The sequence below is a fragment of the Carcharodon carcharias genome, chromosome 2 (genome assembly GCF_017639515.1).
Source record: "Carcharodon carcharias isolate sCarCar2 chromosome 2, sCarCar2.pri, whole genome shotgun sequence".
Classification (NCBI taxonomy): domain Eukaryota; kingdom Metazoa; phylum Chordata; class Chondrichthyes; order Lamniformes; family Lamnidae; genus Carcharodon; species Carcharodon carcharias.
The window spans coordinates 92,829,734-92,891,457 of record NC_054468.1 but is presented as its reverse complement, the minus strand read 5'-3'; the positions used below and the strand labels follow the sequence as shown (position 1 = coordinate 92,891,457).

Sequence of the window (61,724 nt, the reverse complement as noted above, 5' to 3'; positions counted from 1 at the left end):
TGATCTGTTTTAAAAGGGGGATTTGTCAAGTTTCTGAAAGAAAAGGATATCCACAGTTCTGGGCAGCAGGTAGTCAGTTAGTTAGACTGGTGATGTATTATCTGTAGACATGGTGTTCTGGAACTTATAGGGAGGCAGGAAAGAGTTTCCCAGAGGTTTCCTGAATAGCCTGCAGCATTAGCATTCCTTGTGAGAGGGGAAGTACAGTGTACAATGTTACACCATCTGCTGGACGGGAAAGGCTGAAATTGATGGTCTTTTCCCATATGTTTGTGCAGAAATGGCAATGCTTATTTTATAAAGGAAGGTAATACTGTCACTTGGAGTTTGTCCAAGCCCAAGTTCCCTAATTAGATCATCTCATGTTTTGAGTGGGTTTAAGTAGTTGGGCAGCTGGACTTGTCCACAAGAATAGTAACACATAGTAATTAAATCATTGCACATTCTTAGAGAAGCTATTATTTCAAATGGTGATCTTTGTGCTGTATCATCTCTGAAGCAATCTGACTGCAGTTTCTCCTTGTGGTCCCTCTTACACTTTGCACGCACGCACAGACACTTTGAACAAGATAGAGGATGAATTCCAATCGCATACTGTTTTAGATTCCTTACCAGAACTGATCTCCAGCAAAATGAAATAATGCCACCTCAGCAAGCACACAGTAAACCAGGCCTGTTACCTGTTTCATATCATGGTCTTTTAATCCCTGCATGCCCTTTATGCTCCCTGTTTCTCTAACCTCTCCTTAAACATTACAACCCTTCCCATCTCTCTGTCCTCTCACTCCTGTCTCTTGTACATACCCACCACTGATAGCCATGCTTTTAGCCATCTGGGCCCTATGCTCTAGAATTCTCTTGCTAAACCACTCTGCCTCTGCACTGGCTTCTCCTTTTAAGCATCTCTGTCAAACCCATCTCTTTGGTCAAATGTTTGGTTGTCTCTCCTAACATCTCCTATGAGCTCAGAAACCATTTTCCTTTTGGTAACTCTGCAGTGCACAAGGACATCTTTCTGTGTATTTTTATTCATTTGTGGGATGAGAGTATCAGTAGGAAGACCAGCATTTATCGTCCAGCCCCAATTGCCCTTGAGAAGATAGTGGTGATTCACCTTCTTGAATAGCCACGTTCCATACGCAGTGCTGTTGGGAGGGAGTTCCAGGATTTTGACCCAGTGACAGTGAAGGAACGGTGATGTGTCCCAAGTCAGGGTGGTGTGTAGCTTAGGGAAATGGCAGGTGCTGGTGTTCCTATGCCTTTGTTACCCTTGTCCTTCTAGCAGTAGAGGTCACAAGTCAAAAGGTGCTGTTGGAGGAGTTGCCACGAGTTGCTGCAGTGCATCTTGTAATTGGCATACATTGCTGTCATTGTGCACCGGTGGTGAAGGGAATAAATATTTAAAGTGGTTAGTGTGGTCCTAATCAAATGGGCTGCTTTGTCCTGGATGGTGTTAAGCTGCTTAAGTGTTGTTGGACCTGCACTCATCCAGGCAATTGGGGACAGTATTCCATCACATTCCTGACTTGTGCCTTGTAGATGTTGGACAAGCTTTGGAGAGTCAGGAGGTGAGTTAGTTGTTGCGGGGATTCCCAGCCTCTGACTTGCTCTTGTAGCCACAGTATTTATATTGCTGGTCCAGTTCAGTTTCTGGTCAATGGTCACCCCCAGGATATTGATAGAGGGGGATCCAGCAATGGTAATGCTGTTGAATGTCAAGGAAAGATGCTTAGATTTTCTCTTGTTGGAGATGGTCATTTCCTGGCATTTGTGTGACACAAATGTTATTTGCCATTTATCAGCCCTAGCCTGAATGTTGGCATGGATTTCTTCATTACCTGAGAAGTCGCAAATGGTGCTGAACACTGTGCAATCATCAGTGAACATCCCCATTTCTGATCTTATGTTGGAGAGAAAATCATTGATGAAGCAGCTGAAGATGTTTGGGCCTAGGACACTACCCTGAGAACTCCTGCAATGATGTGGGAATGTGCAATGAGATTTGGGTGTCCTTGTACATCAGTCATTGAAGGTAAGCATGCAGGTGCAGCAGGCAATAAAGAAGGCAAATGGTATGTTGGCCTTCATAGTGAGTGGATTTGAGTACAGGAGCAGGGATGTCTTGCTGCAATTATACAGGGCCTTGGTGAGACTACACTTGGAATAATGTGTGCGATTTTGGTCTCCTTACCTGAGGAAGGATGTTCTTGCTATAGAGGGAGTGCAGCGAAGGTTTACCAGACTGATTCCTGGGATGGCAGGACTGACATATGAGGAGAGATTGAGTTGGTTAGGATTATATTCACTGGAGTTCAGAAGAATGAGGGGAATTTCATAGAAACCTATAAAATTCTAACAGGATTAGACAGGGTAGATGCAGGAAGGATGTTCCCGATGGTAGGGGAGTCAGGGGTCACAGTCTGAGGATATGGGGTAGACCATTTAGGACTGAGATGAGGAGAACTTTCTTCACCCAGAGAGTGGTGAGGCTGTGGTGTTCGCTACCAAAGAAAGTAGTTGAGGCCAAAACATTGTATGTTTTCAAGAAGGAGTTAGATATAGCTCTTGGGGCAAAAGGGATCAAAGGATATGGGGAGAAAGCGGGAGCAGGCTATTGAGTTGGATGATCAGCCATGATCATAATGAATGGCAGAGCAGGCTCAAAGGCCTACTCCTGCTCCTATTTCTATGTTTCTATGTCCCAGGACTGAGATGATTGACCTCCAACAGCCATGACCATTTTCCTTTGTGCTAGGTATGACTTCAATCCGTTGAAAGTTTTCCCCCTGATTCCCATTGACTTCAATTTTGCTCTGGTTGCTTGATGCCACACTCGGTCAAATGCTGCCTTGATGTCAAGGGAAGTCACTCTCACCTCACCTGAGTTCAGCTCTTTTGTCCATGTTTGGACCAAAGCTGTCATGAGGTCAGGAGCTGAGTGGCCCTGGCAGTACCCAAAATGAGCATCAGGGTGAATAAATTGTTGTTAAGTGCCACATGATAGCACCTTATCCTCCTATTTGTGGACAGGAGATATTGTGGCAATTTTCCAGTGTTGGGTAAGTGCTAGTGTTGTAGCTGTACATCTGGAGGCAGGCTAGTTCTAGAGCATAAGTCTTCAGTACTCCTGCCATTAGCCTTTGCAGTATCCAGTACTTTCAACTGGATCTTGTACTGGCTGAAGATTGACATCTGTGATGTTGGGGACCTCAGGAGGAGGCCAAAATGGACCATCCATTTGGTACTTCCGGCTGAAGATGGTTGCAAATGCTTCAGCCTTGTCTTTCGCACTGGTGTGCTGGCCTTCTCCATCATTGGGGATGTTCCTGGAGCTGCCCCCTCCCATTTGTTGTTTAACTGTCCACCACCTTTCACAACTGAATGTGGCAGGATGCAGAGCTTTGGTCTGATCTGTTAGCTATGAGATCACTTATAGCATGCAGCTTCCACAGTTTAGCAATGCATTGAGTCCTGTGCTGTAGCTTCACCAGTTTGGTACCTCATTTTTTGTAAGGTATGCCTGGTGCTGCTCCTGCATTGCTTTCCTACACTCCTATTGAACCAGAGATGGTCAGCTGTCTTGATGGTAATGATAGAGTGATGTTAAAAGTGCTACAAAAATACAAACTGTTATTATTGCCTGGCCAATTTGATGAAATGGTGTTTGAATAATTGGTTTCTGACTAACTTCTACCATTCTTTCAGTCAGACTAAATTAGCTTAGCAGGACTAGGCTGGTTGGTTTGAAGTAACATTAACCCAAAGTCCTACAAAACTGTAATGTGCCTTTCCTCATTCAGACCAGCTCAACAATGACCAGGATCTTGCCATCAAGGTAGAAGATAAAGATGTGTTTGTTTAGGTATTTAATTGAAGAAGAATGACTAAATAATGTGACCCATTTTCTGTACAAACACAGCTGTTTAGTATAAAGGCACAGTGATAAAGCAGAAGACCACAAATTACGAAAAACTTGTAGTTATACAGCACCTCTCATGACCCCTTCATATCACCAAACACTTTACAGCAATGGGTTTTCAATGTTTGGGCTCTGGCCTTTCATTGGGTTTTCAATGTTTGGGCTCTGGCCTTTCACTGGGTTTTCAATGTTTGGGCTCTGGCCTTTCATTGGGTTTTCAATGTTTGGGCTCTGGCCTTACATTGGGTTTTCAATGTTTGGGCTCTGGCCTTTCATTGGGTTTTCAATGTGTGGGCGCTGGCCCTTTGTTGGGTTTCTAACGTTTGGTCTCTGGCTCTGTGTTAGGCTTTCAATGTTTAATGCACAAACCTCCAAAATAGTGAAAGTGACCTCCAGGGTAGCTGAAATCAACCATAATGTAGTCATAGAGACCTTACAGCACAGAGGGAAACCATTCACCTCCTTAAGTCCATACTGACTCTCTGTAGAGCAATCTAGTCAGTCCCATTCCCCGCTCTGTCCCTGTAGCTCTGTAACTTTATTTCCCTCAAGTACTTATCCAATTTCATTTTCAAATCACTGATCATCTCCACTTCCACCTCACTTTGTAGGCAGAGAATTCCAGCTCATTGCCATTTGCTGCATAAACAGAATCTTCCTCACATGCCCCTTGTACCTCTTTCACAAAACCTTTGAAAGTAAACTCTCGGAACAAGTACTGTGAGCAACGACCTTTCACCCAATTAGGCAAGGAAGCAGGTGTGAAGTTTCAATACTTATGGGAACTTCTGCCTCTTGTCATGTTCCAGAATATTATGGAATTTTGTCCATATTTTTAAAAACTGAACTAAAGGCTGCAAAAGATGGCTACTGGGGATACTTGACTTCTTTTGTAGATTTAAACTACTTCTCCATCTCAAGAGGGAACCAAAGGAACTTTCCAGACTGATGTTGAATCTATGCCTTTTCCTGAAACTAGTTCAAAGGGGACAATCGAATGGGTCATTCAAACACAAGGCAGGCTCAAACATTCATGGTGTCAAATGACAACACAAAGTGTATCATCATCACACCACCCTTTGTTTGGAAAAAGGACTTTGAACTTGTGGAAGTCACATGATAAAAAAGCCATTTTGGTTGTCTGCTTTAAATTCAGCAAAAGCTGCTTATAGAGAGAGACCTTCACCAAAAGCCATTAAACCAGTTGCAAGTCATCCAAGCAGCCAAGGTAATACAATATCTTGAAAGTGTACTCCCATAACCTGTTCCAACTTCAAGTTTACCTGAGAACAAACCTTCTTGAAATTCAGCTATGGGAAGCCTCACAGCTGACTGAGGGGTTGGGTGGTCAGGGAGGCGGTCGGGTGATCAGGGGTAGTGGTCAGTGAGGGGGGGTGTTCGGTCATGGGGGTTTTGGATGATCAGGGTGTGAGGCCTGTTTGGAGGGATTGGTCAGGGGGGTCAGGTGGTTGGGCAGTCATCAGGGATGTGTGTTTAGTCGGTGGGGGGAGTATGTTTGGAGTGTTGGTCAGGGGGTCAGTCGGGGGGAGGTCAGTCGGGTGGGTATTCAAGGATGGAGGTCAGGTGCTTGGGGGAGGGTCAGTGGGGGGTGTCAGGTGGTTGGGGGTCCCAAGAGGTTATTAAGGGGGTGGGGGGAGTGCCGTGAGTGGTTGGGATGGGGGTCAGTACTAAAGTGACCCAGGAGTTAGAAGTGGTTTTAATTCTTCTAACTTTTCCTGGGTAACTATTGCTGTAAGGCAGTCGGAATGATCCGAAGTTTGTGATTTTCTAATGGTTCAGATTGCGGGGCAATTGTCCAATGGAAATTTGAACTTCTCGAGCAATTGCTGGGCAATTCTTACCTGGGGACTTCCAGGGTGGGGAGCTTCCCAGTGCATCTTTGGGGTACCCCCAGTTACAGTTCCCCAGAGCCCGGTCTTGACCCTGTGTTTGAAAGGATGTTGTTACGATCCTCAAAGAGACCAATAACTTTTAAAAAGCCATGAATTCCATGGTAACCAATAGAAATGACTGGACAAGATTTCATGTTTTACTGTGGCAAACTAAAATCAACATCAACTAAACATTACTTAACAGGCAACTAATACACCAAACTAAAGAAAAGGTATTTCCCCAGTAACTAACAAACAACCAAAATATACTTTAGGGCACATTTTTACTTTACGCCACACTTCCAGCAGATGGATAGCAATCCCAGATTAAGTTCCAAGCTCCTCACAGCTTTTCAGCAGGCTCCCTTTTTCTGCCACGACAGGTCAAGTCTTCTAGCATTCTTTGAAAATTGTTCCTCTCAGTCTTCTGAATATTCCCCAACCAACTTCCAACAGCAAGATAAAAGCAAAAAACTGCGGATGCTGGAAATCCAAAACAAAAATAAAAAAACAGCATGACCGACTTTGGTGATTCCTTGTACCTTAAATCTTCACAAGTCCCACCTATTCGAACACAGCACAAGTTCTCACCAGCATCCCGCTTGATTGCCAACACAGCAGCTTCACAGCAGCAGGGGTTGTTTCTCCTAATAGCAGTAATACCTTTTTTGTCTCTCTGTGTCACTGTGTGCATATAAACAGCTGTGTCAGCTCTTTTGTGTCACGGTGTGAAAACTGTCACTTGATTTTTCGATAGGTTTTGTTTGAGTCTCTTTCTCCAGTGACAACCAGATCATGTGGTACTGTCTTTGCGCAGAATTAGTTTGATCACCATCCCCATTCTAGAACATTCCATTTCACTTTAAATTAAAGGTGACATTTTAAAACATATCTGTCTCGTAAAGCCTCATATTCATAACAATGTTATGTGTGTTTCAGGTTAAATCCCAATTTTCGTCAAATTATTCATCTCCATTCTTAAACTCAGAAATATTCGATACCCCTTCTTTTATCAACTCCGGTGCAAGTGTTAAAACAGCCCAATCACAAGATCAAAGCGTTGTTGTCAGCTTCCTGATGACTATTCATTGCCAAACTTAATCCATCACATAGAGGCTGAACTAACAGTTGTAATTTCTTTAACAGAACAAAGCCAATGAGACAATGTAGGACTACCTTAAATATCCTTAGGGTTTTGCAGCACAACCTTAAATTAGACACCATTAATGCCTTGTATTTCACTGAACTTCCTTAGCTATTAACTATAGTCACTTTGTTCCAATGTTCACCTAATAACTCCAGTTACCTTATGTACTCTCAACAATTATGTAAAGCTTAAATAGCTGATTATGGCTCATGAACTCATAAGTGCCAATTGTTACATGACAGACCCATGTTGTGAACTAGAGATTGTTCACATACATGACATAACCTAAAGTTGTCAGTATTCATAATTTAATAATTTGATTAGTCAGTTACTCTGTAAACTCAGGTTACTCAGTTAATCCTATTTGATCCATAACGAAAAACAAATTAATAACATTTGAACAGCATAGCCTCATAGGAAATGTAGTGATTAAAATGCTTATACTACTCCTAATATCAACAACAGGGACTGCAGAGAATTAAGCTGTTTTCAGTCTGTGAAAAGGACCGAGCCAGCTGTGGTATGAAACAACAGACAACAGCCCACAGCTAAACACACACTTGTCCTGAAAAGATCAGCATTACTGAAAATTGGTAAGTCACCTGGTCCAGATGGAACGCATCCTTGGTTTCTGAAAGACGCAAAGGTGGAAAATAACAGAGATATCGGCCACAATCTTTCAATCATCATTGGATACAGGAGTGGTACCAGCTGACTGGAGAGTTGCTAATGTTATACTGCAATTCACAATAGGGATGAGGAATAAACCAGAACATTTCAGGCCAGTCAATCTAACGTTGATGGTTGGAATGTTATTGGAATCTGTTATCAGGGACAAATCATGCTGATTAAGGCAGTTTTAAGAATCTGGGTTATTTCACTCAAAGGTTCTATCTTTCCTTATCATGAATCTTTAAAGATGGCCTGTTGTGTCACACTGGGTATGCATCTATATATTCATTCAGATCTTCCATATTTCCTGACTCTGCTATGTTATTGAAACACATAAGATCCTGAGGGGTGAGGGGTCTTAACAAGGTGGAAGTGGAGGCTTGGAGTTACTGTTTAAAAATAAGGCCTCGTCCATTTAACACAGAGATTAAGAGAATTTATTTCTCTCAGAGGGCTGTGAGTATTTGGAACTCTCTTCTTCAGAAGGCAGTGGAAACAGAGTCTTTGAATATTTTTGAAGCAGAGCTGCATAGATTCTTGATAAGCAAGGGTATGAAAGGTTATCGGGGTAGATGAGAATGTGGAGTTGAGATTACAATCATATCTTATTGAATAGCAGAGCAGGCTCGGGGGGCTGAGTGGCCTACTCCTGCTCCTAATTCATATGTTTGTATGTTTACTTGTCCACCTAATTTAGAGATGACCAATCCCCCCGTAAGATACTCTACTTAAAACGCCCAATTGTCTCCTGCCTCAGCTGCCAGTTGCTAATTAATGTTTGGTTTATATATGATATTGTCATATATTCCAAATGCCCTTAAGTGAAGATAATGTGGGATCATGTCATACATCCTTTATCTCTAATATACTTTCAAGGCATGGGAAACACTAAAAACAGCTAGATCAAATTCTTTATTCAAACAAGTCAATGAAATTAATAACATATAATCCCTTGTTTGCAATGTGTATGAGATATAGGTACCAATCAGGATCACATGTACCAAGAACTCTTTCAGAAGATCGCAATTCTTTGGTCTTAGCTACTTACGTTGGTCTCAGCAAAACTAGATGGAGATTTCCAAGGAGGTCCAGTGGGTTGTAACTTTTATCTGTTTCATTATGTAAAACAAATGTGGATACCATTTTTGTCATCACATTCTGTGTGTGCTGTTAATACAGATGCTATTACTTAGTGTTAAGATTACCTTTGTTGAGCATGTGTTTGATGTCTTATCTCTTCCAATCTTCATTGTAAAAGGCCTGAAGGGTCATGAGGACTCGAAATGTCAACTCTTTTCTTCTCAGCCGATGCTGCCAGACCTGCTGAGTTTTTCCAGGTAATTCTGTTTTTGTTTTGGATATCCAGCATCCGCAGTTTTTTGTTTTTATCTTACCTACACTGGAGTCCTTTCAACAATTGGCATTCTTTCTCTTGCTGGGATAAAAGCCCATCTGGTACAGCTATTTGTCTTTCTTGTGTGTTTTAACTCACCTTAATATATAATACTCTATAATGCCAATTAGACTATTCTATTGAATACTCCCAGGTAACTTGACCTTATGATGATGGCATACTGCCTCTGCCAAAAGCGGTGTGCACAGAATGACAGCAGTGCCAAGTGCCACTCATTGTTTCCTGCTCTGCTATTGGCTGGGCCACTCTCAGCTTCTTCCACAGATAATGTGTCTCTCACCCACTGAGAGCAGTGCTCACTGGCTGGTACCCTGGTAAACCATCTTGTCCGACAAACTGAGCCAAGAAAGAGTGGCAGCTCTTGACAGCTGGAAACAAAGGTCATGATAAGCTCTACAGTTGTTCCTGCCCAAAAGCATCTTTAGCAGGGTACAGTCATGGTTACTGACTCAGCACTGTAATGATGACAATGGCACAAGATGTCGGAATATGCCAGTGGCAGCCCGTTGCAATCAATGGTCACTATTGTATGTCAATTCAGCTGGCATTGTCCATTAGTGTGCCTAGACATTGAAGCGGGGATTTGATGCCCTCTGCTCACCAGTTTTTAGGTGGACCTCAGGTAGGCGGTAAATAGGCCAGGTAAGCATTATTTCTCCATGTTCCTAATTTCCTTTGAGCCAACCCCAGCACCATACAACATGCTTGCCCATATATAAGAACATGCAAATAAGGGAACTAGGTCCTGCAACATATTTCTTGTTATGTGTGCCGTAGGAGTCTTGGTCACTGGCATTGACTATTGCCAGAGAAGAAAATTAACATTTTTTAAAAAACAAAACCATCAGTTCAGAAGTTCGTGACATCATTGTGCAAGGATAGGAAGCTGAGGTCAGCTGTTGTTAAATTTCTCTCTCCTTCCATGTTCTAATGTTTCCACCCCTCCTTCCCTTCCCCATCCTCGCCTGACACCACCATACCCCACACCCATCCCCCACACCAGTGGAAGCAGTGGCCAGAAAACCACCTTACAATATGCTAATAAGTCAATGCAGTACTAGCATACAATCCCTTATATATAATGTGTGTGAGATATAGGCACCAATCAGGGTCACATTTACTAAGAACTCTTTCAGGACATCACAACTCTTTGGTCTTGGCTACTTACATTAATCTCAGAAAAACTAGATGGAGATTTCCAAGGAGGTCCAGTGGGTTGTAACTTTTATCTGTTTCATTATGTAAAACAAATGTGGGCACCATTTGTCGTCACATTCTGTGTGTGCGGTTAATACAGATGCTGTCTGTATTAATAGCCTGTGTTGTAGCAGTTGGAAGCCCCAACACACCAAAGATGTTTCACCGAGTCACAGAAATGGAAAATCTAGATCTGAGCAGCAACAATTCATTGACCGTTGATTTGACTCCAACCCAACCCACACCATAACAGCCATGCACACACACTGCAGTTGAGACCACTGGACAGGTTGTGTTTGTTTATGTTTGTCCTCCCCAGCACAGGGAATACTAACATGAATAATCCATGCTCTTTAAAGTGACTGAATTTTGTCAATTGCTAGTCAGAAAGGAGCTTTGGATTATAAACCCATCCAGCTCCCCACCAATCACCCCCCGATGGTGGCGTGGTGGTAATATCACTGGATTAGTAATCTAGAGGTCCAGGCTAATAACCTGGGGGCATGGGTTCAAATCCCACCACGGCTGCTGGTGGAATTAAAATTCAAATAACAAATCTGGAATTGAAAGCTAGTCTCAGTAATGGAGACCATGACTTATTGTTGTAAAAACCCATCTGGCTCACTAACCCCCTTTAGGGAGGGAAATCTGCCATCCTTACCTGGTCTGGCCATGACTCCAGACCCACAGTGATGTGGTTGACTCCAAACTGCCCTCTGAAATGGCGTAGCAAGCCACTCAGTTCAAGGACTATTAGGGATGGCCAACAAATGCTGGCACTGCCAGCGACACCTGCATCCCATGAAAAAATAAAGAGAATCATCCCCAGTGCATTGCTCTCCCAACAGCTTGTAAAAGTGTTAGCTCAAGAACAGACAACAGCACCCAGAGGTCACGAGTTCAAATTGAATTCAACAAATCTGGTAGCACCAACAACATCTTATATTTATATAGCATCCGTAATATATCAAAATGTCCCAAAATGCTTCACAGCGGCTTTAAAAAACAAAATTTAACATCAAGCTGCAGTAGGTTATCAACTTATCATCTGCATAAGGGCAGATGACCAAAATATTGGTCAAAGACGTGGTTTTAAACAGCATCTGAAAGGAAGAAAGAGAGGTAAAGAGGCTGAGAGTTGTAGGGAGTGAATTCCAGAACTTAGGATCTAAGCAGCTGAAAATATGGCCACCAATGGTTAAGCAATTAAAATTGGGGATGTACAAGAGGCAAAAATGAGAGGAATGCAGAAATCACATAAAGTTGTGGAGCTGGAGGAGGTTACACAAAGAAGGTGGAGCAAAACCACGGAGGGACTTGAAAATGAGAAGTTTGAAATGCTTGACTGGATGCACAGGGGTGATAGGGAACAAGGACTTGGTGCGAGTGAGAACTTGGGCAGCAGGGTTTTGGATGCCCTCAAGTTTACAGAATGTAGGAGGCCGGCCTGGAGCATGTTGGAATAGTCCAGGATCAAACCAAATTAAATGACCTATAATTTATCATAAAAACCTAACTGGTACAATCGCTGTCAGGGAAGAGACCTGGTGCCACCACCTGGTCTGACTTGTATCTTACTCCAATCCAATACAGTGAAGTTAACTCTCACTGTCCTCAGGTGTAATACCATTGCTTGCAGGATGAAAATAAATGAGAACCAGTGCCAGTGTTGCCCGAATCCTGAGAACTTCAAAAACTAATGACTTTCAACGCTTTATTCATTAGCTGTCTGTTGATACTTGCAGCTTCATTAAGGAATTATTGATTTTGTTGATTATGTTGAATAGCCACAAATTGGATTTTTGTTTGCAGGTATTCACCCTGGGGTTTTGAGACAATTGCTGTACTGGTTTCAGAATGACCCATTCAATTCAGGAAATACCTTTTTGGATGGTTTTAGGAGATGGTTAATGATACCTCCAGTCTAGAATATGTCATTTTGTCCTTTTGAGACAGTGTGGCAGTGTTTGAATCCATAGACCAAGTCAGATGACTATTAACAGCCATCTTGTGCAGCTCATGTGTCCATTTTAAAAAGAAAAGTCAGTTCTAGAAGATTCCACGCTGAGTATACTTTATGTTTTATAAGTTATGAATATGACAGGCCTTTACTGGGCATGAGAATGGGAAAAAGCCAAGAGAGAGGGTGAGTGCACAGGGTGCACAGGCAGAATCAAAGATAAAGAGTCATAAGGACTTCGGCAAGGGTACACAGAGACAGACGGAGTCACTGACAGAAAGAAACTGAGACAAGGTGTAGATAGAGGCTGATGCAAGATATGGAAGCAGACAGAGAAAGAGCAACAGAAAGACAGAGAGAGATACCATTTCCCCTCTCTCGCTTCTAATGAATCTGTAGATTAGAACCGCAGTCAAATAAACATGTGCAGATGCACAAGTATTGTTAATGATGGACTGGGGAAAAACTTTAATTAACAGTAAACCTCTGACCAGCAAAATGGAGTCAACACTTCAGATGTATGAATCAGGATTCTTTTAGATACCCTTAAACTAGGTGTAATCCGTACTTCCTTCAGTTATAAATTTAGACACAGACACTGTTGTGTCAAACAAAAAACTTTATTAAAATTGAGAAATTTCACTCAGATAATGACATTTATCACCCCAACCAGCATTCTGAATTCCATATTTAACCCCTCAGCTAACACACATGCATAAAATCACACAAGGCTCTAACACTAACACACTTGTAGCAAATAGCCCCCAATGTTACATTTTGATGCCTTGGTTAACACACACATGTAAAATCACTCCAAGGTCTATATTTAACACCATAGTTAATAAATGCATTTAAATCAGTCTGATTTCGATATTTTAGGTCTTGGATAACAAGGCAACAATTTGTCATGAGGAATAAGTGTCAGGGATGCAATGTGGGGATTTAATGCAACAGTACCTAGTAAATGGTGCAGTCCCAGCTTTACTCCGACTAGGTGGTGTCACAATTTTTTACATTGCTTGTTGTTTTTCAAATCAAGTGTCATCGGTCACTCCTGTCAGTGGAATTCACTTAAAGTGAACCTGCCCCTGGTGTCTGAGTTAATGCTGTCTTTCAGATGAGACGTTAAACCAAGGCCTCAGTGGATGTGAAGGACCCCAAACCTCAAAGAAGAGCAGGGGAGTGGTCCCCACTGAAGCATCAAGCAAAGTTATTACAAACTGCCATTCCTGTCAGGAACCCTCCCCTCCCAAGTGAGCCACAGTGAGCTTTTACCTGCCCCAATTTCTGAGTTATGGTTCAATTACCTCAGGCAGGAGGAAAGAGAGAAGGAAACTCATGGCTCCTCAGTCTCCATACCGCCATCCTGTCTTACCCACCCCCACTCCATCACCACCAACACCAATCCTCTGCCCTACTCGTGCAGGTAAATTGTGCAAATATTACATTTCAAAAGTTACATGTTGTCTTGTGTAACTTAGATTTGAAACCTCATCTGGTGTTCCTTGTTGTCCCTTTTATAAGGTCATTTGCATCGTATTATAATACAATCATCCCTTTTTTGGGCAGATGTATTATTTACCTAATGTCCCACTCAGTGGGAAATCCCAGATATGGGATTGGATGAATAGATCCACGTGTCGTACGTCTTTCTTTATCTGGCCAGGATACTGGCCGAGAAGGCAGGAGAATCCATGTTTGCAACACCCATCATAGGATTAGCTTGTTACAGGAGTCACAGACACACACGCACAAACCTTAACTCAATGCGGCAACCTTCACAATCTTCCCACATGATGCTCTCACTTCAGCTGAACAGTGAGCATTGAGATAGCAGTTAGGTGGGATCCCATCCAAAAGCCATGTCACACTCACATTAGGGCCTTCCTGATTTTAGCTCCATCTCTGTTGGATCACAAGGTGTGTTCTGTGGCAGTTTGCAGAAACAGCCAACAGTAACCGAGTTTAGCCTAATCAAGAAAGTACCCAGCCTGGGCCACTGGTTCAAGCCTACACAAAGCCCTCAAAAAACTGAAACCTCCCTTTATCCAAGTTTAAGAGCAGGGGCTGAGTTTGGGTCATGTTTTTCCCTCAGGACAGAGACCAATACCTCTATGCTTATTCTGCCAATCAAATGTTCCTATAAAGGCCATTCCTCCTACTGCTCATCACCAGAATTTCTGTCAGAAATCATAGAATGATACAGTACAGTGTAGAAGGAGGTCATTCAGTCCATCATGCATGGGCCAGACTACTTTGCTGGAACTATTTCCAGGATAATCGATCGCCTCAGTTGAGTGTAATGACTTCGCCTGGAGATATGGGCAGAATCTTCCGGGTCATGAGGAGAGAGGTTTAAAGGCAGGACTGGGAGTAAACTAGGAGATAAGGGCATCAAGTCAGTGTCTCACTGTTCCCACTTCCCAGCAATTGTGCCAGAGGCAGGTGAACACCCAGTAGCGGCAGTTAGCAAATAATGAGCAATGAAGGGACTAATGAGGTGGATGAGGAGGCTTCTTCCAGCCAGAGCAGACTCCCAAAGGGTGAAATCTTGTTGAGGCATTTGGGGTCTCACCTGCTGGCTGGAGAGTCAGTGAGAGACCCCTGCTGCCACTTTCTGGGAAGGCCCGCCGAACCACACACCGATCAGGCAGTGACGAGATCAGCGGCCGGCATTGCCCTGGAATCAAGACCCTGGGGCGGAAGTCTCACCTACTGAGAACTGCCAGCCAATTAGACAACCAGAAGCAGGCAGCTGCTGTGCTCAGCAGCGCCACTGGTGGCTGCTGCCAGAAGGACAACCCCCTCAATGCCCACCACCCGCCCCACCCAGAGTCCGAGGATTGACCCAGGCCACAGGTAAGTAATGCGGAGGGGTGGGGTTCGTGGGGAAAGGGACAGGGAGGTGGGCAGTAAGGGCACGGTGGTGGCTCTCAGAGGGCTTGCACCTTCCCGATGTCCACTGAGCGCCTTTGATTGAGGGAACCCCACCCCCACCCAGCCCTGAGACAACAAGCTGCCCGCACAGCTTTACCTGTCGTGCACACTGCACGGTGATAGGCTCGCCTACAGCTGGGTTAATACCAGCAGCAGTGGGATAAGGCCTTCAAGTGGTCATTCATTGGCCACTTAAGGGCCTCAGTTGGCAACGGGGTGGGAAGGTTGACCATGGGCATTCCTATCCAGAATTTAATTCTAGTGGAATTAAGCAGGCAGGTGGGCCACCATCCCGCTTATAAATATGTGCCCTTCCCGCCTCCAAGCTTACCACCCAACAAGAACACAAGGTTCCGGCCAATAAGTGTGGAGTCCGGCAGCTTTGTGGAGGTGGCCTCCTGGTGGCAGGCCGGGTTAACAATAGGAGGGGAAGGTGCTTACCCCAGTGATGGGCCCACAGGTAGGAAAGGCCCACCTGCGGCCCAAAGAAGATCATGTTGGAGTGCACACCGCACACACCAGACAGGTTTGGGAGCTGGAAATGGTCCCTGTCTCTGAAAATAAACCATCACCAGAAGATTCCGCTCAATAGGCACAGGCTGCCACTGTCCTTTCAGGCTGCCTCTTTGCTCTGCCTACTAAACTGACACGAGAGAAAGCCACTCACTTAAAAAAGTATCAAGTCTGAAGTCAGAATAAACAAGTTCTCTCTACCGGGCACAGATTAACCTCTACAAATCCAAGAATCCCTCCATTGCTTTAGAAATCTGCATTACGTACAATGTTAGCCTGTACCCTCTAGTTAAGAACTGATAATCACAGTGTTCCGAGTGTTATAAATCAGCAATGCATTAGGACAGGAGATTTTCCAAGTTTCCTGAAACAATTTATAAAGAGGACACTTTTTATAGTCAATCACACGGCTGCCAGTCACACGAATAGAGTGACGGACAGGACCTTTGCTTTGAGGAAATGCACAATTCTTGACAGTTGAAATAGCATTCTGAACAAAGTGCGCATTGCTGCTGATGACATGACCTGTGCTGTGAGTTACTGGAACAACGCCTTTGACAGCACGTGTTTTACCCAGAATCACACTAGAGTCCATCACCTCAGAACCATTACAGATCTGAAAAATGTTCCTGAAAATCATTCTGCTTCAATAACAAGCAATGTAACACAATGTTCAAATTACTAATAACAACAGTTGCTGCATAATGTTATACACACACTGTAGATTTGTATAGAATTGACCACATGCACCCAGTATACTGATATAAACACATTGAAGATCAGTATAGAATTAATCACACTGCTCCCAGTAATTGTATACTGTTATAAACATACTGAACATCAGTATAGAATCAACCACACTGCTCCCAGTAACTGTATACTGTTATAAACATACTGAAGATCGGTGTAGAATCAACAACACTGCTCCCAGTAACTGTATACTGTTATAAACACACTGAATATCGGTGTAGAATCGACCACACTGCTCCCAGTAACTGTATACTGTTATAAACACACTGAATATAAGTGTAGAATCGACCACACTGCCCCCAGTAACTGTATACTGTTATAAACAAACTGAATATAAGTGTAGAATCGACCACACTGCTCCCAGTAACTGTATACTGTTACTAACACACTGAATATCGGTGTAGAATCGACCACACTGCTCCCAGTAACTGTATACTGTTATAAACACATTGAATATCGGTGTAGAATCGACCACACTGCTCCCAGTAACTGTATGCTGTTATAAACAGTCTGTAAATTTGTATAGAATCAACCACACTGCTCCCAGTAACTGTATACTGTTATAAACAGTCTGTAAATTTGTACAGAATCGACCACTCTGCTCCCAGTAACTGTGTACTGTTATAAACACACTGAAGATCAGTATAGAATCAACCACACTGCTCCCAGTAACTGTACACTGTTATAAACACACTGAAGATCAGTGTAGAATCGACCACACTGTTCCCAGTAACTGTATACTGTTATAAACAGTCTGTAAATTTGTATAGAATTGACCACACTCCTCCTAGTAACTGTATACTGTTATAAACGCACTGAATATCGGTGTAGAATCGATGACACTTCCCAGTAACTGTATACTGTTATAAACAGTCTGTAAATTTGTATAGAATCGACCACACTGCTCCCAGTAACTTTATACTGTTATTAAACAGACTGAACATCAGTATAGAATCAATCACACTGCTCTCAGTCACAGCTGTAGATTAATCTTGAATCGTTCGCACTTCTTCCAGTGTCTGTATGATGTTATAAACAAACTGTGGTTCAGTCTAAAATCTATTGTATTGTAACTATATACTGTTACACACTATAGAATCAATCGTTCTGCTCCCAGTAACTGTACACCATAATAAGCAGTCGGAAATTGGGTACAGAATCGATGGCACTGCCCCTCCAGTCACTTTGTGATGTTATTAACACACTGTCGATCAATCTCATATCAACCGCACTGTTTCCAGTAACTCTGCTGTCATAACCAGACTAGATTGGTGTAGAATCAATCGCCATGTCCGCAGTCAATGAGCGTTGCACCCCTTGAGCAGCTGAAAACCTATTGGTATCTTGTCATGTGCAATGACTTTTATATTTAGGATCATTTGAACTTGATAAACAGCAGGCTCAGGTTTCGGGGCTGGCCGCTGCAATTAACAGGCCAACTTTAAAATTACCATAATTAATTGCTTGCTGGCAGCAAAGTCCATCGAGTTCTGACACAAACCCCTCCCTCTGAGTGAAGATCTTTGGACAGCATATGATATGATGGTGAGTCGCAGTCAGTGGGCTGATCTCTGTGCCCAAGTTGTCCTTTCTATTTTTTGCCTTGGTTTAAATTAGATGCTATTGAATCATTGCCTTGTGCCATGGCCAGCTCATCACTAACATAGCTCTTTCATCCAGTCTGCTCCCTAAGTCGCCTGGAAGGTAGCGGTTTGGCTGGGGATCGTCTGGAGGCGAAGATGAAGAGATGGGGAGTGAAATCAGAGCGACGGGAAATAAAGATGGAGGAACAGAAAATGAAAACTGAGAGACGAGAGTTAAAAGCTTCCTCTGAGAGAGTTTCCATGGAGCTTCTCAGCCACAGGATTGGCAGGTAAGGCACAGGCTGTGACAGTTGGTTTGCAGGATGGGGCATGCAAGAAGTTAAAGCATGTTGAATGTATCTGTTCCTGCCCACAGTGTTATTTTAACTTTATGACACTTCTAGGCACCCAGCTCGGAGCTAGTAGGAGCCTCGCGAATCCAACCCTTGTGATTCAATGAGGAACCCAATGCAATTTTGAGGCTGAAAAAAATTAGAAGTCCTGCCAATCACAAACCAGTGCGTTGGGTTCAGGGTGAGCAACTTGCAGAAGTGAAAGATGCTGCAGGTACCCAGAACTGTGGCATCTGCATGTTACTGAGCTCGGTGGTGAGGTGACTTTGGGAAAGTGTTCATTTGTGGTGTACCTCTTGGCGAGTTGGCTCCTGGGCTGCCCCTGCCAACAGTAGCTGCTGCTGCTCCCTTGTCATGTTTGTTTTTAATTCATTCATGGGATGTGGGTGTCACTGGGCAGGCCAACATTTATTACCCATCCCTAGTTCAGGGGGCATTTAAGAGTCAGCCATATTGCTGTGGGTCTGGAGTCACATGTAAGCCAGACCAGGTAAAGAGGGCAGATTTCCTTCCCTGAAGAACATTAGTGAACCAGATGGGTTTTTACAACACTCAACTTTAATTCCAGATTTTTTTTATTGAATTCAAATTCCACCATCTGCCATGGTAGGATTTGAACCTAGGTCCCCAGAGAATTACCCTGAGTCTCTGGATTACTAGTCCGGCAACAATACCACTATGCCACCACCTCCCCTGTGAACAAGGTGAAGGCCATGATGTGAACTGTTCTTTCACCGGTCTCCCTTCCTTCCCTCATGTTGTGTGGTGTCTTCTGTTTCAGAAGGGTGAGGAGAGAAAGTCAGTGCATGTATGGGCCTACTACACGTGTACATGATGAGAGGGGGACAAAGCAAGATATGAAAAGAATGGAGATTTCTTGAGTGGGAAGTAAGTAACCTAAGTTAATTGACAAAGGCACCATGAGGGAAGGTGCAAGTTCAGCAATTGACAGAAGATGTGAAGAGCAAGTGGCAAGTGGAATGAGTGAAGATAACAAGCAGGAAGGTGATGGTATGTTGGGAGTGAGCATGTGGTGCAGTGTACCCTTATGATTGATAGTGGGAGATGTGATGCAGTAGAGATCATTGTTGAAAGAGGTGGGGGAGGCACTGTGACCAGTTGTGATACCAGGAATAGGGAAAGGAGAATCTAGACTCATCTTTGTTAATCTTTGAAATCATCCATCCTCTTCCTGCACTGGGTTCAGATACATGGGCTGATGGTCTGCAAATGAGTTCCTCTGCCACCTCTAACCAGGCTGTTTGGCATCGTTTTTGCACTCCCTGATCCTGATTGTAGCTAGTGACAACTCCAGGGAGGTGACTGAATATCTGGGAAACAACTCATCCACTCCTTCCAGCGTTATTCACCAACCAACGCAAGAAGGAATGGAGATGAAAGAAAATGAATACCAGTGAATGAATATCCTGATTGGGGGCTGCCACCAGAAACTGTATGGTAAAAATCTGTGGACAGGTGACCTACCACTGAAAAGATTGGCCATCCAGCCCACCAATCATATTATTGTGTGGCTCAGATATTAATTTTTTTTTTGCATTTTCAGTGTACTGTCTCCTCTACCTTCAGGGTCATTTGAGACCTCAGGGTGGTCCTCCTTGGTCACCCCAGGCCCAGGAAAGGCTCCCATACCAGGGTCAGGAGCCATGGCCAACAGCAGAACCAGTGAATTTTCAGTGGTGATGGCAGAAGAATCACAGAATCACAGAATTAACGGCACAGAAGGCTGGAACCTTGCAGGACAATGGCTGCTTACAGGTGGAGACTCCTTTGGGAAGAGGATTTGTATTTCCTTTAAGCACACAGGAGAACTGCAATGGGAAACCACCCCATGTATTCTTCTTCCTGGTCATATTACTCATTGAAATTGAAAATGGGAGGCTCCTCCGAGCAATTGAAGAGGAAAGTGCAAGACAGCAAGGCGTGGAGAAATGAGCAGGGGCCTTTAGGGAAACATGACAATAATGAGTTAAGTCCAAACTACAGTTTTATATCTAAACAAAACAAACTAGTTTGAAGGACAAGATTGGGAAACTACATTGAAAGGTATGATAGTAGACATGTAATTTCTGGCATTTAAAGAATTAAAACATAGTTTGCAACAAAGCTACAACACTGGCATTTACTCCCCAGGAATGTCCTGTACACAAAAAACAGGACAAATCCAACTTGGCCAATTACTGCCCCATCAGTCTATTCTCATCATCAGTAAAATGATGGAAGGGGTCATCAACAGTGCTATCAAGTGGCACTTGCTGAGCAATAACCTGCTCACTGATGTCCAGTTTTGGTTCTGTCAGGGCCACTCAACTCCTGATCTCATTACAGCCTTGGTTCAAACATGGACAAAGGAGCTGAACTCCAGAGTGGTGAGAGTGACTGCTCTTAACATCAAGGTGGCATTTGACCGAGTGTGGCATCAAGGAGCCCTAGCAAAACTGAAGTCATTGGGAATCGGGGGAAAACTCTCCATTGGTTGGAGTCATGCCTAGCACAAAGGAAGATGGTTATGGTTGTTGGAGGTCAGTCATCTCAGTCCCAGGACATCACTGCAGGATAGTGTCCTAGCCCAACTATCTTCAGCTGCTTCATCAATGACCTTTCCTCTATTAAAAGGTCAGAAGTGGGGATGTTCGCTGATGATTGCACAATGTTCAGCACCATTTGTGACTCCTCAGATACTGAAGCTGTCCATGCCCATATGCAGTAAGAGCTGGACAACATACCGGCTTGGGCTGACAAGTGGCAAGTAACATTTGCACCGCACCGTTGCTAGGCAATGGCCATCTCCAACAAGAGAAAATCCAACCATCACCCCTTGACATTCAATGGCATTACCATCATTGAAACCCCCACTATCAACATCCTGGAAGTTACAATTGACCAGAAACTGAACTGGAGCAGCCATATACTGTGGCTACAAGAACAAGTCAGAGGCTGGAAATTCTGTGGAGAGCAACTCACCTCCTGACTCCCCAAAGCCTGTCCATCTACAAGGCACAAGTTAGGAGTGTGATGGAATACTCTCCACTTGCCTGGACGAGTGAAGCTCCAACTCAAGAAGCTCGACACTAACCGGGATAAAGTAGCCAACTTGATTGGCACCCCACCACCGGCTTAAACATCCACTCCCTCCACTATCAATGAGCAGTGACAGCAGTGTGTACCATCTACAAGATGCACAGCAGCAACACACCAAAGTTCCTTTGGCAGTTCCTTTCAAACCTGTGACTCTACCACCTAGAAGGACAAGGGCAGCAGATACATGGGAACACCACCACCTGCAAGTTCTCCTCCAAGCCACTCACCATCCTGATTTGGAACAATATTGCTGTTCCTTCAACTTCCTCCCTAACAGCATGGGGGTGTAGCGACACTACATGGACTGCAGCAGTTCAAGAAGGCAGCTCACCACTGCCTTCTCAAGGGCAATTAGGGATGGGCAATTAGTGCTGGCCTAGCCAGCAACGCCCACATCCTATGAAAGAATAAAAAGTCAACATGGGTTTAGGGAAGGGAAACTGTGTTTGACAAATCTGTTAAGAGTTTTTTGAGGATTGACTGAGGAAGATGGATGTTGGGGAAGCAGTGGATGTTATGTATTTAGATTTTCTGAAAGCATTCAATAGGATGTCACACAAGAGGTTAATACTCAAAATTAGGACTCATTGGATTAGGGGTAACATATATTAGCATGGATTGAGGATTAGTTAATGAATAAAAAATAGAGACTAGGAGAGTAAGAATGGGACTTTTTCAGGTTGGTAGGCTGTAACTAGCCGGATTCTACAAGGATCAGTACTTGGGCATAAGTTATTTACAATCTATATTGATGACTTACATAAGAGGCCTATAAATAAAGTATCCAGGTTTACTGACTATACGAGGTTAGATGGCAAAGTAAGTCATGAGGAGCTTGCCAAAAGGCTACAGGGGGATATAGACAGGTTGGGTAAGTGGGCAAGAACATGACAGGTAGAATACAATCTGACAAAATGTGAAGTTATCCACTTAAAAAGAATATTTTTTGAATGGTGAGAGAGTGGCTTCAGTAACCATTGGTTCCTTACAACATGAGACTGGGTACATTGGTTGCAATCTTCCAAACTTCATTAGATTCTGGAAAGGTTCCCGGCACACTGGAAAACGCAAAGGTACCATCCCTTTCCAAGAAATGTGGCAGATAGAAAGCAAGATACTATAGGCCGGTAAGCTTAATATCTGTCATTTGGAAAATGCTGCAATGCATTGTTAAGAAAGTAGTAGTAGGACATTTAGAAATCCATAATACAATCAAGCAGAGTCAACATGGTTTAATGAAAGGGAAGTCATGTCTGACAAATTTATCAGGGTTCTTTGAAGATGTAACAAGCAGAGTGGATAGAGGGGAACCAATAGATTTTATGTATTTGGATTTCCAAAAGGTACTTGATAAGGTGCCACATAAAATGTTACTGCACAAGATAAGAGCTCATGGTGTTGGGGTTAATGGATAGAGGATTGACTAAACTAATGGAAAATAGGATAAATGGGTCCTTTCAGGTTGTCAAGCTGTAACTAGCAGGGTGTCACAGGGATTACTGGGGCCTCAACTACTTACAATTTATATAAATGACATGGATGAAGGGACCGACTATATTGTAGCCAAATGTACTGACGATAGGTGGGAAAGCAAATTGTGAGGAGGACACAAAGTGTCTGTCAAAGGCTAGGTTAAGTGAGTGTGCAAAAATTTGGGAAGATGTGAGGTTACCTATTTTGGTTAGAAAGAATAAAAAAAGCAAAATATTATCTAAATGGAGAGAGACTGCATAATGATGTGGTACAGAGTGATTCTTACATGAAACACAATAAGTTAACATGCTGTAAAGAAAGTAATTAGGAAGGCAAATGGAATGTTGGCCTTTATTGCGAGGGGGATGGAGTATAAAATCAGGGAAGTCTTGCTACAACTGTACAGGGCATTGATGAGATCACAACTACATTACTGTGTACAGTATTGATCTCCTTATTTAAGAAGGGATATACTTCCAATGGAGCCAGTTCAGAGAAGGTTCAGCTAGTTGATTCCCGGAATGAAAGGGCTGACTTATTAGGAAAGGTTGAATCGGTTGGGTCTATACGTTTTGGAATTTAAAAGAATGATAGGTAATCTCATTGAAGCATTAAGATTCTCAGGGTGTTTGATAGGGTGGATGCTGAGAGGATGTTTCCCCTAGTGGGTGAACTGAGAACTAGGGGGCATATTTTCAGAATAAGGGTTGCCCATTTAAAATGGAATGAGGAAGAATTTCTTTTCCCAGGAGGTTGTGAATCTACCCAAGAATTGTGGAGGCTGAGACATTCAATATATTCAAGGCAGAGATATAGAGATTCTTGAACTATAGTGGAGTCAATGGTTATAAGGAACAGGCAGGAAAGTGGAGTTAGGTCAAAATCAGATGAGCCATGATCTTATTGAATGGCTGAGCAGGCTTGAGGAACCATACAGCAAACTCCTGATCCTATGATTTATAAACCTATGTCTTTATGAGCCTCCTCTTCCTATTAGTTGATTAAATGTCTGCCACCATTCATCACTGGATGTGACAGGACTGCAGAATTTTTATCTGATCCAATGACTATGGGGTTGCTTAGCTCATACAGGCATATGAACATATGAATTAGGAGCAGGACACTTGGCCCCATGAGCCAGCTCCACCATTCAATAAGATCATGGCTGATCTGATTTGCAACCTCTACTCCACATTCTCGTCTACCCCTGATAACCTTTCACCCCCTTGTTTATCAAAAATCTATCTAGCTCTACCTTAAAAGTATTCAAAGACTCTACTTCAACTGCCTTTTGAAGAAGACAGTTCCAAAGGCTCACAACCCTCAGAGAAAAAAATTCTCCTCATCTCTGTCTTAAATGAGCAAACCCTTATTTTTAAACTGTGATCCCTAGTTCTAGATTCTCCCAAAAGAAGAAACATCCTCTCCACATCCACCCTGTCAAGACCCTTCAGGATCTGAAAGGTTTCAATCAAGTTGCCTCTTACTCTTCTAAATTCCAGTGGATACAAGCCTAACCTGTCCAACCTTTCCTCATAGGACAACCTGCCCATTCCTGGTATTAGTCTGGTAAACCTCCTCTGAACTACTTCTAATGCATTTACATCTTTCCTTAAATAAGGAGACCAATAATGTACACAGTACTCCAGATGTGGTTTCACCAGTGCCTATATAACTGAAGCATAACCCCCGTTCTTTTGTAATCAATTTCCCTCACAATAAATGATAACATTCTATTAACTTTCCTAATTACTTGCCGTACTGGCATACTAGCCTCTTGTGATTCATGCACTAGGACGTCCAGATCCCTCTGAATCTCAGAGCTCTGCAATCTTTCACCATTTATGTAATATGTTTCTTTTATATTCTTCCTACCAAAATGAACAATTTCACATTTTCCCACATTATGTGCCATTTGCCAGATATTTGCCCACTCACTCAATCTATCTGTGTCACTTTGTAGCCTCTTACATCCTCTTCACAACTTACTTTCCTGCCTATCTTTGTATCGTCAGCAAATTTAGCAACCATACCATCTGTCCCTTCATCCAAGTCATTTATATAAATTATAAAAAGTTGAGGCTGCAACACTGATCCCTGTGGCACACCACTCATTACAATCAACCAGAGAAAGGCCCATTTATGCCTACCCTCTGTTTCCTGATAGCTAGCCAATCTACCCATGCCAATATGTTACCCCCTACACCATGAGCTTTTATTTTCTGCAATAACCTTTAATGTGGTACCTTATCAAATGCCTTCTGGAAATCTAAGTACAATACATCCAATGGGTCCCCTTTATCCACAGCACATGTGACTCCTTCAAAGAACTCCAATAAATTGGTTAAACATGATTTCCCTTTCACAAAACCATGCTAACACTGCCTGATTGCCTTCTGTGTGTCCTCCCCCCCACCCCCCGCCCTTTTTGAATAAAGGAGTTACATTTGCTATTTTCCAATTTAATGGAACCTTCCCTGAATCCAGGGAGTTTTGGAAAATTAAAACCAATGCACTAACTATCTTACCTGCCACTTCTTTCAAGACCGTAGGATGGAGTCCATCAAGACCTGGGGATTTGTCAGCCCGCAGCTCCAACAATTTGCTCAATACCACTTCTCTTGTGATTGTAATTTTCCTGAGTTCCTCCCTCCCTTTCCTGATTTACAGCTATTTCTGGGGTGTTACTTGTATCCTCAATAGTGAAGACCAATGCAAAATACCTGTTCAATTCTTCTGCCATCTCCATTATTAATTATATTTTCCATTATTAATTCTCCAGACTTAATTTCTATTAGGAGGAACACACTTTTTAAAAACTCTTTTTTTATTTAAGTATCTATAGAAACTCTCACAATACATCTATTTCCAGCTAGCTTTCTCTTGTACTCTAATTTTTCCCTCCTTATTAATCTTTTTGTCATTCTTTGCTGTTCTTTATATTTTGTCCAATCGTATGACCTGCCAACCATCTTTGCACAATTATTTGCTTTTACTTTAAGTTTGATACTGTCCTTAATTTTTTTAGTTAACCACGGATGGTTGATCCTCCCCTTGGAAGTTTTCTTTCTCATTGGAATGTATGTATTCTGTGTATTCTGAAATATCCCTTTAAATGTCTGCCACTGCATCTCTATTGAGCTATCCCTTAACCTTATTTACCAGTTCACATTAGCTAGCTCTGCTTTCATGCCCTCATAATTGTTTTCATTTAAGTTCAAAATACTAGTCTCCCACTTTTATCTCCCCCAAACTAATGTAAAACTCAATCATATTATGATTTCTGCCACCTGGAGGTGTCTTCACTATGAGGTTACCAATTAATGCTATCTCATTGCACAATATCAGGTCTAGTTTGGACTGCTCTCTGATTGGCTCCAGAACATGCTGTTTTAAGAAACTATTCCGAAAACATTCTCTGAACTCCTCATTTATGCTACCTTTACCCACCTTATTTTTCCAGTCTATACGTAGACTAAAATCCCCCATGATTGTCGCTGTACCTTTCTGACAAGCTCCCATTATCTCTTCCTTTATACTCTGTCCTACAGTGTAGTTACAATTATGGGGCCTGTACATCACTCCCACAAGTGACTTCTTGCCTTTATTATTTCTCATCTCAACCCAAACTGCTTCTACATCCTGTTTTCCTGAACTTAGGTCACCCCTCTCTATTGTGCCAATACCATAATTAATTAACAGAGCTACCCCTCCAACTTTTCCTAACTTCCTGTCCTCCCTAAATGTTATGTACCCTTCAACATTGAGGTCCCAATCTATGTCATCCTGTAGCCATGTTTCTGTAATGGCTATCAGATCGTACTTATTTATTTCTATTTGCACTATCAGTGCATCTGTTTTGTTTCGAATGCTACATGCATTTAGATACAGAGCCTTTAGTTTTGTCCTTTTATTATTTTTGTAGCGTCTAGCCTTATCTGCTAATTTACTCTTAGATTTGTACTCTCTGTCCCTTCCTGTCATGTTCCATTTATCATTTCCCATATTAGTACTTTTCGCTTTTGCCTTGTCTCTACTCTTTGGTTTACCACATCTTCCCAAATTTGATACCTTGTCCCCACTATTCAGTTTAAAGCCCTCTCTACTTCCCTAGTTATGTGGCTCACGAGGATACCAGCCCCAGCATAGTTCAGGTGTAGACCGTTCCAACTGTACAGATCCTTCTTTCCCCAATACTGGTGCCAGTGCCCCATGATCCGGAACCCACTTCTCCCTCACCAGTCTTCTGAGTCACACATTCATTTCTCTAAACTTATTTGCCCAATGACAATTTGCATGTGGCTCAGGTAATAATCCAGAGATTATTATCTTTGAAGTTCTGCTTCTTAATTTTATGCCTAGCTCCTCGTACTGACTATGCAGAACCTCCTTCCTTGTCCTGCCTATGTCACTGGTACCTAAATGAACTACAACAACTAGATTCCCCACCCACCGCCCTCCCCCACCCCGACCCCCACTGTAAGTTTGTCTTTAGTCCTGAGCAAATACTGTTTAGCGTGTATATAACTTCACCAGGTTGGCACCTTATTTTTAGATAAACCTGATGCTGCTCCTGCATGAGCTTCAACACTCCTCACAGAACCTAGGTTGGCTAGCTGGCTTGATGGTGATGGAGCAGTGAGAGAATGCTGGACCATGAGGTTACAGATTGTTGTGGAATACAATTCTGCTGCTGCTGAAAGCCCACAGTGCTTATGGATGTCCAGTTTTGAGCTTCCAGATCTGTTCTTAATCTACTTCACTTACCATAGTGCTGGTGCCACACTTGATGGAGGGTATCCTTAGTGTAAAGACAGGATCCAGTCTCCACAAGGCCTTGTGCAGTGGTCACTCCTCCCAATACTATCACAGAGAGATACATCTGTGACATATAGATCAGTAAGGTCAAGGTCAAGTAGGTTTTTTGGTTCACGTTGGTTCTCACACCATCTGCCACAAGTCTGACAGCTATATCCTTCAGGATTTGGTTAGCTCAGTCAGTGATAGTTGTGACAAGTCCCCCACCAAAAGTATATTCTGTGCCCTTGTTCTCCTCAGCACTTTTTCCAAGTGGTGTTCAACACAGGAGAGTACTAATTCATAAGCTGAGAGCGTGGTGATTGGCAATCAGAAGGAGGTTTTCTTCCCCATGTTTGACCTGAAACTATGAGACTTCATGGGATCCAGTGTCAATGTCAGGGACACTCCAACCTGACCATATACCACTGTGTCCCACTTCTGATGGGTCTGTGCTACTGTTGGGATTGGACACAACCAGGTGATGGAGGAATCAGGCTGATGCTTGACTAGACCTTGGGACAATTCTCCTAACTTTGGCACTAGTCCACAAATATTAGTGACTTTGAATGTTGCCTGGGCTTGATATACCTTTCAAAAACAGAATTACCTGGAAAACCTCAGCAGGTCTGGCAGCATCGGCGGAGAAGAAAAGAGTTGACGTTTCGAGTCCTCATGACCCTTCAACAGAACTAGGTGAATCCAAGGAAGGGGTGAAATATAAGCTGGTTTAAGGTGTGTGTGTGTGTGTGTGTGGTGGGGGGTGGGGAGAGAAGTGGAGGGGGTGGTGTGGTTGTAGGGACAATCAAGTAGTGATAGAAGCAGATCATCAAAAGATGTCACAGACAAAAGAATAAAAGAACACATAGGTGTTGAAGTTGGTGATATATATCTAAACGAATGTGCTAATTAAGAATGGATGGTAGGGCACTCAAGGTATAGCTCTAGTGTGGTTGGGGGGAGCAGAAAAGATTTTAAAATATTTAAAAATAATGGAAATAGGTGGGAAAAGAAAAATCTATATAATTTATTGGAAAAAACAAAAGGAAGGGGGAAGAAACAGGAAGGGGGTGGGGATGGAGCAGGGAGTTCAGGACCTAAAGTTGTTGAATTCAATATTCAGTCCGGAAGGCTGTAAAGTGCCTAGTCGGAAGATGAGGTGTTGTTCCTTCAGTTTGCGTTGGGCTTCACTGGAACAATGCAGCAAGCCAAGGACAGACATGTGGGCAAGAGAGCAGGGTGGAGTGTTAAAATGGCAAGCGACAGGGAGGTTTGGGTCATTCTTGCGGACAGACCGCAGGTGTTCTGCAAAGTGGTCGCCCTATTTACGTTTGGCCTCTCCAATGTAGAGGAGACACATTGGGAGCAATGAATACAGTAGACTAAGTTGGGGGAAATGCAAGTGAAATGCTGCTTCACTTGAAAGGAGTGTTTGGGCCCTTGGACAGTGAGGAGAGAGGAATTGAAGGGGCAGGTGTTACATCTTTTGCGTGGGCATGGGGTGATGCCATAGGTGGGGGTTGAGAAGTAGGGGGTGATGGAGGAGTGGACCAGGGTGTCCCAGAGGGAACGATCCCTACGGAATGCCGACAGGGGAGGTGAAGGGAAGATGTGTTTGGTGGTGGCATCATGCTGGAGTTGGCGGAAATGGCGGAGGATGATCCTTTGAATGGGGAGGCTGGTGGGGTGATAAGTGAGGACAAGGGGGACCCTATCATGTTTTTGGGAGGGAGGAGAAGGCGTGAGGGCGGACACGGTTGAGGACCCTGTCAATGACCGTGGGTGGAAAACCTCGGTTAAGGAAGAAGGAGGACATGTCAGAGGAACTGTTTTTGAAGGTAGAATCATCGGAACAGATGTGACGGAGGCGAAGGAACTGAGAGAATGGGATGGAGTCCTTACAGGAAGCGGGGTGTGAGGAGCTGTAGTCAAGGTAGCTGTGGGAGTCGGTAGGCTTGTAATGGATATTGGTGGACAGTCTATCACCAGAGATTGAGACATTGAGGTCAAGGAAGGGAAGGGAAGTGTCAGAGATGGACCACGTGAAAATGATGGAGGGGTGGAGATTGGAAGCAAAATTAATATATTTTTCCAAGTCCCGACAAGAGCATGAAGCAGCACCAAAGTAATCATCGAGGTACTGGAGAAAGAGTTGTAGAAGGGGGCTGGAGTAGGACTGGAACAAGGAATATTCCACATACCCCATAAAGAGACAGGCATAGCTGGGGCCCATGCAGGTACCCATAGCCACACCTTTTATTTGGAGGAAGTGAGAGGGGTTGAAGGAGAAATTGTTCAGTGTGAGAACAAGTTCAGCCAGACGGAGGAGAGTAGTGGTGGATGGGGATTGTTCGGGTCTCTGTTCAAGGAAGAAGCTAAGGGCCCTCAGACCATCCTGGTGGGGCATGGAGGTGTAGAGGGATTGGACGTCCATGGTGAAGAGGAAGCGGTTGGGGCCAGGGAACTGGAAATTGTCGATGTGACGTAAGGTGTCAGAGGAATCACGGATGTAGGTGGGAAGGGACTGGACAAGGAGAGAGAGAAGGGAGTCAAGATAACAAGAAATGAGTTCTGTGGGGCAGGAGCAAGCTGACACGATCGGTCTACCAGAACAGTTCTGTTTGTGGATTTTGGGTAGGAGGTAGAAGCGGGCCGTCCGAGGTTGGGCGACTATCAGGTTGGAAGCTGTGGGAGGAAGATCCCCAGAGGAGATGAGGTCTGTGACAGTCCTGGAAACAATGGCTTGATGTTCAGTGGTGGGGTCATGGTCCAGGGAGAGGTAGGAGGAAGTGTCTGCGAGTTGACGCTCAGCCTCCGCGAGGCCAGACAACAGCACCACCCTTGTCAGTGGGTGACCTGCTGAGTTTTTCCAGGCAATTCTGTTTTTGTTTTGAATTTCCAGCATCTGCAGTTTTTTGTTTTTATCTCTGTGTTTAATTGACTGCCACTGCTCTTCAAGAAATGCCTTCCTTGAAGAAGATCTGTTCGTCTCTGCGACAAGATTTCCGTATCTCTCTTTTGCCTTGCTCACCTTCATTGCTTTCCATTTCTCTCCTGGTGTTTGACGAGGTGTTTACTAAAACCCGCTTTCACAGCCATATCTCCTTTCTCAGTGACTGTCTCTGTCTCCGACTTACCCCACGTGGATTTCAACTGAAATTCCACCCCTCATGTTTCGAACCCACCCAGGATTACAGGTATCTCCGGGACATAAAACGTTTCTCCGAATGCTGTTCCCGTCACATTCTGAGATCCACACTCAGTGCCATGCGCCGCCATATGAACACACTCGACCTCTCCCTCCAGCAGCACCGCCGTACCCTTTTTCAAAGCTGCGCATGCCCCCAGTTTCACTTTATTCCTCGTCTCATCCGACGCCTCAACAAGAAACTTTTTCTCTTTCTCTCAAGTGCTAAGGAACACAAGCTCCAACAACTCATCGACACCAACACCCATCTAGGACCATCCACCCCTGCCTGTCCCTCCATCCCCACCCCATCTTCCATTCCCAGCCCCAGCCGTGTATTCACTATACCCCCTGACCTTCCCCTCTCCGATGCTGAACGTTCAGTGCTCAACAAAGGACTTAGCTTCATACCCCTATGCCCTCACCTCAATGAATTTCGGGCTCGGCACGATGCTGAACTCTTCTTCCGCCGTCTTCGTCTCCGGGCTCACTTCTTTGGGCAGGAGTCCTCTCCCCGTTCAACAGATCCTTTCACCCAACTCCAATATTCTCCCTTCACCTGGACCCCTCCCTCTGGATTCTTACCTTCTCTTGATCCTTTCATTGAGAACTGTCGGCGCAACATTAGTCGTCTCAATTTCTCTGCTCCTCTCACCCATTCTAATCTCTCTCCCTCTGAACTTACTGCACTCCATTCTCTCAGATCCAACTCTGACATTGTCATCAAACCCGCTGACAAGGGTGGTGCTGTTGTTGTCTGGCGCACTGACCTCTACCTCGCGGAGGCTGAGCGTCAACTCGCAGACACTTCCTCCTAACTCTCCCTGGACCATGACCCCACCACTGAACATCAAGCCATTGTTTCCAGGATGTCACTGACCTCATCTCCTCTGGGGATATTCCTCCCACAGCTTCCAACCTGATAGTCGCCCAACCTCAGATGGCCCGCTTCTACCTCCTACCCAAAATCCACAAACAGAACTGTCCTGGTAGACCGATCGTGTCAGCTTGCTCCTGCCCCACAGAACTCATTTCTCGTTATCTTGACTCCCTTCTCTCTCCCCTTGTCTAGTCCCTTCCCACCTACATCCGTGATTCCTCTGACACCTTACGTCACATCGACAATTTCCAGTTCCCTGGCCCCAACCGCTTCCTCTTCACCATGGACGTCCAATCCCTCTACACCTCCATGCCCCACCAGGATGGTCTGAGGGCCCTTAGCTTCTTCCTTGAACAGAAACCCGAACAATCCCCATCCACCACTACTCTCCTCCGTCTGGCTGAACTTGTTCTCACACTGAACAATTTCTCCTTCAACTCCTCTCACTTCCTCCAAATAAAAGGTGTGGCTATGGGTACCCGCATGGGCCCCAGCTATGCCTGTCTCTTTATGGGGTATGTGGAATATTCCTTGTTCCAGTCCTACTCCGGCACCCTTCCATAACTCTTTCTCCAGTACATCGATGATTACTTTGGTGCTGCTTCATGCTCTTGTCAGGACTTGGAAAAATGTATTAATTTTGCTTCCAATCTCCACCCCTCCATCATTTTCACGTGGTCCATCTCTGACACTTCCCTTCCCTTCCTTGACCTCTCTGTCTCAATCTCTGGTGATAGACTGTCCACCAATATCCATTACAAGCCTACCGGCTCCCACAGCTACCTTGACTACAGCTCCTCACACCCCGCTTCCTGTAAGGACTCCATCCCATTCTCTCAGTTCCTTCGCCTCCGTCGCATCTGTTCCGATGATTCTACCTTCAAAAACAGTTCCTCTGACATGTCCTCCTTCTTCCTTAACCGAGGTTTTCCACCCACGGTCATTGACAGGGTACTCAACCGTGTCCGGCCCATCCCCCACGCATCCGCCCTCACGCCTTCTCCTCCCTCCCAGAAACATGATAGGGTCCCCCTTGTCCTCACTTATCACCCCACCAGCCTCCCCATTCAAAGGATCATCCTCCGCCATTTCCGCCAACTCCAGCATGATGCCACCACCAAACACATCTTCCCTTCACCTCCCCTGTCGGCATTCCGTAGGGATCGTTCCCTCCAGGACACCCTGGTCCACTCCTCCATCACCCCCTACTCCTCAACCCCCACCTATGGCACCATCCCATGCCCACGCAAAAGATGTAACATCTGCCCCTTCACTTCCTCTCACCTCACTGTCCAAGGGCCCAAACACTCCTTTCAAGTGAAGCAGCATTTCACTTGCATTTCCCCCAACTTAGTCTACTGTATTCATTGCTCCCAATGTGGTCTCCTCTACATTGGAGAGACCAAACGTAAATAGGGCGACCGCTTTGCAGAACACCTGCGGTCTGTCCGCAAGAATGACCCAAACCTCCCTGTCGCTTGCCATTTTAACACTCCACCCTGCTCTCTTGCCCACATGTCTGTCCTTGGCTTGCTGCATTGTTCCAGTGAAGCCCAACGCAAACTGAAGGAACAACACCTCATCTTCCGACTAGGCACTTTACAGCCTTCCGGACTGAATATTGAATTCAACAACTTTAGGTCCTGAACTCCCTGCTCCATCCCCACCCCTTCCTGTTTCTTGCCCCTTCCTTTTGTTTTTTCCAATAAATTATATAGATTTTTCTTTTCCCACCTATTTCCATTATTTTTAAATATTTTAAAATCTTTTCTGCTCCCCCCACCCCCATTAGAGCTATACCTTGAGTGCCCTACCATCCATTCTTAATTAGCACATTCGTTTAGATATATATCACCAACTTCAACACCTATGTGTTCTTTTATTCTTTTGTCTGTGACATCTTTTGATGATCTGCTTCTATCACTACTTGATTGTCCCTACAACCACACCACCCCCTCCACTTCTCTCCCCACCCCCCACCACACACACACACACACACACACACACACACACACACACACAGACACACACACACACACACACACACACACACACACACACACACACACACACACACACACACCTTAAACCAGCTTATATTTCACCCCTTCCTTGGATTCACCTAGTTCTGTTGAAGGGTCATGAGGACTCGAAATGTCAATTCTTTTCTTCTCCGCCGATGCTGCCAGACCTGCTGAGTTTTTCCAGGTAATTCTATTTTTGTTTTGAATTTCCAGCATCCGCAGTTTTTTGTTTTTATCTTGATATACCTTTGTTGTTTCTGAATCCAATGCCAGGTAGCCATCTAGTTTTATTTTTGATTTCCTTTTATTGTGGTGGTATGATTTAACTCAGTGGCTTTCGAGATCATTTCAGTGAGTTAGTAAAGAGTCAACTTCGCCAGTGTGAGACTGGGATCAGATATAGACCCTATTCAATAAAAATGACAGGTTTCCTTCCCTAAAGGACATTAATGAACTAGTTGGGTTTTTATGACAATCAAACAGCTTCATGGTCTAATTTAGACCAGTTACTCCCCCATCCTACATTATATTCATTTACTTATATTCATTTACAAATTGAAATGAGACCCAGTTACCATTTACATTTACAATCCTAATTAAGATTAAGTGGTAAATCATGTCAGGTTGATGAGCAGGTGTCACAATCATGGAGTGATGTAATCACTAAATGAGATGGATACATTTCCAGCTAAAGGCCACTTCTTTTCAGCCCAATCAGAGCATGCACAAACTTTTGAAAAGCTCCAATGACTGTTATGAGGCTGTTTATTCTGAGCTCAAGTTGTACAGAGATAAGATTCAGGACTCTGACAGCAGGTGGATAATAATAGTAATATTAATATTAATAATAAAATAGAAAGCATAAAACCGTTAAGCTTCCTGACAGCAACAGGGTAGAAATATGGTAACCAACAGATCCACTGTGACAATATTTGCAGCTATTTGATAGATCACTGAGGTAATCAGCTGAATCTACTGGATTATTGTTAAAAGTGGGGTGCAGTAGTGTAGGATGATACAAAATTGGCTGCAACAGGACATAGATAGCTAGTAGAATGGACAGACAAGTGGCAGATGGAATTTAATACAGAGAAGTGTGAGGTGATGCATTTCGGTGGAAGAGCTAGGGAGAGGCAATACAGACTTAATGGCACAGCCCTAAAGAGTGTGCAGGGAAAGAAGGACCTTGAGGTCCATGTGCATTTCTTGAAAATGGCCAGATATATTGAGAGAGTAGTTAGCAAAGCACATGGGACTTTGGGCTTCATAAATATACATATCGAACGAAAGTAGGGAAGTTATGCTCAATCTTTATAAAGCACTGGTTAGGCCATAACCAAAGTACTGCATCCAGTTCTGGGCACCCCACTTTATGAAACATGTGAGAGTCCATTAGATGGTGCAGAGGAGATTTACCAGAATGGTTCAAAGGATTGAGGGATTTCAGCTAAAACTTTAGGTTGGAGAATTAAGCTGGGATTGTTCTCCTTACAGCAAAGAAGATTGAGGGGAAATTTGATTATGGTGTACAAGATCATGACAGTTTTAGATAAGGTAAAGAAAGAAAAGTGTTTCTCATTACCTGATGGTACAAGGACTGAAGGACACAGATTTAAGGTTTTGGGCAAGAGATGCTGGAGGTATGTGAGGAAGAACTTTTTCACACAGTGAGTTATAATGACCTGGAACTTGCTATCTACAAGGGTGGTGGAAATGGAGCTGATTAATGATTCAGATGGGCACTTGAGGAAAATAAACTTGGAAAGCTGCAGAGATAGGGTGGGGGAATTGGACTGACTGGATTGCTCCACAGACAGCCTGTATCGACCTGATGGGCTGAATGGAGGAGATATTGGATAAGCTGTCAGTACTTAAAGTTGATAAGGCACTGGGACCGGATGAGATGCATCCAAGGATATTGAAGGAAATGAGAGTGGAAATTGCAGAGACAGGTAATAATCTTTCAATGTTCCCTGGATTCAGGGGATGTGCCTGCGGACTGAAGAATTGCAAACATTACAACGTTTTTTGAACAAGGGCGTAAAGGTCTGCCCTGCAATTACAGACCAGTCAGTTTAACTTCAGTGGTGGGGAAACTTCTAGAAACAATTATTCAGGATAGAATTAATAGTTACATGGAAAAACGTGGATTGATTTGGAAGAGTCAGCATGGATTTGTTAAAGGAAAATCTTGTCTAACTAACTTGCTGGAGTTTTTTGAAGAGGTAACAGAGATGGTTGATGAGGGCAAAGCTGTTGATGTGGTGTATATGAACTTCCAAAAGGCATTCGATACAGTGCCACACAACAAACTTGTGAGGAAAGTTATATGTCATGGAATAAAAGGGATAATAGCAATATGGATACAAAATTGATTGAGGCATAGGTAACAGGGAGTAATGGTTAATGGGTATTTTTCAGGCTGGAAGAAGATTTGTAGTGGAGTTCCCCAGGGGTCAATATTGGGACCCTTGCTTTTCCTGATATATATAAATGATCTAGATCTTGGTGTGCAGGGGACAGTCTCAAAGTTTGAGGATGACACAAAACTTGGGAGAATTGTAAACTGTGAGGAGGACAGTGTAGAACTTCAAAAGGACATTGACACATTGGTGGAGTGGGCAGATAGGCGGCAGATAAAGTTCAATGCGGAGAAGTGTGAGGTGATATACTTCGGTACAAAGAAGATGGAGAGACAGTATAAAATAAAGGATACTATTCTAAAGGGTGTGCAGGAGCAGAGAGACCTGGGTGTATATGTACATAAGTAATTAATGGTAGCAGGACAGGTAGAGAGAGCTGTTTCTAAAGCATATAGTATTCTAGGCTTCATTAAATGGGACATAGAGTACAAGAGCAGGGAGGTTATGATGAACTTTTTTAGAACCGGTTAGACCTCAGCTGGAGTATTGTGTACAGTTCTGGGCACCACACTATAGGAAGGATGTGAATGCATTTGAGAGAATGCAGAAGAGGTTTACAAGAATGGTTCCAGGGATGAGACACTTCAGTTATGAGGAAAGATTGGAGAAGTTGGGACTGTTTCTTCGGGGAGGAGAAGGCTAAGAGGAGACTTGATAGAAGTTTTCAAAATTATGAGGGGTCTGGACAGAGTAGATAGGGAGAAACTGTTCCCGCTTGTAAATGGATCGAGAACCAGAGGGCACAGTTTTAAAGTACTTTGCAAAAGAAGCAAATGCGAGGTGAGAAAAATCTTTTCCACGTAGCGAGTAATTAGGGTTTGGAATGCACTGCCTGGAAGTGTGGTGGAGGCAGCTTCAACTGAGGCATTCAAGAGGACACTGGATGATTATTTAAATAGAAACAATGTACAGGGTTACGGGGAAAATGCAGGAGATCAGCACTAAGTTAAAATGCTCAGAGTGCTGGTGCAGACACGATGGGCTGAATGGCCTCCTTATACACCATAATGATTCTGTGAATGGCTCCCTTCTGTACTCTATGGCTCTATCCCTTAAATTGTCCTAATCACATTAAAATTTCTTATAATTGTTTTTTGCTATCACCACTAGTGCGTCCCCTACACCCACCCAAATCTACAATAATCAAGGAAATGGGCAAGCCCTTGAAATCTGCATGTTGTCAGCACTTTGCCACTCTGGAAGGATTAACATCTATTCTTAACTATAGATTTTCATTGATAATGCATGACAGAGGATTTTGCGCACTTTCAAATCTGCAGTTTTTTTGATTCAACTTTCAGATTGGAGAAGAGAATAGAAGAATTGAAGGCTGAATACCAGGAACTGGATCAGAATGCAAAGGAACTCATTCATTCCTTCGAACCGCAATGTGAAAGCATTGCAAAGGAAGCTGGAGAAGATGAACTGTGGTCATCGCTCCTGGAAGACAGGTAATGTGTAGGTAGAAATAGCTGTGCAAGGACTGTGTGACTGTTAGAAAGCACACCAAAATTTTGCCCCATTTGGACTGAACTTTAAATTCAGGTTGGGGGGGGAGGGTGGTGGTGTGGAGTGTTTGGGGGGGGTTGCAGGGGGCTCCTCTGGGTGGAAGTTCTACCCATCCACTATGGCAAGGGGCTTTGTTGGGGCAAAATTTTCAAGCTTCCTGGAAAATTCTTCCCTTTGTATCCTTGAAAGGCGTCAATACTGCGGACACAAAGACTTTTTTTTAAAAAGAACATTTTTTCTTTGGCCCATGTCGACAGGTGGAGGACTCCATTTTACCAAGGGAGGATGGATCAGCTTGGCATGCGGTGGTTACCATGAATGTACCCTTTTAGGCATCAGGGGCCAACTCTGACTAAGTAGTTGTCAGTGGCTAGGAATCCTGGGATGAGTAACTCACCTCCTGGCTCACCAAAGCCTGTCCATCGTCTACAAGACACAAGTCAGCAATGTGATGGAATACTCCCCACTTGCCTGGATTAGTGCAGCTCCCACAACACTCAAGAAGCTCAACAGCATCCAGGACAAAGCAGTCCACCTGATTGGCAATCCTTCCACAAACACTCGCTCCCCTCACCACCAACGCACAGTGGCAGCAGTGTGTACCATCTACAAGATGCACTGGGGAAACTCACCAAGATGCCTTAGGCAACAGCTTCCAAACCCACGACCACTACCATCAAGAAGGACATGGGCAGCAGATACATTGGAACACCACCACCTGGAACTTCCTCTCCAAGCCACTCACCATACTGATTTGGGAATATATCACCGTTCCTTCACTGTCGCTGGGTTAAAATCCTGGAACTCCCTCACTAACCTCACTGTGGGTGTATCTCCGCCACATGGACTGCAGCTGTTCAAGAAGGCAGCTCACCACCACCTTCTCAAGGGTAATTAGGGATGGGCAATAAATGCTAGCCTAGCCAGTAATGCCCACAGCCTGTAAATGAATAAAAAAAAACATGACCCTCTACCCAGAATCTGCACTGGAGCCTCTGGCCTTGGGGCTTAATTGGGGTTCCACTCCTCTGCACGTCTGCAGGCTGAACAGGCCCAGGAAGATCTTGGCCTAAGAGTTTTCTTTCTCAATAAGTTCTGTGGATGACAATGCAAGGTCATTAGCGAGGTATTTATAGTATATACATTATCAGGATCTCACCTATCAACTTACAGCATACATTACAGCTCAGGTAACTAAGGTTTCAATTCCTGACTTAGGAGAAAGTACAACTCCCATTTCCAACTAAATGTAGATTGGGCCAGGTTCCTTTTGGACCGAATCTTTAAATCCTAGCCAGGAGCAGAGAGCCATTTGTGGATCTTCTGCCCATCATCCCTCATGGGTGACTTTGAGGGCATTTGTGGATCTCCCTTGGAAATTCCCCCCTTATACTTTTGAAAAGTCTTAGCGGAACTCGCGCTAGTTCACAAATCAACTTCAGGTCTTCTGAAGACCCTAAACCTTTGCTGAGCTGAGGTAGTTGATCCCATGGGAATTCTCTTATCCCTAGAGTTGGACTGGCTGCAGTAAGGGCCAAAGAGATATATGAAGGAAATAATTTGGGCCTTAAGGTGACTTCAGGCAGAGCAGCAAGATACCGCTGCATCTCAGAAGGATGTATAGGTCAGGTCAGAACAGATATTGCTGGCCAGTCTATGCTGGTGATCCCAACTCGAAGGTTCTGCAATAGGGACTCTGACTTCTGGTAGGGGAATCAAGGGATCCATTCTTACACCAATGGTAGAACAGGCCCCTGAGAGTTTCTGAATCTGTGTACAAATACAGTACAAAAATTTTTGATCAACTTACATGATTGTAAAAGCCTTTTCATTGGTTGTAAGATTCTATAAGAGTTTTAAAAAGCATCTTACTTTATTCCCAATTCTTCAGAATTATTGCCACTGTTTGATTGATACCACATAGAAATTCCAGTCCTATAAGTCTCAGACTCTAGGCATGATAAGTTTCAAGATTTATGAACATACACATGATTACAAGCAAGCAAATAGACTCATTATACTCTCAAGTAGGATACCCATTGGATCAAGTGTTACCAATCCAGCTCAAATCTTGGTCACAAGTGCCCCCCAAAGATACATTGTAAACACATTTTTGCTTTTACAATAATAAACCTACTTTTGGAATGTGCTCAATTGTCTTAATCAGATTTAAACCCAATCTGTCCAGTCCTGCAGTACATCACATGTCAATGTCTTATCAATTACATTGTTAAAGTTTGTTAATGTCAATTACATTGTTAAGGTTGTTAATGTCAGGGGTAGGCGGGAATGTGGAGTTGAGGTTATATTCAGATCAGCCATGATCTTACTGAATGGTGGAGCAGGCTCAAGGGGCCGAGTAGCCTACTCCTGCTTCTAATTTGTATGTTCATAAGATTTTGGACCTAGAGATAAAATGTTGTTTGACTTACAGTGAATAATCATCCAATTGGGTTTGAAGAGTCTATTCATCTTCAAATTGGCTGGGAAGGTGATGCATTGGGAGGATGGAAGTGCTAGTTAACCAACGACAGGGGGTGCCGAGGTTGAAGTGGGAGGTTGTGGGATGACAGGTACAGGAATATGGCCAACCTGGGTTGTCAACCCTAGTTAAGATTAGGGTTAGAATAAATTGCTGGGGAGCTCCAGACTTTCAAGTGGTGCAGCATGCTATGGGGAGAAGTGAGTAAAAAGTGTTGGTGAGTGTTGTGGCTTTGGCTTCCACCACACTGGTTCATTTGTGACTGTAAGGTTTGATTAACCCTGAGGAATACAGGCCAGAAAAATACTGATGTCTGCTCGGGGTGGACTGCAAATTCACACCCCTCTCATTTGACAAGAAAAGTATTGAACACTGCAGAAGTGGAGCAGTGGAGGGAATAAACAGTCAGCAGGAAGTGGCAGCAGTCAGTTGTGCGCAGAGGACTTGACTGCAGTGACAGGAGAAATTCAATGACGTTACCAGGAGAGGATGAGTATAGCCGGTACATAAATCTAGCAGTGCTGCTGTGGCACTGCAGAAAGTGGCATTATCCACTCAGTGTTAATCATCATTGTCCTACATGGCTGTTCATCACAGCCTCCTGCTAACACAGCAGTGAGGCTTTTTTTTTTTTACACATAACCCATTGTAAACACTTCCTACAACCATCATTTGAATGCTTCACCATTCACCCTTTTGAAAGCAAACCCCTTAAAATCTGAGGCCAGGAAGGGTGGGAGCCTCATGCCATGACATTGATAGCTCAGCAACATAGTGGGCAGGTGGGTGGGTGGCGTGCGGAGAGGGTACATGAACAGTTTGTAGGATCACCACATTCAAGGAGCATGTCCTCTGAATATAGGAGTCAGCTGTTTGGCTCATTGTGCATGTGTCAGGTCTTTTAGGGAGATATCCAATTAGTCCCATTCCCCTTCCCTTCCTCCAAAGCCCTACAAACTTTCCTGTTCAAGCATTTCTCCAATTCCCTTTTGAGTGTTACTGTTGAGTCTGCTTCCACCATAGTTTTAAGCAGTGCATTCCAGATCACAACAACTTAAAAAAAATTTCTCATCTTGTCTCTGGTTCTTTTTACAATTACTTGAAGTGTGTCCTCTAGTTTACCAAATCTTCTACCGTGGAAACAGTTTCTCCTTATTTGCTCTATCAAGACCTTCATAATTTTGAACATCTTTATCAAATCACCCCTAAACCTTTGCTGCTCTAAGGCAAACAACCCTGACCTCTCTAGTCCCTTGCACATAACTGAAGTCCCTCATCCCTGGTACAATTCTAGTAAATCTCCTCTGCACCCTCCAAAGGCTGTGTACTATTGGCAACAGTGGTCCAGAATTTTGGGGGCCAATGATTAAATACCGCCTGCTTTCAGAGCATGAATTTTTGATGCAGTCATTTCTGACGTGGTGGGATATTTGGAGGAGTCCACCAGCTGCACATGCAGAATCCTTCTTCACAGCATCTAGAGCCTTGCAGTATCAGAAAGCTGCGTAGAAGGCAGACCTTGTCTATGCACCCTCAACAACCCTCGAAGACAATCGCCTGACTATCACAGAGTGGGAAGAATCACAGCCGTGATGAGTGCCAGCACTGGAGGTAACATCATACAGGGTTTGTTCGCACCTTATCCTCCTTGCCCCTTCTGACTTTTATTGTGTCCTGCACATTGTATGACAATCTGCAGATGCTTTCACCAGCCACTTCTCTCTCTCTGCTAGCCCTTCACACCAAAAGCTATCCTTCAGACTCTCTTTTTCATTTCAGGTGCTGAAGATGGTGAAGCCCCATGCCAGTGTAGCCTTACTGATGGCACATCGTCCATCTCATCCTCGCAAGTACCAACTCAGATGCTAGGTTAAAGGAAGACACATTAGGCCCAGAGAAGCTTGAGGTTGGCCACCGCAATGGAAGCTCAGCAGCCTCTGCATCCTGACCTGTAGCCACTGAGAAATGTTTTATCAGCACACTAGGATAGGTAAATGAGTAGACAAGACAGGCACTAAGGATTTGCATAAGAATGAATTGATAATTTTTGTTGTTAACGGTGACATACACTGTGACAGTACATGTTTGGTAAATTTATATTTTTGTGCTGCATTTGGTGTTGATAGTACTTTGTAGTGAAATAATGGAAGACCCATAATGTTGGGCTGAAGGAAAGCAACTGGAATCATTGATAAGGTTTGCAGGACTGATGACAGGGATGATTTGGATAAAGTGTTCTTCGATAAGCTGCTCTCTCAGGGTACTATCAGCAAGGAGCACTGCTGGTTGATGCCAGTCCCTCTCCTCTTCATGCACTCCACCACCTCCTCCTCGTTCTCTCCCTACGGCCCAGATGTTGGTAGAGTCATGATGTGTGGAACATGCACCAGACAACCACAAATCTAGACACGTGCTCAGGGGTGTATGACAAACTCCTCTGGAATGGCCCAGGCAGTTGAAGCATTGCTTGAATATGCTAATTGTTTGTTTAATTATGTTTCATGTGGTGGCATGGCTCTTATTCTGGAATACATGGCATTCTGACAGAGGGGAATACATTCTGCCCAATAGCTGACCTATAACTTGATGGTCTGATTAGAACAAAAGACTGGCACAGGATGAAAAAGTCATGAATGTTGCCAATTTACTGGCACAAAGCTGCATGATGGTTGCATTGAGGTCATGAAATCCCTTTCAATTGATAAAGATGTCAAGCAATGTGTGTACAGGCAATGGCGCCTTGAACCTTGGGGAAGCCTGCCACACTGGTGAAGCCTGGTGCTGTCTTGTCATGCTTCTGTCTTCCCACAGGGGAAATGATGTAGGCATTCCTTTAGGTGTAGAGAGCCTTGATAATCTTCTTGATACGGTAGTGTACTACCAACTCTGAGATCAGAGCCTGAAAGAATCTTATGGCAGAAGAGTTAAGAGTCACAGTGATCTTGATAGTCACAAGCCTTCCATGTGAGGCTTGAGCTTTAGCTGCATTAAGTGACACAGCTTGGTGATAGCCTCCTTTGTACAGTAAAGGCTCATCAGACATTGCTTTTTAGTGAAGCTCAGGCAGGAGAAATGCTCTCTGAAGAGTTGCTGTGGCTATGGCCTCTGTACAGTTCCCTCCCCCTCCTCTCTTGTAGCAGCTATTCATGTCCAATGCTGTTCTCTCCCTTGCCCACCAGCCCCATTGGCAGCCCTTTGAAACCGCCCACGACTGCAGTCAAACAATCAGTGAGGCAAAGAGCAGCAACAGTACAACACCAGCGAATCCTTGCTATCCTTAGACAAAGTGATCTTTCCAGAGTGACAAAACACACCAAGAAACAGTCAGAAGTTAACCAGCAGCCTAGAATGATAAACTAGTAACTATACTGTAAGTCTGCCTGATTCCTTTAAAAAGCTCTAGAGAGGTGTCAAGTCATGTGCAGGCACACACCAAAATCACAGTTGTGTCCTGCAATGTCAGAACCATAATTTAAACAATGTACTGACCTGTTAACACAATTTCAACAGGATTTCCTGACTCCAACGGTGATGCCTACAATCTGGTGGATGGCACACTTTCAGCTTGTGACGAATGTGCAATTCCCACCCACCATGTTGAAGGCTTAGGAGGCCAATTAGTGCCATAAAAGCCACAGATGCTGTGTGATCAAATTTCTGAACCCATGTGTCTAAAATTTACCATGAGCTAGATTTAAACCCAATTTTTAAAGTTTATTTCATAATGTTGATTATCTATACTCCTTTGTATGCATCAGTACCACAACTTACTCTGTGCTTTGTTCTGTGCCTAATAGGCTCACACGTGTGGAAGTCAACTTATTCTTCAGTTATGTCGTTGACATGCTTCAGTCTTTGCATCTTCGTGTGTTGGAGAAACAGCCAGGCTTTACCAGCATTCTGCCCACTCTGTCTTCTATCCTGAGAAGAAAAACTTGGGATATGGAGCTTGAGGCCATATGGACAAGTGTTCTCCCTGAGTTTGGTCTGAATGAATCCGACATAAAAGCTCTGTGTGCGTTCTTTGTGACTCACTGCAATGAGGCTGACTATTACTCACTGAAGGAAAGACAGAGGTACAGTCAGAATATCCAAGAGGTGTTAGACAAAGCCGTGCCCAGTCGCATTCTACATCACTGTCTCCTCCATCTTGTGCAGTTGGCAGAGAAAGAAAGTGAAAAGGTGGCAACAGAGCAACAACAAGTCACTAGAGCAAGCACACGAAGGAGACCAAGGCCAAATTGAAGAGCAGGGTACATGCACAACTCAAACCTCTATGTCTGGGGATTGACTTCATTGTTCCACATTGTAATATCCTTTGCCTTGAGTTAATAAAATCAAGTCACTGGTTCTTTGCAAAATAAGCAAGTTAGGACTGTGTAAGATATTGGGCAGTGAAATTCCCTCTGGAATCTCATAACCAGGATCTGCCAAGAGTGCTGAATTGACAAACAGGCATTCAGTACCCAATACATGTGGCATGACAACAGCTTCCAGGAAGGAAACCTTCAGTAAAACCACAACACTGCAGAGCAAGGGGTTGCCAAAAAGTGGGGAGTGAAGTTCAGAAACATCGTAGTGATAAAAGATTCCACAGTCAGGAGAATAGATAGGCACTTTGGCATTCCCAACATAAGTCTCAAATATCCATCTGTGATACCATCCAGTTCTGAGGAAGGGTCCCATAGCTGAAATATTGTGTATTCTAGCAATAGATGCTATCTGACCTGTTGAATGTTTATAGCGATTTTTTTTATTTTGCTTTGGACTCTGGCAGCTGCTGTGTTCTTACTTCTGTAATAAAGTTCATCATCGGAGACCCACCCTGAGAATGTGCAGTGTTTAAAACTATTCCAGGTGTGGTTTATCTGCATGTGTTTCAACACAGCCTGTGACTTGCTTCTCGATACCTATGATCAATCAGCTCACTTTATCCTTTCAGTGGGCGGTTTCATTTGTGTTACAATTGAGGCCTGTATGAAATTAGAAGTTAAAATCAGAGGGAAGATTTTTCCAGCACAAGAGTGGGAAGACCTGACCTGTGAGAGATTAAATTTGAGTTTTACAGCCTCATTTGAAACCAAATCTGGATTCATTAGTCTGATGAGCAACAACTCCTTAGCACTAAATTAAATTAACCCACGGTACAAATCAGACAAAATTAACAAGTTGTTCTGATGAAAGGTCATCGACCTGAAACATGAACTCTGTTTCTCTCTCCACTGTTACTGCCTAGTCTGTTGAGCATTTCTGCCACTTTCTGTTTGCATTTTAGATTTTTATAAAATAACATATCTGTTTCCTGACAATGTAATCCTCTATTACTACAGTGCTTCTGCACTTCACTCTTTTTTGGTAAGTCATGCTTACTCTGCATTGGTTTTACTTATTGCTTACCTCCCCAAAGTTGTTGTCTTTTCACAGGTATTTTTGTTACTTCAGCATTCTCGTGGGATACTTGGACTCATGTCCTTCTCCCCTTATTTACTTCCTTTCCTTGCTAACATGCTCCCAAATGTGATGGAATGTCACCTGCTGCATTGGAAAGCAGTAAGTTCAAGCCCAAGAATTTGGAAAGATTTGTTACAAGTGCAGGTGTCCCAGACCTATGAAGCATCAAGAATCTGTCACAAGGCACAGGATGGAAGATTGGCTTATTAACAGGAAACAGAGAGTTGGGATAAATGGGTCATTTTCAGGTTGGCAAACTATAACTATTAAGTGGAGTGCCACATGGATCAGTGCTGGGGCCTCAACTATTTACAATCTTATTGACTTGGATGAAGGGACTGACTGAATCTGTAGCTAAATTTGCTGACTATACAAATAAAGATAGGAAAGCAAGTTTTGAGGAGGACAGAGAGCCTGCAAAGGGATATAGATAGTAAGTGAGCGGGCAAACATTTGCCAGATGGAATATAATGTAGGAAAATGTGAGATTGTCCAGTTGGACTGGAAGAATAGAAAAGCAGAATATTATTTAAATGGAGAGAGACTGCAGAATCCTGCAGAACAGAGGGATCTGTGTGTTCTTGTACATGAATCACAAAAAGTAATTAGGAAGGCAAGTGGAATGTTGTCCTATATTGTAAGGGGATGGATTATGGGAAGTCTTGCTACAGCTAGACAGAGCATCGATGAGACCACAACTGGAGAACTGCATACAGTTTTGGTCTTTAAGGAAGGAGATACTTGCATTGGAAGCAGTTCAGAGAAGATTCACTAGTCTGATTTCTGGATGAAGGGGATATTTTATGAGGAAGGGTTAAGCAGATTGAGCCTATACTCATTGGAGTTTAGAAGAATGAGAGGTGATCTTATTGAAACATATAAGATTCTGTGGGGGCTTGACAGGGTAGATGCTGACAGGATGTTTCCCCTCACTGGGGAATCTTGAGCTGGAGTCTCCTATTTAAGGCGGTAGGTTGTCAATCTTTGGAATTCTCTACCCTGAGAGTAATGGAAGCTAGGTAAATGACTATATTCAAGGCTGAGTTAGACAGAATTTTATAAAAGCAAAATACTATGGATGCTGGAGATCTGAAAACAGAAAGTGCTAGAAAAACGCAGCAGATGTGGCAGCATCTATAGAAGAGAAACAGTGTTAGAATTTTGAGTCCAATATGACTCTGCTTCAGAACTGGACAAATTTTTGTTCTACAAGGGAGTCAAGGGTTCGGGGGCTGCTAGCATGAGAGCAGAGTTGAGGCCAGGATCAGATCAGACATGATCTTATTGAATGGTGAAGCAGGCTTGAGGGGCTAATCATCTACTCCTGTTCCTATTTCTTATGTACTCCATGTTCTAGGCTGCAGATGTCTCCATAAGGCACTAAACTGATTTAATGAAGAATTTAAATTCATTTTACGTTTTTCATGACCTCAGGACACCCAGAAGCACTTTACAGCCAGTGAAGTACTTCTGAAGTGTCGTCACTGTTGTGGGAAATGCAGCAGCCAATTTGTGCGCAGCAAGCTTTCACAAACAGCAATGATGTAAATGACCAGCTCATGTTTTAGGTGCTGGTTGAGGATTGCGAAATAGTGCCATTACATCCACCTGAAAGAGCAGAAGGGGCCTTGGTTTAACGTCTAATCTAAAAGATTGCACATCTGAGAGTGCAGCACTCCTTCAGTGCACCACTAGAGTGTCAGCCTGAATTTTGTGCTCAAGTCTTTGGGCTGGGATTCAAACCAACAACCTTCTCACTCAGGCACAAGAGTGCTGTCACTGAGCCACTGCTGACACAAGTGGAGAGTGAATATTATGTAAGAGCCACAGTAGAGTATTTTTGGAATGATATAGAAGGGAGTTAGTGTGTCTCTAAAACGCCTGCAAACATGGACATCACCTCTTGTGTCAACCTCTTCCCTGTTCAGTGCACCCACATGAAAATGGGCCTAACTAACTGATTAAGCGGATGCAATTAGCAAATTGCTCAAAGTGCCCAAGGCACACGTTTCTGAGAGGTCCCCGGCATGTTACGACCCAGTGAAATACTTGCATTTCTTGTAACTTTTGCAACTTTTGCCTTAATTACCCAGGCACCCTGAGTCAGGGAAGGGGAAGAGTTAACAAGTTGTGCTGGGCCATGCGATTGAAGGCTCCCTGGACTAGAAATATTAAAGTTCATTATTACAGTTGGATGAACTCAAATAAATACTTCCTTGTGAACGACAAAATCCTCAAGTGTTCTTCCAGAAACTAGGACCAATGTGATTCAGAAGCAACACAATCTGTGTTGGAATACAAGATGTTGGTTTGACTGCTAACAAGAGTGGTGGAAAGAATACATTTTGCTACAATGTGTCTCAACTATCCACGTTAAATCTTGTCTCTTTTGCCTTGCAAGCCATGAACAGCTCGGCAGTAAAAAAAAGTCATTTTTAAAAATCTCACAACATTGTAATATTCTCAGTAGATTAGTCAAGTGCAAATTCATTACGCAATAAATTGCTCCTGTGAATTTCATGTCAAAAGATCGAAACAAGTAAACTGCCAATTTGCCTCAGTGCCATGGTCTGTCTGCAGCCTTGATATATGTCCTTATTACACTGGACAGCAGAGATTAAATTGCAGAATCAATTTGTCTCTGTGCACAACGTGCTATAAACTCACAGGCCTGTCATACCATGTTTGTGGATAGCTCCAAAAATAGCTTTCCTGGTTTCTGGCTGAACTCTTCTCCAAAACATAGTTACTCACCTCCTGCATATATCCATAAGAACTAGCTTAAACATCAACTCCTTCCACCACCGGCGCACAGTCTCCACGGTGTGTGCTATCTACAAGTGCACTGCAGTCAGTCACCAGCATGCTCCAATCCTGTGACCTCTGGCACCTCGGAGAATAAAGGTAATTGGTACTTGGGAACACCCTCACCTCCTGGTCACATACCATCCTGATTTGGACATATATCACCAATTGTTCATCATTGCTGGGTTAAAATTCTGGAATTCTCTCCCTATCAACATTGAGAGTCATCTTCACCACTAGGATTACAGCAGTTCATCAAGGTGGCTCACTACCACCTTCAATAAATAAATGCTAGGCAATAAATGCTGAGACACCCAAATCTCCAGAAGGAAGAAGTCAATCACTATATTTTATAGGGCAAATCTTTTCAGGACAATTATTTGAGGATAACAGCATAAACAAGTGATCTGACATCTGCTGAAAGGGCAGGCAGTTTGCTAATTGACGTAAATCTAGACAGCTGGAATGTTCCAGTAGATTTCTGATGAAAGGTCATCCACCTGACATGTCAACTTTATTCATCTCTCTGCAGCTGCCAGATCTGCTGAGTGCGTTCCAGCATTTGAAGTTTATATTTCAGGTCTTCAGTATCCACTGCCTTTCTATTAGAAATTTCCAGGAACTTTGCCCAGAGATGGTTAAACATGGAAACAGCTCCCAGCACAGAGCACACAGCTGCAGTGGGGATGGGGTGTTTTTTTTATATTTACATGCAATGTGGGCATCGCTGGCTACGCCAGCATTCTTATTGCCTATCCCTAATTGTCTTTGGAGGTGAGCTGCCTTCTTGAACCACTGCAGTCCATGTGGTGTAGGAACACCTATGCTGCTGTTAGCAATGGAGTTCCAGCATTTTGTCCCAGCAACAGTGAAGGAACGGCGATATAGTTCCAAGTCAGGGTGGTGTGTGGCTTGGAGGGGAACTTGTAGATGGTTGTGATCCAATGTATCTGCAGCCCTTGTCCTTCTAGGTGGTTGAGATTGCAGGTTTGGGAGTTGCTGTCAAAGTAATCTTGGTGAGTTTCTGCAGTGCATCTTGTAGATGGTACACACTGCTGCTACTGCACATCGATGGTGGAGGGAGTGAATATTTATGAAGGGGATGCCAATCAAGCTGCTTTGTCCTGGATGGTGTCAAGCTTCTTGAGTGTTGTGGAAGCTGCACTCATCCAGGCAGGTAGGGAGTACTTCATCACACTCCTGACTTGTGGACAGGCTTTGGGGAGTCAGGGGCCAAGTTACTCATCACATGATTCCTAGCCTCCGACCTGCTGTTGTAGCCACAGTGTTTATATGGCCGGTCCAGTTCAGTTTCTGGTCAATGGTAACCCCAAGGTTGTTGATAGTGGGGGACACATGAACTGCAGTGGTTCAAGAAGGCAGCTCACCACCATCTTCTCAAGGTCAACTAGGGATGGACGATAATTGCTGGCACAGCTGGGAATCCCTCATCCTATGAATGAATATAAAAAAACCATTGAATATCAGAGCATGATGGTTAGATTCTCTCTTGTAAGAGATGGTCTTGTGTGAATGTAACTTGCTACTTATCAGCCCAAGTCCAAATATTGTCCAGCTCTCCTTGCATTTGGACACCAACTGCTTCAGTTGCCAGTGAGATCGCGCATAGCCTCAATGGGATGAGGAATTTGCTAGGGGAGAATGCGCGCAGCCGCAGTGCGGAGGTTGCTGGGGAGCACGCGCGCAGCCGCAGTGCGGAGGTTGCTGGGGAGCACGCGCACAGCCGCAATGCGGAGGTTGCTGGGGAGCACGCGCGCAGCCGCAGTGCGGAGGTTGCGCTGGAGAGCGGGAGAATGACGGCGATTTGAAGAAAGGCCGTGGGTGGCGGTTGTTTGTCCCTCACCTGGGCCGAGGGCCTGACAGTGTCTGGCCCGCCCCCAGAATAACTCCGGGAGGACGAGAGAAGGTGAAACCGCTCCCAAGCTGGACTGAACCAGAGCTGCAGCGGCCATAATGAGGCGAAAGAGACGGAGCGATCTCGCCGAGCCTGAGGCCCCGCTCCGGGCCCCACCTCCGCCTCCGGCCCTCGGCCTGGCCGAATGCTTATGCCCGGTTTGCCAGGAGCTGCTGGCGGAGCCGGTGACGCCGCCATGCGGACACTCGCTGTGCCTGGGCTGTTTTCAGCAGACGGTGGAGATCAGTAACCTGAACTGCCCGCTGTGTCGCCGCCGCCTTTCCAACTGGGCGCGGACCAAGGCCCGTCTCGGCAGCTTGGTTAACAAGGAGCTGCAGGAGCAGATCCGGCAGCAGTTTCCTCAGCTCCGGAGCGAGGAACCCAGCGACGGAGAAGGTGAGTCAGAACCCTAAGCTTCTATTCCCAAGGCTTAAAATAAACAGGAACTGTACTTATGGTAAGGGTTATTAAGTAGGGCCAAGTAATATAAAGTCAATAGAAGTAAACGTAAAAGAAGTAAATTGAAGCCATGAGAGGACTGCATGGTTGTGTGGAATGCGTGTCGTGTAATATGTGGGAAGTGGTGGATGCTCCTGATGGCCTGCACGACTGTATGTGCAGGAGGTGTCACCAGCTGCAGAAGCTTGAGCTCCAGCTTTCAGAGCTCGAACAGCAGCTAGAGTTTCTGGCGTGTCCATGAGGCTGATAGCTATGTGGATAGCACGTTCAGAGAGGTGGTCACCACAGCTTAGGAACATGGAGGTAGAAAGGGAATGGGTGACTGCCAGATAGTCCAAGAAAACTAGGCAGGTAATGCAAGAGTGCCCTGGGGCTCACAAATCGATTTTCCATTTTGTAAGCCGGTGAGGGCACCGATTCCTCAGAGGAGTGCGGTCAGAGCCAAGTTTGTGACACCACGAGCGGCTCAGCTGTACTGGAGGGGAGGAAGAAGGAAAGAACAGCTATAGTGATAGGGAGTTTGTTTGTTAGGGGAACAGACAGGTGTTTCGGTGGCTATGGACATGACTCCAGGGTGGTATGTTGCCTCCCTGGTGCCAGGGTCAAGGATGTCACTGGCTGCAAGACATTCTTTAGGGTGAGGGTAATCAGCCAGAGATCGTGACCCATTTTGGTACCAATGATTTAGGTAGGAAAGGGGATGACGTCCTGAAAGCAGATTATATGGAGCTAGGAAGGAGATTGAAAAGCAGGACTTCTAAAGCAGTGATCTAAAGATTACTCCCAGTCCCACATGCAAATGAGTATAGAAATAGGAGAATTGAGCGATTAAACACGTAGGAGAGAGGGCATCAGATTTCTGGGGCTTTGGGACCGGTTCTGGGAAGATGGGACTGGTACATGTTGGACAGTATGCACCTGAACAGGATTGGGACAAATATCCTCACAGGGAGATTTGCTAGTTCTGTTGGTGGTGGTGGGGATTTAAACTAGATTGACGGGGGAATGGGAACCTGAGGGCAAATTCAGCAGGGAACAGGAGATGGAGAATTAATGAGTGACTCTGAAAGACAGATGCACAGGTTAAAGAGCGTACAGCGCAGGAATTTGGCCGTGTTAAAAGGTATGTAAATGCAAGTAGTATAGCAAATAAAGCAGAGAGCTTTGCCTCCGTCTTCACTAAGGAGAGGGATGATGCAAACATTCTAGTTAATGAGGAGGAGTGTGAAACAGTAGATACAATAAGTATAGTGAGAGAGGAAGTACTGGAGCGACTGACATCCTTGAAGGTGGATAAGTCACCAGTCTGTTAAAAGAAGCCAGGGAGGGAAAAGAGGGTGCTTTGAAGATCATTTTCTAATCCGCCCTAAATACAGTTGCGGTACCAGAGGATTGGCGGTCTGCAAATGTTGTACCATTATTTAAAAAGGATGCAAGGGATGGGTCAAAAAATTATAGACCGGTCAGTCTGACTTCAGTGGTGGGCAAATTATTGGAATCAAGTCTGAGACAGAGGATAAACTCACTTAGAAAGGCATGGGTTGATCAGGGACAGTCAGCATGGCTTTCTTAGGGGAAGATCGTGTCTTACTAATTTAATAGAATTTTTGGAGGAAGTAACACGGAGGATTGATGAGAGTAGTGCAGTGGATGTTGTCTATATGAATTTTAGTAAGGTATTTGACAAGGTCCCACATGGCAGACTGGTCAGAAAAGTGAAATCCCATGGGATACAAGGAAAGGCGGCAAATTGGATCCAAAATTGGCTCACGACAGGAAACAAAGGGTAATGGTCGATGGCTGTTTTTGTGAATTGAAAACGGTTTCCAGTGGTGTTCCACAGGGCTCAGTGTTGGGGCCCTAACTCTTTGTTGCATATAATAATGATTTGGACATAAATGGGGGAGGTGTGGGAAATTTGCAGATGATACAAAAGTTGGCTGTGCAGTTGATAGTGAAGGGGATAGCTGTTGTCTCCAGAATGGGGAGACGGTGGGGTAGTGGTATTGTCATTGAACTGGTAATCCAGAGACCCAGAGTAATGCTCTGGGGACCTGGATTCAAATCCCACCATGGCAGATGGTGGAATTTGAATTCAATAAAATATCTGGAATTAAAAGTCAAATGGTAACCATGAAACCATTCTTGATTGTTGTTATGACACAGCAGTTGGTAAAGCTGAGTTATTCAAAAATCCCAGAGAGAAACTTTAAACAATTGTCATAACCTATATTTTTAAGTGGTATGTTTAAGTTGCAGCTCTAAATTCAGGAATCAGACCAGTTCTCGAGAGGTTTTATATCAAAATGCATGAGACATTTATTAATTTAGAGAAGTTAAATATATATACATAACTAAAAATTACTACTATCATAACTTTTAACAAATTCCCAAACTAATCTCCATTAAGGGAACAGCAGCCCATAGACTTTAAGCAAACACCAGACAAAGCATTTTCACCTTACAAATTCAAAATGAGGTTCCTTTCACTTTGGTGACAGACACAGTGGTAGGCTTAGACCTTATATTGCCTTTGCTCTGCACACACGGAACTGCTATCTGTTATACCTAGCACAACTCATTGAATGTCAATTCACATTGTATCACAGCCCCTTTGAACTCCACCTCTTCTAACAATAAAACCCCTTTCATTGTACCAATTTTATAAGCAATATAAACATTGCTTGATCTCTGCTAGCAAAGTGCCAGATTTCACTCCCCTTCGTGAATGCTGTATGCAACAAAATGCAAACGCACTCTACCTCTCCTACATCTCAAAACTAGTATATGTCAAAGCACACAGACTAGCTGGCTTTAATCCAATTAAAACACACCCACATACTAAACCTCTATTTTAAAAGAAAATTAATTTCCAATAATATACATTAATAGTTTCATGACATCCCCCTCCCTATCAAAAAATGAATCTTCATAATTCTAAAAGATGCCTTCATTTTAATAACCCATCTCACACCATCTCCTATACTTATTGCAATATTACATTACCAGATGCATACATTAACGCAATACATATATACACAAGTCCTTGGTATCAACAGAAAACACTCCAGCTCAGTGTCTAGCTTTTTCTTTAAATGTCCCATTTTCCTTTAAGCTTCAAGCTCTTGATCATACATCTGCGAACAGATTTTCCCTTCCAGTAATATGTACAACTGATAGATTAAATGGTTGTAATAATAAACTCCATCTGAAAAGCCTTGCACTTTTGTCTCAAAATTTGTCCAAAAACTTCAAAGGATTATGGTCTGTATAAATAATTGTTTGCAGCATAAATTTCCAAAATGCTGCAATGGCAACACCAAACACAGTCTCTTTTTTAATCGTTGAATATATTCTCTGTTATACATTCAGCTTCTGTGAAAAATACCCTATCGGCTTTTCAATTCCTGTATCATCTTCCTGTAACAGTACAGCCCCAATGCCTATGTCGCTTGCGCCAGTAGCCAACTTGAATTGCTTGGCATAATTGGGTACCTCCAAAACTGATGTTGTAGTTAATACAGTTTTCAAACTATCGAATGACTTCTGACACTCCAGTGTCCATTGAAACTTCTTGTTCTTTTTTAATAGTTCAGTCAGTAGAGCATCCACTCAGCTAAAATTTGATAAAATTTCTGGTAAATCCCACTCGTGCCCAGAAATCTCGAAACTTCTTGTTTTGTTGTAGGCACTGGGAAATCCAATATAGCCTTGACTTTCGCTCCTTTCGGAGCCACCTTACCAAGTCCAATGGTATGGCTTCGATATGTAACTTGCGCTTTTGCAAATTCACTTTCAGCCAAGTTCATCACCAAATTAGTTTCTTGTAGTCGAGTAAATAATTCTTCCAGATGCTGTAAATTCTCCTCCCATATCTGACTGAAAACAATTAGATCATCAATATAAACAGCACAATTGCTTGGACCTGCAATTACTTTGTCAGTCTTTGAAATGTCATAGGTGCATTCTTCATACCAAATGGCATGACTTTAAACTGATATAGTCCACTTGGCATTACAAAAACTGATATCTCCTTTGCTCTCTCCGACAATAGTACCTACCAATATCCTTTTAGCAAGTCAATCTTGTAAATTTCGATTGTCCCACTTTCTCAATGCAATCTTCCAACAGTGGTATGGGATATTAATCCATTTTTGTCACCGCATTCACTTTTTGATAGTCCACACATAGTCTTTGTGTTCCATCTGGTTTCGGTAACAGTACAATAGGCGAACTCCCATTACTGCAACTAGACTCAATGAAATCATTTTGAAGCATGAAATCAATTTCTTTTTGTACTTGTGATATCTTTCCTGGATTGAATCTAAAAGGATGTTGCCTTATTGAAGATTAACTTTCGATACTTATATCATGTATAGCTAAATGTGTCTTTCCTAACTTATTTCCACAAATGGGGTTGTGTGACTGCAATAGCTTTTCCAGATCACTTGCTTGGAAGGTAACTCAATATTTCATTTAAATTTTCAAGCAACCCCTCGTTATCCAATTTGATTAGAGAAAAATCAATTTCAGAGTCCTACCCTTCTACCTCTTTCTTATTACCCTCTATCACTATTACCTCTTTTGTTCCTCTTCCCTGTCAAAGTACTTTTTATAGCATATTTACATGACTGCTTTCTTCTATCTGGAGCATTTAGTAAATCATTTACTTCACTCAATTTCTTTTCAATCCTACAAGGCCCACTAAATCTTGCATTTAATGAATCACCCAGTACTGGTAACAAAATTAGTACTTTCTCTTTAGAAACTAAACTGAGTTTTAGCTTTCTTATCTGCTTTCACTTTCATCACTTGCTGAGATGTCTTTAAATGTTCCTTGGCCAACTCACATGCTCTGTTCAATCTTTCCCTGAAATTTGATATGTAATCCAGGAGAATAGCTTCTGGACTTTGACCCACCAATTTCTCATGAATCATTTTCAGTGGTTCCCTTACCTCAAGACCAAAAACTAGTTCAAAAGGGCAAAACCAGTAGATGCATTCAGAGCGTCTCTAATAGCAAATAACAGAAATGAAATTTCTGTATCCCAATCCTGTGGATAATCCTGACAGTATGCTCTCATCATAGTTTTCAAAGTTTGATGCCATCTTTCCAAAGCTCCTTGTAACTCTGGATGACTTAAACTGTTTTACCCCAAACTGTTCATTATTTCCTTAAACAGCTGTGACATGAAATTTGATTCCTGATCTGATTGTATTTCTTTAGGTAAGCCATATCTCTTAAAAATTTGTAATTAACTCCTTCACAATCTTCTTAGTTGTAATATTTCTTAAAGATATTGCTTCAGGAAACCTGGGAGACACATCCATTATTGTCGGTAAATACTGATTTCCACTTTGTCTTAGGGAGGGATCCTACAGAATCAATCATGACCCTGGTAAAAGGTTCTTCAAATGCTGGTATTGGGACTAAAGGCACCAGCTTAATCACTGCTTGTGGTTTTTCTGCTATTTGACATGTCTAACAGGTTGCACAGAATTTAACTACATCCTTATGAAATCCTGGCCAAAAAAACTTTTGAATCCTTTCCTGTGTTTCCCTAATACCTAAATGTCTCCCCATTGGAATTTCATGAGCAATCCTCAGAATCTCTTTCCTATTCACCTCCCTCCAACTTTCATTTGTTGAGACGTGATCTGACCACCACTTTCTCATTAAAATATCTCCTCAAAGATCATAACATACCGGAATGCATTTTGGTCCTGTTTCTGAATAAGCTTTCTGATATAACTGTTTTAATTGCAAATCCTTTTTCTGTAACTCTATCAATCTCTTTGAGTTAAACATTTCAGCTGAACTGTCCTGTATGCCTTCCTCCTGAACAATGATATTAAACACAGTGCCAGCTAATTGGATTTCAACACCACCTTCTTGCCTTTGAACTGCCTGCTTTTCTTCTTCCCTATTAGCCTTTGGTCCTGTTACAAGACAAACAGGAAACAATCCAGGATGTTTATTCTGCAACACCTCTGTTGAAAACACTTCTACAGGCTGCTCAACCACCGTTGGCATCACCCAGGATAAATTGAATCCCTTGCAATGGGCAATTTTTCCACCACCCCAACTATAACTTCACCCGTCTTCCATTTTCTCTTTAAATTTACCTTCCACAGTGGAATAGATTTAGCATCTCCATGAACCCCAATTATTATTACCTGCTCCTGCAATACTCCCTTTGAACAACAAATATCACTATCCTACAACATTAAGGATTGACTAGCCCCTGTGTCTCTTAAAACTTTAACAGCTTTTACCTACTCCACCCTGTACACATGGAAAAACTTTCCCTACACATGCACAATCTTTAAACATTTCTGCAACCTGCTGCTCAGAATTCACAGTACTTTTACTTCCAGAGCTTTTCTGTACCCCAACAACTCTAACAGATTTTTCCTGCAATCTCCAACACTGATTTTGTGTGCCCCACTTTATTACAATGAAAACACCCCAATTTTCGAATGTCACTTCTACCTTCAGCACCTTCCTTTTTATTCTGAGAAAAAACTTCCTGGGAACTTTCAGCTACTCCTCTTCCCTGACTAACCTTCCTTTCACTTTCCCACTTTATATCCTTTTCCAATTTGAAAGGATGATGAAAAAAGGTTTAGCTGTATGAACTAACTCATTGTCATCAGCTATCTCTGCTGTTTGTCTTACAGAATCAACCCTCTGTTCCTCCACATGAGTTCTCACTACCAAAGGGATTGAATCTTTAAATTGTTCCAAAAGAATTACTTTCCTAAGAGTTGCATATGTTGTTTCTATTTTAACACCCGTATCCACTGGTCAAAATTACCTTGTTTTACTCTTTCAAACTCAGTATTAAGTTTTCTCATATTCCTAAATTTCTGCCTGTATGCTTCAGAAACTAACTCGTATGTGCTCAAGATAACCTTTTTCACCACATCATAATTCACTGATATTTCTTCTGATAGCGAAGCATATACCTCATGCACCCTACCTAACAACTTAGACTGTAATAATAAAGTCTAGTTTTCCTATAGCCATTTCATCTGTTTAGCTAGCTTCTCAAATGAAATAAAGAAGGCTTCAATATCTTTTTCCTCAAACTTTGGAAGAGCTTGTACAAATTGAAACATCTCCCCACTGGGTTCTACTCTGGAGATAAGTCCTTCCTCACCTCCTGGCATCTGTTTTTTAACTCCAACACTTTCAGTTGCCCTGCCGCCCCCGGTCTCTCTCCTTCCTTCCCCCCCACCACCCGCCCCCGGCCTCTCTCCCTTCCTTCCCGCCCTCACCTGGTGTCTCTCTCTCTCTCTGCCCCATGCCCCCGCCATTTTCTAATATATTCTTCTTGGTATATACTGAGGACAATTGGTATTGTCGAGGGAGCTTACTTCACAAAACCTACCTTAAAAAGTAGGTGCAGGACACCCGAGGGGAAAGATAGCATTGAATTTGCATCCAGCTAAAGAGCAATTAATAAACCAAGTCAAAGTAAGGGGAAAGTGGATTCTAATAAGTTATTGCAGATTGCAAATGCTGGAAACCTGAAATAAAAACCGAAGATCCTGGAAGTATTCAACTGGTCTGGCAGCATCTGTGGAGAGAGAAATAGTTCAAATTTCAGGCCTGGTGAAGTGTCATCAGCCTGAAACATAACTCTTTTTCTTTCCACAGATGCTGCCTGACCTGCTGAGTAGTTCCAGTATTTTCTGTTGTTATTAACTTAAAGTTGACAATGGTCTTAACTATTAAGATACTGGACTTCCTGAGCTTGCAATAGGTCTTGAAATAAAATATAGAAAAGTGATAAATTTGGAAGAGCTCCTTCAAAGGAAGGATAGAGAGGGAAAATCTAAAGCTTGGGGCAAGATTTAAACCTATGGGTATCTAAAAGGAAAATAAGATATTTAGGTACTTTGCCTATTAAAGTGCACTTTAATTTAAGGTTAGGAGGTAATATACTGGCATGGACTAAGGATTGATTAAAAATAGAAAACAGTAGGAATAGATGGGTCATTCTCGCGTTGGCAGGCTGTGACTAGTGGTGTACCACAGGGATTAGTACTTTGGGGCCAATCTATTCACATTATAGATCAATGATTTGGATGTGGGGACCAAATGTAATATTTCCAAGTTCACAGGTTACACAAAGCTAGGTGAAAATGTGTGTTGTGAGGAAGTTGCAAAGCGGCTTCAAGGGGGTTTGGACAGACTTAGTGAGGTGGGCATGAAGAACATGGCAGATGGAATATAATGTGGAAAAATTTGAGGTTATCCACTTTGATAGGAGGAGCAGATGTGCAGAGTATTTCTTAAATGTTGAGAGATTAGAAAGTGTAGGTGAACAAAAGGTCCTGGATGTCCTCATCCATAAGTCACTTAAGGCAAACATGCAGGTGCAGCTTTCACATTGAGGGTACCCTCCACCATGTTGTGTGGCACTACCACCTTGCTAAATGGGATAGATTTCAAATAGATCTAGTAGATGAAGGAAAGGCTGTGGATGTTGACTACATGGACTTTAGTAAGGCCTTTGACAAGATCTCACATGGGAGGTTAGTTCAGAAGGTTCAGACACTTGGTATCCATGGAGAGGTTGTAAACTGGATTCAAAATTGGCTGTGTGGGAGAAGGCAGAGAGTGGTAGTGGATGATTGCTTCTCAGACTGGAGGTCTGTGACTAGTGGTGTGCCTAAGGGATCTGTGCTGGGACCATTGTTGTTTGTTATCTATATCAATGATTTGGATGATAATGTGGTGAATTGGATCAGCAAGTTTGCTGATGACACTAAGATTGGAGGCATTGTGGACAGTGATTCCTCAAGCTTTCAAAGCTTGCAGAGAGATCTGGACCAACTGGAAAAATGGGCCAGAAAATGGCAGATGGAATTTAATGCGGAAAAGTGTGAGGTGTTACATTTTCGAAGGTCAAACCAAGGTAAGACATACACAGTAAATGAGGAGTGCAGAGGAACAAAGGGATCTGGGAGTTCAGATACATAGTTCCCTGAAAGTGGCGTCACAGGTAGACAAGGTTGTAAAGAAAGCTTTTGGCATACTGGCTTTCGTAAATCAAAGTATTGAGTATAGGAGTTGGGATGTTATGGTGAGGTTGTATAAGACATTGGTGAGGTCAACTTTGGTGTATTATGTGCAGTTCTGGTTACCTAACTACAGGAAGGATATCAGTAAGATTGAGAGAGTGCAGAGAAGATTTACTAGGATGTTGCCAGGTCTTAAGGAGTTGAGTTCCAGGGAAAGATTAAACAGGTTAGGACTTTATTCCTTGGAGCGTAGAAGAATGAGGGGAGAAATGATAGAAGTTTACAAAATTATGAGGGGTATAGACAGAGTAAATGAGAGTAGGCTCTTTCCACTAAGATTAGGAGAAATAAACAAGAGAGGACATGGCTTTAGGGTGAAAGGGGAAAGGTTTAGGGGGAACATTAGGGGGAACTTCTTCACTCAGAGAGTGGTGAGAGTGTGGAACGAGCTACCATCTGACGGGGTAAATGCGGGCTTACTCTTAAGTTTTAAGAATAAATTAGATAGATACTTGGATGGGAGAGGTCTGGAAGGTAACGGACTAGGTGCAGGTCAATGGGACTAGTGGAATAATATTTCGGCACAAACTAGAAGGGCCGAATGGCCTGTTTTCTGTGCTGTAGTGTTCTATGGATCTAGCTCAAGACTGGGCAGCCATGAGGCACTGTGGGCCATCAGTAGCAGCAGCAGAATTGTACTCAAACACAATCTGTATCCTCATGGCCCAGCATATCCCCCACTCTGCCATTACCATCAAGCCAGGGAATCAACCCTGGTTCAATAAAGAGTGCAGGAGGGCATGCCAGGAGCAGCATCAGGCATACCTAAAAATGAGATGTCAACCTGGTGAAGTTTGCGTGCCAAACAGCATAAACTGCAAGTGATGGACAGAGCTAAGCGATTCCACAACCAACGGATCAGAGCTAAGCTCTGCAGTCCTATCACATCCAGTTGTGATATGGTGGTGGACAATTAAATAACTCAGATATTCCCGTCCTCAATGATGGGGGAGCCCAGCACATCAGTGCAAAAGACAAGGCTGAAGCATTTGCTACAATCTTAGCCAGAAGTGCCAATTGGATGATCTATCTCACCCTCCTCCAGAGGTCCCCAGTATCACAGATGACAGTCTTCAAAGAATTCGATTCACTCCATGTGATAGCCGGAAATGGCTGAAGGCACTGGATAGTGCAAAGGCTATGTGCTCTGACAATATTCTGCCAATAGTACTGAAGACTTGTGCTCCGGAACTTGCTGCGCCCCTAGCCAAGCTGTTCCAGTACAGCTATAACTTTGACATCTACCCAGCTATGTGGAAAATTGCTCATGTATGACCTGTACATAAAAAGCAGGACAAATGCAACCCAGCCAGTTCCCACCCCATTAGTCTACTCTCCATCATTAGTAAAGTAATGGAAGGGATCATCAACAGTGCTATCAAGCGGCACTTGCTGAGGAATAACTGCTCACTGACGCCCAGTTTGGTTTCCGCCAGGGCCACTCAGCTCCTGACCTCATGACAGCCTTGGTTCAAACATGGACAAAAGAGCTGAACTCCTGAGGTGAGGGTGAGAGTGACTGCCCTTGACATCAAAGTCTCCTTTGACCGAGTGTAGCATCAAGGAGCCCTAACAAAATTGGAATCAAAGGGAATCGGGGAAAACTCTCCACTGGTTGGGGTCATACCTAGCACAAAGGAAGATGGTTATGGTTGTTGGAGGTCAATCAGGAGATCGATCACCTGAGATCCAGGGCTACAGGAGTTTCTCAGGGTAGTGTCTTCAGCCCAACCATCTTCAACTACTTCATCAATGACCCTCCTTCATCATAAAGTCAGAAGTGGGGATGT

At 43.5% G+C, this 61,724-nt stretch overlaps 2 protein-coding genes across 2 annotated transcripts in view; both read left to right on the top strand.

Annotated features, from left to right (window-relative positions):
* The first annotated feature begins 18,169 nt into the window (after positions 1–18,169).
* LOC121287852 (single-pass membrane and coiled-coil domain-containing protein 1-like) lies at positions 18,170–44,456 on the top strand. The gene is made up of 3 exons (XM_041205833.1): positions 18,170–18,274; positions 37,522–37,671; positions 44,009–44,456. The coding sequence occupies exons 1-3, from the start codon at positions 18,183–18,185 to the stop codon at positions 44,454–44,456; spliced, it is 690 nt and encodes a 229-aa protein (XP_041061767.1). The 5' UTR covers positions 18,170–18,182.
* A 5,788-nt stretch (positions 44,457–50,244) lies between these two features.
* Positions 50,245–61,724, top strand: part of LOC121274567 (E3 ubiquitin-protein ligase rnf168-like) — a 43,452-nt gene continuing 31,972 nt past the window's right edge. Inside the window, exon 1 of the mRNA XM_041181905.1 lies at positions 50,245–50,778. Within this exon, the coding sequence (XP_041037839.1) occupies positions 50,442–50,778 (337 nt within the window). The 5' untranslated portion in view covers positions 50,245–50,441. The remainder of the gene's footprint in view (positions 50,779–61,724) is intronic.

Coding starts and splice junctions, on each gene's coding strand:
- LOC121287852 (XM_041205833.1), top strand. CDS start 18,183: ATGGAGGAACAGAAAATGAAAACTGAGAGACGAGAGTTAAAAGCTTCC. Junction 18,275..37,521: donor CTCAGCCACAGGATTGGCAG/GTAAGGCACAGG, acceptor TTCAACTTTCAG/ATTGGAGAAGAGAATAGAAG. Junction 37,672..44,008: donor TCATCGCTCCTGGAAGACAG/GTAATGTGTAGG, acceptor TGTGCCTAATAG/GCTCACACGTGTGGAAGTCA.